Raw genomic sequence first — 72,089 nt, forward strand, 5'->3', positions numbered from 1 at the left:
AATAACTCAACTGACTCCACGTCTCCACAATAGTGTTAGTATACAAGTATGAAATAAGGAGAAGTAGAACTCCTTGTTTTCCTTATTCCCACTGACTTCGACTGTACGCACTTGACAATTTATGAGTTTACTGATTTAGAAATCAAAACACTGTCGATTGCTAAGGATCCGTATAATATCTATAACAACTTTTTCTATCGATATACTACCGCTATAATCACTACTCAAGCACCTATCTATGTACTGTGTGCGGTAGGCCTATATTGTTATTATTACAGTCAGTGGTGTCATTTCAGTTTTTAATAGAGGGGGGCAAAAGTTCTGATTGTTCAACTCCTTTTTGGTGTAATACACTGTGGAAGCAATGTCTTTTTAAGTGTAAATTATATTATACTAGCTGATCCGACAGACGTTGTCCCGTCTTAATTATGAATATTGAATTAGAATTGGTATAAATAATAAAAAAATACCTATTTCAAAAAAAAAGTGTTTATTATTCTAATGCTTTATGATATACAAAATTATTAGTTTTATTTTCTTGCGCGTATATAAAAAGCTTTGTTGGTATTCCGACACGGGAACAGGTGACATATAACTGACCATGTGAAAAACATAGATTTTCAAGATTAATGCCACAAACAATTAGTGTATGCCCCTTGAGATTTATTTATCGACATTGCAAAATAAATGCTATCTGATCCCTTGCGCTTCGTTGCCCGTTAAATTCCCTTAAAAAGTGTTGGAATTTACGCTTTTTAAATTAGCCTATCTTCTTCCCAGAGGTATAATCTATCTCTGTACCAAATTTAATCGCAATCGGTCCTGCAGTTTAGGAATACTTAAAGGACACACACACACACACAAACTCTAATTTTTAATCTATCATCAATCGATGTATTATAATTGAAGGCGGAAATGTTATTAATTTCATCTTCAACTATATTGTTCCTATAGATAAGCGCATCCTCTTGGCAACATTTATGGAGCGGCTGAGGTTTAATTTCCTCTTTCCTCTTTATGGGCATTTTAAACCAATAATACAAAAATTCTTCAAAATTAACAACTAAAACTATAACAATCATAACCAATAACAAACCTTACAATAAACAAAAATATTTTATTATTTAGTTTATTTTCTTCCTGGACAGATGGCGACACTATAGTATTTTTTTACATCCAGATTTCCTACTTTTCTGGTGGATTTTTCCTAAAATTGTATTACATAAGAACCTTCTCCTGACAATTACGAACGCAACAAAAAAAGAATTAGCGAAATTGGTCCAGCCGTTCACGCGTGATGCGATGACCAAGGGAAACAGGGATCCATTTTTATACATAGACATTTTAATGTATAGCTAACTCGACTAGCGTTGTCTGTGAGATTTACATCAGTATATTATCAGGTAGGCAATCACCTGCGATAGATCCCGGACCTCGTGCTGTTTCTACGTAAGCATAGGTATAATTAAACTCTAAAGTATCGGAGTTATACCATAAGTTTGTCGTTTTTACTTAATTCAACCTACGGCGGATTAATATAACTAATTAATATAAAATCCTAACTTAACCTAACCGTACTAAAATCCGATGAATAAAAACAAACCAAACATTCTTATGTATATAATATATATAGATAAAGAAGAAAAATAAAAAAAAGGAAAAATAAGAAAAAACACAATGGAAAAATTTGGTCCACCGAAACCGTGGTTCGAACTTAAGATATTCTGTACTAAAATACATAGAAGTCAGAAGTGCCACTAGGCTTTAATAATAATTATCCTTATTAAAACCAATAGTAATTATTAACAAACAATAATTTCCATAATCCCTGTTTGAGCACCTTCCCGGGTTGGAATTTATTCTTTTTAAATTAGCCTATCTTCTTCCCAGAGGTCTAATTTATCTTTGTAACAAAATATTCCATCGCAATATAGGTCCAGCTGTTTAGGAATACATACTTAAAGAACCACACACAAACATTAATTTGTATAGATTGACAAAAATAATAATTCAAATCAACAAACATGTCCGATTAACCAATAGCAACCAGTACACTATTATTATTTTAATCTGCAATAATAAACTACATTTTTTATTATTTATTTTTTTTTTTTTGGGCAAATGGCGGCACTGGCCACTGTTTTATTTTTGACATCCAGATTTCCTACTTTTCCGGTGGATTTTCTTAAAATGTTCTTTCTTATGAACCTTGTTCTGACAGTGACGAACACAACAAAAAACAAATTAGCGAAATCAGTCCAGCCGTTTGTATTAATAGATAAATAGAATATATTACTATTATAATCTATAACCAAAGGCAACCATATTTATAATACACAACAATATTCGATTTGTTTATCGAATCAAAGTCCTCGTATGAGTACATCTTTGAATAGCGTATTTTTTTAAAATCCTTTCTTATTGCACATTTACAGCATTAGAAGAACCACATCTACAAGTTTGAAGTTTATACGTTTTGTCATTTTGTGAAAATGCTACTGTTAAAACAGAGGAATTTTATTTTATTTTACTGGAAAGACGACGCCACTGGTGTAATTTCGCCATCCAGATTTCTGACTTTTCCAGTAGATTTTCCTAAAATGTTATTTCATACAAATATTTTCCTGACAATTACCAACACATAAGAAAAAAAATCAGCCTATTCGGTTGAGCCGTTCTCGTGTGGTGAGCTGACATATATAGGTACCTATTCTGCTATTTAATTTTTATTTATATATAACTAACGTGATTTCTTAAAGGTTTTCAAATCTATTTTTATTATTTTTATCGTTCATATCATATTTTGGATTAATATTACGTTAAATGTTTTGAGTATTTCAATCACTTTTACTTTATACTATTTCTAGTTTGTACCTAGGTATCTCAATTTTCAATTCACTACTAATACTAATATATTATTTTAATTAAAGCACACTTATTTTGTTATAACTTATAAGTATAGGATATAAGATTTCTGTAACCATTACCACATTATAAGCAACTTACCAAGTCTTTTTCCTATACAATTAGAACAATATTAGTAACGTAATATAGTTAATATGCATAGTTTCAATTAGAGATAATATTGTTTTATATAAAACACACGCCTACACATACACAGGTTTATATATTGGCTTTAAAATTATAACAAAACTATAACGGATATATATATATTTTAGCTCATTTTAAATAAAAACACTTACCAACACTTTGTTCTATAAAATGTCATTAAAATAATAAAATATGTAAATTTTATATAATATATAATATACCATATATAAATTCATCACGCTACCCCTATGCACCTCAGGAATGTCGTTATAGTGGACGGCTTTTCCTCTCGAGACACCAAACAAAACTTATTTAATATAACTTAAACTTATTACATAAAAATTGTATGGATTGTAACCCAAATAACAAACAAATAAAAACATATAGTTAAGTGGTTAAAACGTGTTGGGATTGAGATTTTATGCAAACACAGCAGTAAAACTTTATTACAAAATTATGGTATGTTTAAAATAATTACACATATTATCAAAATGGTAAATTATTATTATATTTGCTTTTGGTAAAGTGAATATATAAATGGTGAATAACGTATATTAAAATACATTCACACATGAAATATTATTTCTTATTCAAAAATAATAGAAATTAATAAAATATAAGTAGGTACATACCAAGTGATTTTCCTGTAAAATATTGAATAATTTAATATTATCATATCGTTCTAATATTAACTGTGCACGTTTTAAGTACCTACATGAACCTATTGACACAATTTTATTTTTCATAACAAACTTATTAATTGTCAAATGAAATAGATTATAACAATTGTGATCCTAAATGAATATCGGATATTAATTTAATATCAAACATTTGTTTCTATTAAGATACTTAAAAACTAATCAAACATATTATATGTTCTACAACCATAATAATTAGCGTTCTAACTTATACCTATGTTGGGCATTAATTGGTAATAAATGAATGTATAGTATATACAAATACAATAAGTACATTGTCGGGCAACAGCGGCAACAGCTTTTACCAGACCGTCGACGTGACAACATTTGAACTATACCTTACCTGTGTATTGTACCAAACAACATTCGTCGTTAGTGAGTGCAATAAGGGAGTTTTGAAAGCCTATAGGCTAACATACGAAGCAGATTAACCTGGGAAATTTGCAAATCGGAGTTTATCCGGAGTGTCCTCAGAAATGCCAGTGGAGCGATTCAGCCGAATAAGGATGACGGAAATTTGACATTGCATATTATGTCCGAGGATGGCAACAAAATAACCCGAACATACATGAGATAGTTTCTAAATTCTCCAGATACGGTGCAATGTTTGATCATCCTCGAAAGTTGTATGTCATCCTGGACAAGGTGTTGAACCGCCATCCGCTATCCATTGTGAATTATTATATCATGATTTGAACTATATACCTATGTATAATTGTACTATACTGAGGCCGCCGGTAGAACGCTAATCCTTTGCGCATCCAAATGATTGAGCTCGCGGTTTTGTACCCAAATTTCTCCCACTCTACCACCTAGTCGCCGCCATACATTCCCCCACTCAGTACGCAGCGATCGGTGGCGGCAGGTGGGTGGCAGCAGCTGCGCGACGGTGGTGGTGACAATGTCGGCGGCACGAATTGACAGCGGTCAGCATTTTGGAGGGTTCAGTGGTGGCAATGCGTAAAAACGGACGAATTTTGGTCGTCGCCCAGTAGCGTTCTACCGGCGGCCTTAGTATAAACTAAATTCGTTATTATATCGTTGTGCAATAAAAGTTTGGTCGTTAATTCAGAAAGTGTTCGTTACTCATTTCAACCATCCCACACCTACAATATTATGTTTTAATTATTCATATTTTACGAAATAGGTTACTGTATGCAGTTAAAACCAATAAAAAAAATATTAATTTCCCTTTATAACTTACTTATTTTCGGCAAAAAGTTGTAACTTTCTTGAAAAGTATCAACTAAAAAAAACGACACATATTCTAATAAATATAGCCTCTACATAGTTTAATTTTTAATTTCTATATTACATATTACATAAATATATTTTAGCAACGAAAATCACTATAAATGTATTGATTTATAATTCAATGATAAATGTTTGCAAACGAAAAACGATTTTCAGCTGAGACCGACAGCCTGACAGCCTATATTTCTAAGAATATTTTATTAAATATCAGTTTTTTAAATTTATTTTATTACTAGCTAGGGTTACCAGTTCTTCACCTGTGTCATCACTCAATTATCTATGGATAATTTCATAGTTTTATTTATTGTCCGGCAGTTGTTAATTATAATAATATATTATTATTTTGTTGACCCAGAAGGACAAGACAGAAAATAAGTCTTGATATTTTATATGCGTTTTAGGGTTGCACTACGACAGATTTTTAACACAAATCAATGTTTAATATAAAAACAATATTGGAAGATTTGTCAAGAAAAAAAAAGACTTAAATTTTTTTTTTTAAATCGGGTAAGTTGGGTTGTTGTTCTTCTGTAAATGTGAATACATTTAAATACGGGTAGATAATACACATATAGTAAATAATAATCGTTTTGAACAACGATCTAAAAAAGCTAAAACAAATTTAATAAATTAAGCATTTCATTATGATCCTACTATTATTTATGATTATGACTATCGGATATCCAGTTATTGAACTAGTACTTGAATTGTCTAGTACTTCATTGGAGATTATACTTTTCTAGAATATATCTTGAATTTAAAGGGACATTTCAAGAGTTTAATCAGAAATAGCAATAAGATTTCCCATGTTTTATTTATGGGATACGTCAAGGATTTTATGGGAAATGTATTCTTTTTCTATGAAATATCAAGCCTATAATAGCATTCATGAGAAATGTAAATTGTGCTATTTGAAATGCCATTGAGTTAATGAAAAATGTTGAGAATTTTATGGTAAAATAACTGTTTTTGAGGAAATATCAATCATCTAATGGAAAATGTAATAGATTTAATAAGAATTGACAAGTATTTTATGGGAAATGAATGTTTCTCTGTGAAATATCAATCTTCTAATGGGAGATATTTTGCTTCTGTTCTCTATTCAGCGAATAAGAGTGGTACCGGGCGGCGACTGGTTTTCGTGCGGTGGCAGTAAGATGCTTCTCCCACCAAGTCAACCACCAGGTTTGGAATTCGGAACGAAGTCACTCCCATGCGTACAAGTCAGCCGCCCGGTACCACTCTTATTCTGAATAGAGTATAATGTCAAATTTCATGAATTTAATGGGAAATGTCACAATTAGAATTGTTTAGTATTATGTTGGATATTATGCTTTTCTAGAATATAACGATCTATCAATGGAATAGTCATGATTTTGAAGATAAATGTCAAGGATCTTATCGATAATGTATATGTCCATCAAGTTAGCACTGGCACATTATGCTATAACTACGAGACTAATATCAAACAATTTATAGGTTTTGCAAAGCCATTTTTGAATTTTGCTAGAACCTCTACTTTTTTGAGGAATATGTCAAACATATAACGATCGCAAAAAAAATAATCATGTCAAATTATTCTGATAACAGATTTTTAGAAATTTTATTATTTAGCCTTTTTTATTCAACTAGGTTTTTTAATAATTTTAGATTTTTTATAAGTTATAGATTTTATATTAAATAAAATTATCCATAATTTGAATTCAATTTGGCAACCATTTAGTCACAATTAAGCGTCCTTTGGCAGCAATTTGGTGACAATTTGGATTTTTCTCCGATAAAAATAGTATTGGTTCAATTAAGATTTTTTTTTAAGTTATCGAATTTAAATTTAATAAAAATATTTTTATTTGATAAAAAAAATCTGTATTGAATAAAAAGAGGTTAAATATGAATTATGGAAAATCCCCAAGGAAATTAGGGGTCCTAGAAAAATTCCTAAATGACAAGTACGTAATAGAAAATGTATGGTATTGAGTTGTAGAGGTGTATATAATTCTATTTTAAAAGTCAGGGATAAATATCAAAAATATCAATGATTTTATAGGAAATTAATGGTTTTTGAAATATCAATCGTCTAATGGAAGATATCTTGCCTCTATACTCTATTCAGAATAAGAGCGGTACTAATTCTCTGTTTTCTAATATTTAATGTTATGGATTCAGCGGGAAATGTCATAGATTTAATAAAAATTATCTAGTATTATAATGGGGATTCTGATATTCTAGGATATATCTTGAATCTAAGGGTAAATATTACGAGTTTAATAAAAGGTATCAATTGTTTTATGAGAATTGTCATGCCTAGGTTAGGTTCAAATCCTCATATTTTTAAATCTATTTTTACTTGTTAAATCTCTTCTAATATTGACTTTCTTTTACCCATTGGTTTATGTTGAAAATTTGTGTCGTAGTTCAACCTTAAAACGCAGATAAAATATCAAGACTTAATTTCTGTCTTGTCTTTCTGGGTCAACAAAATAAGAATATATTATTATAATTAACAAGGTTATTAGTTTTAGTAACAACAATAAAAACAAAATTAATTTTGTTATTTACAAATTTTGAGTAAAATTTCCCTTTTTTCCTTGTTTTATTATGAATAAGATTTTGGGCTGGGTACAACTTTTTGTTTTTTAATCGATTTACGCTAGGTTGATTTTCGTTACTCTTTCTTTATTATCATAGAAACGAAAATCAACAATATAAATAAATAAATTAAATTAAATTAAACGCCTGACAAAATGTAGCGTGCTCCCAGACAATTTTCCACTGCATCATAACAAAAAACATTTCTATAATGGCTCAATCCTCCTTGAAGAGGAAAAATAACTAGTGGCATGTTACTTATAATACTAATGATAATATATAAGAAAATTTTTTTTTCTGTTTTTTTGAAAAGTAGGGTTTTTTAATTTTATCCTCTCAAGGAACTAGATCCAATTTTCTATGAGAAACCGACCTATAAACTGAAAATTGAAGCTTTTTGAGTGCCCCAAATGGTGATAACAGACACCAAAAAAAAACCACAGCACTCTACTCGATATTTTTCCTCTACAAGGAAAATCTATGAATCATAAATATGTTTTTGTTAATAAGTAACCATGACAACGAAAACGTTTATTTTGAAAAATCGGTTAGAAAAATAAAATATCTGTACTTATTTTTGATATTTTATTTTTTCCAAAACATATTGTAATACCAATACATTTAAATTTGTCCACACAGAATATAAAAACTAAAATACTGTAAACAAGTTAAATATTCTCTAACATAAAAATACATTATAATACATAAATACTTACACTCGAAACCTGCACGTTTCAAATCTCCTACAAATGTACAAAAAAAAAAACAATATTACAAACAAAACAAATAAAAAAGTAATCAAACATTTCATCAACATTTAAGGTTAAACGGTAGTGATACAATATATTTTGGTCTACTAAATGTTTTTTTGGTCCAAAACTCCAAAATGCAATGTACAAAATATTATGTAATCTACTCATTTAATATATTTTCACTATTATTTTGGGTATTGGCTTTTGTAATTTTCAGTCACAAATAAAAAAGTCACAGCAAAAAAAAAATATATATCTTATATAAAATATATAAAATATCAAAACTGTCTAATTATAAAAACACAAATCAACCAATTCTTTATTATGTCTGTGTATGTACAAATAAATGATGGTCATTAATTTAATTATTTTTTACTTAATTAGTAGTCTAATAATCAAGCAGCATTATAAAAGTTTAAGAAAAATTTAAAGAAACCATTAAAAGTATAAATCTCACACACTGTAAGATAATTTGACTTTCGTAGATTAAAATATCAAATACATAGAACCACTACCGTAATAATCAATTATGGAACCATTTGAATATAATTAATAAAAAAAATATGTTTTTAATGTGAATGTATATGATCTTACTGTGACACACTATGACAGGAATCATTCATTATATAACAAAATAAAAAACAGTTATACATTTAAATGTATCTAAACCTTACAAACGTACAACATAGCAAATTTTACGTTCACACTAATTCATTTCAATCTGTTTTATTTTTTTTAGATTCTGAGCGAAGCGATGAATGTATTGATTCTACAATGATGTGTGTTTTTTTTTTTATTTTTTTTTTATTTTATTTTTTTTTTTTGTGTCTGTCATCACCTTTTAGGACAGTAAAAGTGCTTGGATTTTCTTCAATAGTAACTTTTCTGATAGGAAAGTGAATCTAGTTGGTACTTTGGGGGGTCAAAAGTAAAAATTTCTCAGTAGTTTTCACAAGCGACGTGAAAAACAAAAGAAAAATTAAGGAAAAACGGGAATTTTTACGCAAAATCTGTTTTCGAGAAAATCGATTTTGGTTTTTGGTGTAACTCTAAAACAAATGACCGTAGGGACATGAAATTTTGACTGAATGTTTATATTAGCATTTTCTATACACCATAAAATTTACAAAATATTTTGACTCTTTTTGAGCTGTTTACGGCCATTGTCAGTTTTCAATTTTTTTAGTTTTTTTTTCTATAAATATCAATAATAAAATTTTATCTGTTGAGTAAAAAAGCTTGAAAATTTAATAGAAGGCTCCTAGGTTATTGTTTCAAAGGCAGATGAAAAAAATTAAAAATCCTTAGTCACAGTTTTTAATTATAAGCATTTAAAGTTCAAATTTTGACAAAATACGGAAAAATCACGAAAAATAGCAAATTATTTTGATGAGAATTCATAAAAATTTTTCTTTTTAAATCTAAGATTTAAAAATGTAATATAAGATTACTCATAAGTTTGTCTACCTTTATCAAAAAAAAAATGTCTAGCAGAAACTTAAATTAAATTTTTATGAGCGTCTGAAATTTATATTTTTACAACATTTGATATTTACTCGATTTCTCATGTAACAATTTTCTTATTTTATTGTAATTAAAAAACGAATGACTGTAGATACTTGAAAATTTCACTGAATGTTTATATTAGCATTTTCTATACACCATAAAATGTTGAAAATATTTTGACTCTTTTTGAGCTGTTTACGGACATTGTCAGTTTTCAATTTTTTAGTTTTTTTTTCTATAAATATCAATAAATTTTTATTTGTTGGGTAAAAAAGCGTGAAAATTTAATATAAGGCTCCTGATATATCGTTCTAATAGCAGTTGAAAAATATTAAAAATACATAAGCACAATTTTTTTTTATAAGCATTTAAAGTTCAAATTTTGACAACATTTATCAAATTTATAATTTATTAATTATTTTGTAGTTAAAAATTTATAAATTTTTAACTTTTATGGCTAAGGATTGAAAATTTAAAACAAGGCTCCACGTAAATAGGTTATATATAAATTACTTTATTCACAATAATATCATCGAATATACTTGGTAAAATCATAGGCTGACTGACCGTTTTCGCTCAGAATCGTTTTTCTTATACAATGATATTATATCATTGAATTCAAATTTAACACCATCCATTACAGTGACCCACTTGTAACCTACCGTACAGCAGAGCGACATCCACTTATCCACCTTTTTTAAATTAGAGTTGATTGACATATTATAAAATCAAAAGGTAAGATTATTATCTAAGGAATCTCGGAAGCTTGTATTGATTTATATCTTAATTACAAAGCAAGTTCGTATTGTGAGCATTTTGAACCTGTACATTTTTTGAAAATTTTAAAATGTTTATAAATTGCTTCAAAATCAAAATATACATCCACATTAGCACATTTCACCGTTAGCAATATGCGGAAAGTGAAAACCAACAGAACTATCAGAGTTATAAATTATCTATTGGGACCATATTTGCTGTGGTTAAGCGTTATCCGGCATCTCCCGGAAGGGTTTGATGAGCTCCCCGGGTTTTCAGTGACAAATCCTCACCTCACATACACGATAGACACTGCACACGTGTTGTTCAAAACCAACAAAGTACGAAATAGAAAAGTACAAACAGGTAACAGCTATAATCAAACACATTAATACTTAATAATAGGGGACACAACACCACTATGTCTAAATTAAATAACAGTTATGATTTTGTGTTTGCTTTGGAAAAGTTATTAAGTCTTAACATAAAAAAAAATATTTATTACCTTCAACCGCACACCAATTTAATGGATATTCATATAACAGATTAACATCAAATGGCGCTGCTGTTGCTGCAAAAAAAATCTACTTAAATAATAAACTCATTTAATTTTTCGAAACTTCTAGCTAAAAGTAAACATTTAGTACACGGAATGTATCTATTAAGAGTTGTGTTGTGATTTCCATATTCCAAACGTACAATTTACATAATTTACGTTCAAAACAGTCTATTTTGTATTGTATCTATTATCAAATTTTAAGTTCAGAATATTTTCCGTGTACTCTTATCGGTTTTTTTAAATTGTTTTATCTTAAACCGAGTTTTACTCGTCACTGGCATTTCAATATTAAAATAACGAATAAAACCAACCAGAGACACAGATAATATTTTTACATGTAAATTTGATAATATATTATGTAAATTTCCTGTAATATTAAAATTATCAACACAAAACAAAGTTTGCTGAATGCAAATTGTCTATTTTGTCAGTTTGTAAGACTGAGACAATTCGTGCATCCATCACGTCTTTAATGATTATTTAATTGTTTTATTAAAATTTAACTATGAATACGGTAATATTTTCAATATGTCTAGCAACATTTTTACTTAGCATCAATTATTACCATCCTTTATAATATCTCAGCTATGTGTTATTATTAAAATTTAAGACATTTGGAAAAATATATGACTATTGACTATGCAGTAGGCACTGACCAACTATCTAAAATTATGTTTAAATAATATATGTTTATACTTATAAAATAATAATATATCAAATATAACAACTACGTTGACTACGTCATTATACTTTGTAACCCTGATTAATTACATTACCTAATTTTAAGTAATACCTACAGTTTAAAATTTAAATGGCATAAATAGGGCAAGCAATTTAATGACAAAATTACTGGGAAATAAACATTCTTCCTGATCTCAATTTATATGTATCAGTAAAAAAGTAAATTTATAAAAAAAACTCACTATTGGAGTCAATGTAAACTGGTTTAGCCTTTTTTTTTAAAATTGCTGAAATTAAAAACAATTTAAAAATTTAACGAACTATTGCATATATTTGGAATTTGCATTCATATAATGGAGTTTTTATAATATGTATACAATCAGTGGTCTATATGTATATATACTTCAAAAAGGCTAAGTGCAATTTTTTTTCAAAAACCATTTATTCTGCATTAATCCTCCCAAAATAATTAACAATAGACAAAAATTAGGTAGTTACATTATTTTATTCCATAAAGATTAAAAATAAACACTACTATTTAAAAATAATTGTATTCAATCATAGACGTACATTTTATGCGTTATACTTACTTATTGATGGATTGATGAATTTAAAGAAGCGATATGCATGTGCTAGTTAATATATAAGTAATTCATAGTTATTATAATATTATATTATATATGTCTTAAATTTTAAATTAAATCTTCTAACTGGGTTATTATTGTTGTACTCAAGTTACCATTATAGCCAGTAGTACCTATCTCATAAAATATAACTTACAATGTTTCTCTGTAACGGCTAAAATAAAACAAAATAATGTTGCTTCATATTTTATTTTAAAAATGTCATCGTTTAAAATCGCCACAAAGCGTCATATAGGTAGTTATTATTCATGAGCGGGTACTAAAACAATATTTTTTGGGTTGCCACTTCCCTCCACATCTTATCAAAACTATAAATACCTATTTATATTTTATAACTAATTAACTACTGATTCAATAAAAACAATTATGTGTGATAATAATAATTTTAATTATTATACAAAAATGTGGTACCTATACCATTTTGACCATCAAAGCTATATATTTTATGTTTATATCTTATAAGTTATACTTACATTTAGCTACTAATTCTCTATTAATTTGAGCTGGTACATCTAAAATATATTATTAATTATTTGATTTAATTATATTATCTTCGTATGCAGTTAACATATACGAACACTAGGTACATCAAATGTATACTAAAATATGCTCTATAATATTATTAAGTTGGTTATACCAAAAAAGATCATTCACGTAAAAAAATAAAAAATAAGGGAAAAATAATATAATATTATGTAAAAATAAAATTACCATCGAAACCCTTTTGTAGTAATGATGCTGTTAGAAATGTAGATAATATAACTCAGGATACAGTATTTTAAATAGATTGATATATGTATATTGTAGAGTAAATTATGTCTAAGTGTGACTACTACGTTATAGGTATATAATAGCAATGCAACTAAATTTTTCACACAGGAATATATTAATAATAGTTATAAATTTACAATACAATTAATATCGAATCCACTAATTTATTTTGTTTAATCTTCGTGTCTTACTGTAACAAGCTAAAACACGAAAAAAATTAAGTTATTAGTTAGTATTAAATAAATAGTTAAAACTTATAAGAGTATTATAGTTTGAAATTTAATTTGGTTAAATTCTAATAATTATTTGGTGGGTAGCTCAAATAAATATCTTAAAAGAAAATTCCAATGTTGACATTTTTTTTTCGAGTAAGATATTTTAAGATACCTAATACTATAATATATATTATATATATTTACAACATTTTTTTTTTCTAATTGATTTTTGGGAGGCCGAATTTTGTAACGCTTTGTTTATTGTCATACAAATAGAAATTATCAATAAAAAAAAAAAATAAATTAAACTAAATTCCTAACAAAATGTAGCGTGTTACTATATTTTTTCACTGCACTATATCCATAAACATATCTATATGACTCCTCAATTTTCCTTGCAGAGGAAAAATATGCTACTTATAGTTTTTTTTATCCCTCCGAGGATAGGTCCGGGCCTATAGCGTCTAAAGAGTACGTTAATCCGTCACTCAGTTTTTGTGTAGAAAGCGCTACATCTCAAAAGCTACAAAACGTACGAACTTAAAATTTGGAATAGTGGTTCCTCTAATTATCTAGATTTGCAATGAGAAAGGATTTCCCGATAATCACATTTTGAAAAGATGGTAAAACAGAGATTTTGAGATTCGAGGTGGAAATTGAAACTTTTTTTTTGTTTATAAATGGTTGCCATTGGTTACTTGCGCGCAGATCAGGTACAAGCATGCATCAAATTGTCATGCTTATGGCTTCGAACAAATAAACTATATCTTAAAACCAAATGTATGTCTGTATAGATTATATACTCAAAAACCACTCAATTGAATTTGACGAAAATCTCAGAGATTGTTTTATAGATGTCAGAAAAGTTTAGAGTGAAAGTAGTTTAAGAGGACGCCACACCCGCATGTGCTGTCTCCGTCTTACAAACGCGTAACATACCAAATTTACGCTCAGAAATTCAAGTTTTATACCGTTAGCTTAAATATTAGAGTGAATCGACTTATTATGAAACTTGATGGTAAAAACATTATCTGTGTTTTGTAGGAAGTTTTTTTACGATAATTCAGTTTTTTAGTGAGTTATAGCGTGTAAAATAAATGTGAATTAAAAATGCTCATAACTCACTTAAAAACTAAATTATCGTAAAAAAACTTCCAAAAAAACACAGATAATGTGTTTAACGGCATAAAACTTGAATTTCTGAACGTAAATTGGTATGTTACGCGTTTGTAGGACGGAGACAACACATGCGGGTGTGGCGTCCTAAGCTACGTTAAAAAATATACCAATCCATGACTTGAGGTGACGCGGTCCAGCGTAATAGCTATTTGAATTCAAATAGCTTTTTACGCGGAAAGCCGCGCAACGCTTCTCAAACAAACCGCCAATCGACGACGGACGACGCCGGCGCGCGACACCCGCGCCGTGAACCGTCGGCCGGCCGTTGGGTGAACCGGATTGTAATGTCATCAGTTTTTATCGACGACCCGCACGAGAGGGATCACCTACAAGCCCGGCGAATCATCTTTTATAATTTTTTTTTATTTTTGTTCATGCTTCTAATAACGGTTACCCACAGGGCTAATAACCTTAACCATAATCGTTTGTTCTTTTTGTTTGTTTGGAGTGAACGAATAAATCCAACCATCTCGCCTTCAAAAGTTGTGTTTGTTATTCACTAAAGAAACCCTTGGTTACCTCGATCCACCTCACCCACGCGGCACCCACTAGGTCCGCATCAACTGGCTCCCCGTACAGGAATCACCGGTAAGTGAAAACTTATTAACTTACCCCTTACTACCACCATCATATACCCTCCCCGTTGCGCGACTTGGAAAAAAGTCCCCGACGCGATCCGACAAAAACGTGGTTAGCTGGCGAAAACGGAAAAACCGGTGTTACGTAATATATTACATAAGGACGTAACGACCAGCTGCGCCGCCCGATTTACGGACGCACCGACTACACCGCGCGCGACGCTCCAAAGTCCACACACACACGACGTAGGTAGGTAGGAACGCAAGAGCGCGAGAGGGCCACACCACCACCGCCCAGCACCACCGCCGATAACGTCAACACGCGATTACCTGGGACAGAAATAACACATAATCGGACTGCCGCCGCCGCCGCTCAAAGCGACAGCCGCCGTTTTCCTTAATCGCAGTAGTGGGCCGGATAACGCACACACGCGCATCCGTGACAACACTCTGCGAAAACCGGTTACTGTGATCGCCCGGCAAGCGCAATAACAAAACAATAACAACCCACTGACCTACATTCCGTACGCAAATAAACACCGATAAACGGTCAACACAGCTGATCGAAGGAACGCGACGACCGTTCCACCGACAACAGCCACATTTTATATTTTCCCGTAAACAACACCGGAAAAACAACCGGACGTCATGCCGGGAAAATATATTAATGAGTTGACCGCCGCGGAGTTGCGCTACGAATGCAGGCAGCGCGAGTTGTCGGATACGGGCGCGAAGGATGATCTCGAAATCCGGTTGATACAACATTTCACGGACCTGAACCTACAGGCCAACGAAGTCCGGTTTCCGTCGATGGAACCCGCCGGACATACCGGGAACAACCTTCCAACAGGTCAGATGCTTGACGCCGGACAAAGGGAAAACCAACCGGTCGAATCATCACCCGCCCAGCCACCGAACATCACCACCAATAAACCACCCACACCCACACCCACACACCAACAGGCTATGGACATGATTCAAGCGAGTCGTTCCATAATTAAGGAGGTACGGCAAGCGGCGGAAAACTCGGCGCATGGGCACAGTCTGGAATCGCGACTGACCATGCTCGAGGACTGCATGGCCCGCTTTGGCGACGACCAACGCCGCATTGCAGAGACGATGCGACGCCTGGAAATGGGTATGGCACGCCAAGCACCGGAACACCAACCGGAAGGGACAGCACTAACCCGCCCCCACCACAATGTGTTATCGAACAACACGGAATACGGTACGAGGTACTCCGCGGCACGCGAACCGCCGTCCGCGGGTAACCAACACGCCGAACGTTCGGTACGTTTCGATGACACGCCAAATTTATACCATGCCCCCTCCTCCACACACACCATGCGTCACAACAATCGACGCTGATACCATACGAAACATTCGGCCTGGACTAATATTGTCACGCAGCAGCTGAAGGGTGCAGCCAGTACATGGTGGAACGCCATCAGACTACTGAACCTCACCTGGGATGAGTTCTGCGCCGAATTTTTAGAAAAATTTGACAACGTGGAAATACAATCACGACTGCGGGCCGAGATAGTATCCGTCCGACAAACACAAACGCAATCGCTTACGGAGTTCGTGACACAAAAAAACCAACTCGCGCGCCGCGTCAATACCGGGCTATCTGAAACACAGCTAGTCGGTACGATAGCCGGTCTAACGCGCAACGAATACCGCACGCATATACGATTGCAGAGACCAGCGACTTTCGGAGACCTCCACCGGGTAACTGGAATTCTGGAATACACACCAGACGAAACGCCCACACAACAACAGCCGAAACCGGCGTACAAAACATATTCCCAAACCCGCCCGCCCCAACCGAAGCCGCAACCGCGTACACGGGACGGTACTGCAGGTAAACCGCAACCGCCCAACCCGTGCAGGTACTGTGGAGGTCCTCACTGGAACAGTGACTGCCCCGGGAACACGCCGCGTTCGGGAAACGGGAAATGAGTCGACGGACAATTGTCCACGCCGCCGCCTCAAACACACACATACATACAACCACGCACCACACACAACGCTCGGCAATACAGACGGGGGTATAACTATCAAACGCGCATCGATAAACTCGGCGTCATCAGATATATCACCCATCAAAAAAATTAAAATTCCGTTAAGTAGCAGGTCATCATCACCACACACAACGACCCCTACTACGGAATTAACACGTACTCATACGGTACACACCCATAGCACAGAGGTAACCGAAACGGATGCTCTGGTAATGGCGGTGCAAACCGCTCCCCATAGTACCGATAACGCGGTTAAGAACCAGTTACCCAGCTATACATCACAACCACCGTCGAATAACGCTAAACGTGTATGCCCCGACAAAATTCCAACCCCCGCGGTCGAACTCGAATTTAGGTCAGGCCCCGTAACAGCTCTACTCGACTCACAAGCACAAAAATCGTATGTAAGCCCGAACATAGCACATAAATATGGCACACCCCCACACGGACAACCAACTCAGGTACGAATGGCGGACGGACATACCACAATGACAAGTGGTACCTCCACATTCGTAGCCAGAATCGGAGACCTCACGGTCACCTTCAACGCAGCCATTCTGGAAAATTTGTACTGCGACATGCTCCTAGGTCACGACTTTCTCGTCCAAAACGAAGTCACCTGGGACTAACACAACAAGCACTATCCATTTAGGTTCGGATAGGAGAACAACAGCGTGCTGGAAAGGGCGGACACCCACCCCAACCCCAGCACTAGATGTCGACAAATTAACAATAAACGGTGACCACCACACAAGCGCGAAACTCGCCGAAGTAGTACGCAACTATCCGGATGTATTCAACGGTAGGGTAAGACGCACCAGGTTAATTGAACACGACATCCTTCTCAAAAACCAAACACCCATATCACTCAAACCATATCCCTACCCACTGGTAAAACAGGCCACAATCGACACCATGATACGGGACATCGAAGAGCAGGCGGACTGGTAGAACAAAGCACATCCCCGTGAGCCGCACCCATCGTCCTAGCAAAAAAGAAAGACGGCTCACCCCGACTATGCATTGATTATAGGCGGCTCAATGATATCACTGAGTCCGACGCTTACCCAATGCCCGACCTCAATACGCTGATACGTCAGATGTGAGGCGCAAAAGTATTCACGTCCTGGACCTTAAGTCGGGTTACTGGCAGGACCCACTTAACCAAAACGCGTGAAAATACACGGCATTCCGGACGCGTCGGGGCCTATACCAATTCCGAGTCCTCCCCTTCGGCCTCAAAAACAGCCCCATGACCTTCGTGCGATTAATGGACGAAGTCCTGAGGGGGTGGTACCTGGACGAGTTCGTCCGCGTATATCTAGACGATATAGTAGTGTTTTCGAACACTGTGGACGAACACCAGTGCCACTTGGACAAAGTTCTAGAACGCCTACAGAGACACGGGCTCACATGCAACCCCGAAAAGTGCAAATTCGGAGCCACCGAAATTTCTTTTCTTGGACACCTAGTCACCTCCGAAGGAATAGACAAACAACCGGAGAAACTAGAGAGCATCATAAACTACCCCCCACCAACCAAACTGAGGGACCTACGGAAATTCCTGGGCGTTTGCAACTGGTACAGCCAGTTTGTCGACAACTACGCGGACACCATAGCACCCCTAACGAATAGACTTAAACAGGGGACCAAATGGTCGTGGACCGAAACCGAACCGGCCGCATTTACCAAAATAAAACGCGCCCTGTACGATTCGCCAAAACTGTCGACGCCGGATTACGGAAAACCGTTTTGCCTACAAACCGATGCTAGCGAAATAGGAGCAGGTGCCGTCCTTTTCCAACGGGGTGACAACCCGGACGAAAGGCGGATAATCGCCTACGCAAGCAAAAAGTTTAGTGATACGCAAACAAGGTACGCCGCGGTAGAACGCGAGTGCCTCGCGATAATCTGGGCAACCGACAAGTTTAGACCATACCTAGAGGCCCGCCGCTTTGACCTATTCACCGACAACTCGGCACTCACATGGCTCCACCGAGCCAAAAACACAAATTCCAAGTTAACCAAACACAAAGTACAAAACAGGTGACACGGTGTACTACAAGGCACACCACCTGTCAAACGCGCACAAAAAATTTCACGCCGGCTTCGCACCGAAATGGTGGGGACCGGTAAAGCTACACAAACGCGTAGGCAAAGGTGTGTTCACCACAGACCAACAGCCAGCACGCAAAATTCACGTGTCCTGCCTAAAACGTGCGAACACCGCAGCGCCCAAAACACCCCCCACCCAACCCCCATCCCAACCTTAAATCCACAATAGCATTTGGTGTACATAATTTCAGTCGGAATAGCACCACACCACCAATGGAGCGTCAACCACCGACGACACCCAGCAACCTCCAACAAGCGGCGAAACTGCTGGAACGCAGCCAGCAGCTGCTGAGGTCGGCCAGCTTGGAGGAGGGCACCAACACCACCACGGCGGCACGGGTACAAAAGATGTCCACGGCGCAGCTGCAGCGGGACCCGGTACTGTAGGCAGCCTACACGCGGGGGTGGGTCGACCGCACAGCCGTATTTCGGAAAGCGACAAGCGGGGAACCCACAACCATGGTGAGGCACAACAGGTCGCGCAGCCCCAGACGGGTGACACGACCGACGGCCACGGCACGACCGGTAGCCACGGCACGACCGGCGGCCACAACTCGACAGCGCCACCAAAGTCGGGCACCCGTAAGACTGCCACCCCGACCACTAATGGAGAGACCGACACCAGCGCCGAGGACGTCGACCATCCCGCCTCCAGGAACGCCCGTTAACCCCGCTGCCAATACGGGACACCACCACCGACACAACACCACCGGCCTCACTTAACACCCGCCAGCGCCGGAACAAGCAGCGGCTGCGGGACTACAAGGCGAAGCAGACGTCCCAGCAACACAGCCTGGAAAAACCGGCGTCAACACCAGCCCCCGTCCCGTCACAGCCAGAGCCTGCGACACCAGACCTCACCGTGGTCACGGTACCGGAAGTGACAAACACTTCCGGAGCAACCGGAACCTCGGAAAAACTAACATAAGTGACCCCTCAAACCGCGGATATGGAAATATCCCCGGAAGAGGAGGCGGACCTGTTAGGTGAGACGGACGCAGGCATGGCTGGCACTGAAGACATGGAGGTCAGCCTCATGTACTTCAGTCCCCCAAACGCAAACGGCCTATATAAAGATTTTTTGTAACAATAGCAATTGGAAAACACCCTATGCCTTTTTTAACAATAGTGATGCGCAAACGGCCTACAAAAAAGGTCATTCATAACAATAGCGATGCGCAAACGTCCTACGCCCCCCCCCCCACGTCCCCCCAACATGACTAGACACCACCAGGGCCACGTCCGCTGAACACAGCTGGAAAAGCGTACCCACGGGCAGGTGTCTACCACAACCACCCTCCACACACACCCTTTGACAACACCGGCAACGGCCGGAACACCACCGCCGTTGGCAGTTTGGGGGGGGGAGTATGACGCGATCCCGCGTAATAGCTGTTTGAATTCAAATAGCCTTTTACGCGGAAAGCCGCGCAACGCTTCTCAAACAAACCGCCAATCGACGACGGACGACGCCGGCGCGCGACACCCGCGCCGTGAACCGTCGGCCGGCCGTTGGGTGAACCGGATTGTAATGTCATCAGTTTTTATCGACGACCCGCACGAGAGGGATCACCTACAAGCCCGGCGAATCATCTTTTATAATTTTTTTTTATTTTTGTTCATGCTTCTAATAACGGTTACCCACAGGGCTAATAACCTTAACCATAATCGTTTGTTCTTTTTGTTTGTTTGGAGTGAACGAATAAATCCAACCATCTCGCCTTCAAAAGTTGTGTTTGTTATTCACTAAAGAAACCCTTGGTTACCTCGATCCACCTCACCCACGCGGCACCCACTAGGTCCGCATCAGAGGTTACCCATCTAAGTCAAAGTATTTTACAAAGCTACACTGACGCTGATTTGTCCGTGAACTGAGTTACATTAAATCTGGGATATACCTATGTAACGTATATCCTATATAGAACTTTCTACAATAAATGACAGCACACGGGCGAATCCGGGATCTTCAGCTAGTAAACTAATATTTATTAAAATATCATTGTTACAAGTATAAAAATGTTAACTCCAGGATAACTATTATTTACCTTGAATCACGCACCACGTTAATGGTTCCCGTCTAAAAACTACGAATAAATATTATGTATAAGTCGTACACACATACATATAATACTTAAATATACTAACACAATTAAGTATGTAAAATATTTACCCATTAATAAATAATACCATTAAGGGATTAAAATTTAAAATATTTTTTATATTTTGAATATTTTATGTGGGTACCTAAATTTTGAAATTTCTCCAATTCTACATTTTTCACCTATTTACCATAATTTAAGTATACTTGTTTAGTGACGAGTTAAATATTTGTCACTCACTTGTCTATAAATACATATTATGATATTGTAAATTAATCAACATATCAATCCGAAAAATTGTAATTTATAGTGCTATTTCAAATTATTTTAAATTATAAATCTTTTATTTGCATTTTAAAGGTACTCGTGCTCCACATAAATATGTCATTATTGATAATATTTGTTCAATTCCTTATTTTAAAATTACCTTAAATATATCATAGCTTATAACCATTCTTAATTTATTTAAAAAAATATTTTTTATTGTTTCTTTACAATCTCTTTCATGTATTTTTTAATATCCGAAAATCTGGAGATAAAATATGACTGGAGTCCAGGTCTCTCCGAATTGTAATCACATGAATATAATGTGGTCTCCATTAACTTAAATTATATCATATGAATAAATTATGGAAATAATCAACCAAACTAAAAAAATAAACAACTTTTTTTTACAAGCTTCACCCTATCTATCCATCGAAAAAATATTAATGATTTTTAATTCCTTATCGCAAATAATATTAGCTCGTTAATTTTTGTTTTATCCAATCCTGATTTTAAAATTCAAACTGCATACTTCAAATTGTATGCGGATAATAATTTCAGGTTATTAATATATTTATCACTAGGGCCCGGATTTCAATGCAAAGTGCATATTTTTTTGGTTGATCTTAGACAATGCTTTCCAAGTACATAATTCGTTTCATGTAATGAGTGCTTCAAAGCTAAACATTTTATTTTGCGTTTTTAGCATTACTGGGTGATTTTTGTTGGTTTTAATGCATATTTGATCAATTACTATAAAAATGTAGCCAATTCAAAATATTATCTAAAAATAAATTTCTTTCTTGATATATAAGGTTGTTTTCGTTTAATAGGTTTATCGGGTATTCCATACACATTGTCAATCATTTGATTCATTTCGATTCAATTTGTATCTTATTTTAATTATATTGACTGTGGAGCGTCACCCGTAATCGGATAAATAACAAATAATTAGTGAGTTCATGTTACATCACGGTCGTATCTCGTATGTTTTTATTTCATGTTCGTAATTTTAATAGGGTTAAATATTGTGTTAAATAATGCCCCAAAAATATATTATAAAAAAATTAATATGGCATTTTTAAGACAATTTTCTAAGGTCATTTTTGCGGTAAAATGAATTTTTTAAGGGCATTTATGGCTATTTAGTAGAGCATATTTTTATGGTTTGTAGGGCATTTAAATCCGGGTCCTATTTATCACTAACTAATAAATTTTGATATTAATTTACAAGATTAATATATTTTTAAAAATAATTTTCAACAACAAATATTACTCTTGTACTCTTGTTATTTTATAGTTTAATAGCAATTAATAATTAAGTGCTTCATATAGGCACTATATTATATTTTTTCCCGTTTCTAACTTTTTGTGTTTAATAATTTATTGAAGTATTACTTATTATATTATTATGTTTTTTTTTTTTTTTTAAGCATTATTGGTAAGTACTTACACTTATTTTTACGAGACATATTACTATCGTTGTACAGCCTTAGAAATCCTAAAATATATTAAATATTATGAACCATTATGTTAGCCTAATGTATAAAACATAAGTATAAATACTTTAAATTAATATGTTAAAAGTATAAATAATGTTAAAATATGAGATCAAATGTAAGGCAATCTGCAGTTGTGTATTAGAAGTTTCATTATATTACGGATCATATTATGTGTGAAAAGTACTGGAAACTCCCTAACATATTATTTTATTCCATTTGATATAGCATTCCAAACGTTGTTAACGAGGTAACTTGTATTTCATAGAAATAAAATAAAGTACCCACCTGCCTTAAATATCTATATATAGATATATATTATATAATTATATATATTTTTTTTTAATTCGTGTTAGGCGCATAGTATAACAGTAATAATAATAAGAAGAAGTATAACATAAATAAAACAAAATAAAATTAGCATCAAATAAACATTACATAATAATAATAAATAAGGTAAAACAGTATTACACTAAGTAAAATAAAATATGAATGTTTAATATAATACGGTAATATTGTTAAGTGGTTCAGGGCGTTATTGGTGGATTTATATTGTTTCGACCCAGATGTGCGGGCCACATTAATTCCTTGGCTTGTGCCTTTTTGAATGTCTTCTGGGGTGCAGGTTTGGGAGCAGGATGTGCATGTGATGATGTGTTGCATTATCTGTTCTTTTCCACATATGCACAATGTATCTGCGCAACCTATCTCTCAGTAAAATATAATTCTATGAAATTATTAGAATAACAATATATTCTTAGCGTGAAAAAAAATTGTTTAAATGTATAAGCACATACATTAATTTACCAATATACACCACCAAATGCAACATAATATTACAAATATTTATTGAATATATATATGAAGTTAAATAGCACAATAAATTCAATAATCCGTGGTACGAAAATATCGACTCTATGCAATAGGAGATTATAGGTACTGGTCTGCAGAGCCAAAAAAACCCTGTGATAAAAATAACTAACCATTGGGATACTCAAAAGCTGTGAAACACCTAGAATAAGGAATTATTCTAATAATGTATAATTTAAATCAATTTTTTACAATTATTTGAACAATTTTCAATCATAACCATTCAAAAAATGTCTAATAATTTCAATAGATACGAAATGTTATTAATAATTATTTTAAAAATTTTTGAAAAAGTTATTTTAATTATTTTTTTTTTGAATAAAATGTTATTTATATTACTATTTAGATGGTATTATGTTATTAGAATAATACCCTACTTTGGGTGTCACAATTCACAAACCCTTTTGATAAGTATAGGTAGGTACCGATAGTTTGAAATTCAAATATATATGTATTCGAATAACAGTCTAGATAAAAATGGTCCAAACTCTACCTTCTATCTACGTAATATTAGTTATTAATAGTTATTAATAGTTATTAAAATAGAATAAACTTTTCACGCCTAGTAATATTATAAATATTATTAATGTTATTTATTGAAAATCAAAATAAGACGTGGTCGAAGAAATTCGAATATCTACTAAAAATTACTTACCTGTAATGTCTATGAAATCAAATATGAAGATGAAATTATTTTTATTGTTTAAACAATTTTGTAGGTATTTTAACCATTTAACCTAAGGAAATCTACAACCCTTCATTCAATTGTAAATTATTATAGAAATAAGCACAATGATCAATTTTTACTAGAATTTTCATATTGGGTAATTTTTTTTTAACTTTAAATACTCATTATTTTAAAAAGAGAAAAGTTAAAGTAAAAATTTTTGAAAATATTTTCTTTGCATAATTCAATATAATTACAAAATGGCATTTTTTACATTTTTACATTTTTTTTACATTATTATAATTTAAAAATCGTATGACGTTCTCTGTTTATAATAATTTACAATACTTTTTTATTTTTAGTAATTATCACGTCTTATCCAGATATTCGCGTATTTTTGTAATTTAATTGTAAGTGTATCTCATACCGAATTTAAGACTTATTAAATTGTCTTCTTTTATTTTCTTGTCATTTTCGTAGTTTTCTATAATCACAATAAATATTATTTATTAGATATACCTTCATAGAGTTATCTATTTTCTGTATTTTTATTTTTAGCTTCCAGAGCATACACCATGAAGTACGTTTAAAAAAATTCTATCAAGGATGAAAAGACTAAAAGAGTCATACCATAAGATTCAAATAGGTAAGTACTCATTAAACATAAGTATAATATAATAATAATTAATAAGTACCAAGTAACAATAATTTAATAATGACCAACGACAATTATTACTGATATAATAATTATTACATAACAATCACCGGGTCAGATCAGTTATTGTTTGATATGCAGGATGTCCCGTGAGGATTTACCCATCGCGATATCTCCTGAGATGATAAATATATCATAAATCTTTTTTTTTTTATTAGAGTCACGGAGACAAGGACTGCAGATATTTTATTTTTGATTTAATTAAATTTTTTGGTAAAAAACTAAAAAAAAATTTTTGAAACAATTGAAGATAGTCATTTTATAGGGTTAATTTTTGTAAAAATATTGACTTTTCGACATTTTATATTCATTAATCTCATGATCTTTCATATTTTTTTTAGTTTATAAGTAAAACAGAAAATACGCGGTTTTTGTCCGAGCTCCAGTCTCCCTTTACGGCTAATGGGTATATCCTCACGGGACACACTATATAGTTTATCAATAGTTGTTAGTTGTTACTGTTAGACGTTATAGTTATTGCAATTCGTTATATTTGTGTATTAAAATATTATACGCACAACTATCGAACATAAGTATAAAAAGTATCCAAGTAGGAGTGTCAATAAAACTAAAAACAACTTACTCGAAGCAATAGCTAAAAATTAAAAAAATTATATATTAAGTAGGTATCTACATAATTATTAATTTATCTATTGCCCACGATATAATACAAAATTAATCATTAAATTACAAATAATATTTCTATACAATAATTGTAATATATTTGCTTATATTATAGGTTTATAACCGTGGTATAAATGCTATATTATAAAGAAGAAAAAATAAAATATGAACAACATCAAGACAACTCATTATATATTTCGAAAATAATTATTTTCTATTGCGTTATATTTAAAACATTAAAAGGCAATAATTGTTAATTAATATTATATTTATTGTTTTTATGGTGTCATCAATAGTGACATTTCACCTTATAATAATAAATACTTTTTTTTCTAATTATGGTTAACTCAATAATTATTAGTACAATTATTACTTATTTATATAAATGTATTCAAATATAGGTACCAACTCTAAATTAAATGTAATTATAGTTTGACAACTTACGTACTTCAACCGGTGTTACTAACTTCTCTACAATAATTTTATTTGAAATACATACTAATAATAATAATAATTACAATTTACATATTAAGTAGATGGCTAATATTTACACAATTTTCAAAAGCAATAAGATCATATTGATTATCGTTACTCAAACATATTGTATATTATACATAAATATTTCTTTTAATGTTCAGCTAACTAATGATAACATACAATAAGAATGTCGAATGAATGTAAAAATGAAAACAAATTTAGTGCAAATAATATCTTCTGAAAAATGTACAATTTTTAATTAAAAGGACGCCACACGGGCATTTGTTGTCTCCGTCTAATAAACATAGAGCATGGAAAATTTTAAGTCCACAATTACATATTTTACTTTGTAATTTCTAAAATTAGAGTGAATTTATTTCTTAAAAATCGAAAGGTGAAAATATTATCCAAAGCATTTTGGTGGATTTTATTTGCATTTTTACTAAGGAAGTTATGATAGTTATTATACGATTTAAAAATATGCATAACTTGTTTCTTAATAAAAATATCAATAAAAGCCTCCGAGATGCTCTAGATAATAATCTTACCTTTAAATAAATTTTATAAGAGATAAATTCACCCTAATTTTAGAAATTACAGAGTATAATGTGTTATTGTGAACGTTAGATTTGCCATGATGTACGTTTGTAAGACGAAGACAACAAATGCCCGTGTGGCCTCAATAACTACTACTATATTTTAAAATACGTAGTACATGAAATAATGAAATAATCAGTAGGGACTCTTACCGTGACAGGCTAGAATTACAATGAAACAAAAACAAAAATCAGCTTGTAAATATCAGACTTACCTAATAATTTTAAAACAAATTTAAAGGTACATTTATTTTATTTATTTTAACGAGTAGTTAGAGTATTTTTTATTTACCATTAATAGTACAACCGTACTTATGCTTGTCATATTTGCCTACAAAAATAAAAATTAAACAAATGATTTCATAATATTTTAGATTCTGAGCGAAGCGATGGATGTATTGACTTTACAATGATGTGTGTGTTTTTTTATTTTATTTTTTTTTGTGTCTGTCATCACCTTTTAGGACAGTAAAAGTGCTTGGATTTTCTTCAACAGTACCTTTTCTGATAGGAGAGTGAATCTAATTGGTACTTTGAAGGGGGGGGGGGGGTCAAAAGTAAAAATTTCCCAGTAGTATTCAAAAGCGACGTGAAAAACAAAAGAAAAATTAAGGAAAAACGGAAATTTTTACGCAAAATTTATTTTCGAGAAAACAAATAACTGTAGGTACATGAAATTTTTACAGATTGTTTATATTAGCATTTTCTATACACTTTGACATTTTCCAAATATTTTGACTTATTTTGAGCTGTTTACGGACATTTTCAGTTTTCATTTTTTTAGTTTTTTTTTCTATAAATATCAATAAAATTTTATTTGTTGGTTAAAAAAGCTTGAAAATTTAATAGAAGGCTCCTAGGTTATTGTTTCAAAGGTAGATGAAAAAAATTAAAAATCCTTAGTCACAGTTTTTATTTATAAGCATTTAAAGTTCAAATCTTGACAAAATACGGAAAAATCATGAAAATTAGCAAATTATTATGAGTTGAGAATTCATAAAAATTGTTCTTTTTAAATTTAAGATTTGAAAATGTAATACAAGATTATCCATAAGTTTGTCTACCTTTATCAAAAAAAAAAAATGTCTACAAGAAAGTCAAATTAAAATTTTTATGAGCGTTTGAAATTCATATTTTTACAACATTTGATATTCACTCGATTTCTTATGTAACGATTTTCTTATTTTGTTGTAATTAAAAAACGTATGACTGTAAATACTTGAAAATTTCACTGAATGTTCATATTAGCATTTTCTATACACGATACAATTTGGAAAATAATTTGACTCTTTTTGAGCTATTTACGAACATTTTCAATTAGATAATAAATAATAATCAATAATATTACTTAAGATCCCAGGAATTAATACTTATACCTTTTGTCCATGTATAACATTAAGGCATTAACATTTAACATTACACCTATTGTACATTTGTACCTACTACTTATTAGTAATTATGGACTAATTTTGTAATTATTTTTTAAAAAAAAGTAACGTTATTTGTAACTTTTAACTTTTTTTTTAACAGGGTGTTACCACTGGGTATCTTCCCTAATCTAACTACTCATACCATATTTTACCTTTCATATATCAAACCTACTTATTATACAAAAAGCATGTATAGATTGTAGATTTCTTCAAATAAATAAAAAAAAAAAAAAAAAAACTTTTTGAATAAAAAAGTAAAGTGATAAAAATAATGTCGGGTAACGTGAATGTAATTTAAATAAAAATATTTATCGACTCAATTGTTCAGCTGTATAGTGTATACGGTTTTTTTCCAGGCTTATCTAAATAATATTTATCCATTTTTTGGTAAAACTCAGTTTTTTAATTAAACTCATCCATTACGTAGAGGTATATAGAATGAAAACCTTTAGAATAAAATGTGACAGACAGCAACTATATACACTGTTTTAACATCAAGGTATTACCAAAATGCTGATATGACATTATGATTATGACTTTTATCAAAACCAATAAATATCATCTACACGTCATAATAGGTATAATAGTCATAATATATAGAATACAGATTATATTTATTGTATTTGACATCGGTACGTGGTTAATGGATTCAATCAAACTATAGACGTATGCGATAAATGTTGTATTCCAGCACACAAAGTGAACGACCAGATTGTGAAATAAATTACACAATGTTAAATTAGAGTGACCACTTTTGTGAAATATTTTCGAATTTCACGAAGAGTAAAATATCCGTTTCCATTTCAAGAAATGGTCATATTTTCATGAAAAGTTCGATTTCACGAAGTGGTTACGACATATATACTATAGGTATTCAATGAGTCAGATAAAATAGCAGATTATAACGAAGACACAGGAAACTAAGACAACTACCTAGAAATCGATGTCTTACTAACAGTATTCTAACTCCTAAGAGCAGGACTGGCTCAAGGGAAAATATAGTGAACTAGGCAAAATTAAATTTTGCCGCCCTCAACAATAGAATATTATCAGTATTTTCAAAATGCCGCCCTCTTACTAATGTGCAGCTTAAGTGCCGCCCTAGGCATGGGCCTATGTCGCCTACCCCTTGAGCCGGGCCTGCCTAAGAGGATATAGTGTGACTGAGGCAATGAGAAGCGTGGTCACCGTGAAGTGGCATAGTGGAAGTATAAATGAAAGGTAAAGCCAAATGCCCAAGTATGAGGTATCTTATACATGCAGTTAGATACATGTCTATATAAAAAAATGTTTACAAGTATCGCATTAACAAAGTGCGTGGGTACATTTCATAATTCAATACGTACTAATATCATTGATTATGAATAGTATTCATAATCAATGGTAACATTTTAAAATATAATTTTTTTTTTATTATCATTATTAAAAAGCACATCCACGACAGCAACGGCCATTGGAGATATCGGAAAAAGGTGTACAGTGATAGTTAGTGTTATATCTATTGTTATCTTTAGAAATCATTGCATTCGGTTACTTACAAACCGTTAGTACCTATATTTTGTTATGCCACGGGTGATGTCAGATGTGGGTGGTGGGATCCTGTATTAACCCTTGATACAAGGTATAAGTAATGGTATACAAGGTGTTGCATATTCAGCATTTATAATTTATATTGTATACAAAACGTTTATAGTAATAATAATAATCATAAGTATCATATTACGATCGGTGGGGATTGTCCATCGGTCATTAGCAAGTAGACAATTTGAATGTACGTCATTACGATTTATATGTTTGACAATAAAAGACTATAATTTACGTTTGTGTTATTATTCTTATTAATGATACACAACAAATTGGCGACGAAGATAACAATAGTTTAATCGTAATCATTATTGCTTTAGAAGTTTCAAGTGTTAAGTGTATTCATACTAATACAAAATGACATCTACAAAGACTGAGCCTATAATGAACTTAAACCAAGTTATTGGGTCACCAGGAACATTTAAAACAGGTATGGATATTACAATTTTCGAGTCAAAATTAACAAATTTTTTTTTGGCCAATTCAATCGAAAACAACATTAAAAAAAGAGCAATATTACTGTCATCGGTCAGTGAGGAAATTCATAAAGTGCTTTTTAGTTTATGTGTTCCTAACACGCCTAACGATGTTGAGTATGATACTCTTATGAAAAGTTTAAAAAAGTATTTCAAACCAATTAAGTCCTACTTTGCGGCAAGGTATAACTTTTATCAGGCTAAACAAAGACAGGACGAATCGGTGTGCCAATGGGGTGCACGTGTTAAGAACCTTGCTTCAAAATGTGGTTTTTCGTCGGAACTAATAACGGTCATCCGAGACATATTCGTTGTCGGTATGAGTTCAGGACCAATCCTGATCCAATGCTTCAAAAGTTGGAGTAACGTATTCAATTCTAATGGAAATTGCAACAGCCAAAAAAGCAGCAATGAATGACAAAAGTGGTTGGAAAAAAGAAGAATGCGCAGATTTGAAGTACCAGAAGAAAAATAATGGACACTTTCAAGCCAAGCAGGGTCTTAACGCATCCAAGGAACAGAAAACCAAATGCGGGATTTGTGGCCGTTCCAACCATCTTCAAAAAGTTTGTAGATACAAGGACTACCAATGCAACAATTGCGGTGAAAAGGGTCATTTGTCTACCGTATGTAAAAAGGGTAAGAAAGAAACGAAATATAATAAAACACAAAATAAATTTTTATCTAATAACGACGATGATGACGAAACAGTTAATCATGATCTTTCTAATACTTTTTTTTCTATAATCGATCAACATTTTCAAAATACCGCGGTGAAACCGTTTATGGTAAATTTAATCGTAGAAAATAACAATGTTAACTTCGAAATTGACACCGATTCACAACACAGCGTAATTTCAAAAAGATTATATCGTCAACTGTTTAGTCACATCGAATTTAAAAAAAACGACATTTCACTATCTGATTACGTCGGCAATGACATTAAACCGATGGGAAAAATATTTGTCGATTCGGAGTACCAAAACAAAAAATGTACTGTGTCTTGAAGGAGCCGCCCTCGCGATATATGGCTAAAGGTGTAAAAACCCCCGAGGGACTGGTCTTATAACTCCCCGTCACACAGTGGTTAGTAATGTGTCTTTATGTATTATCGACAATGGTGGTCCACCACTAATAGGTCGAAATAATATAAAAAATATAAAATGTTCTACGTTATTTAATATTGATAATGACGTAACTGTCGATAGTATTATAAGTAATTATAACAATGTTTTTAAAGATGAAGTAGGTATTTTTAACAAATACGAAATTTCATTAAATATCAAAGCAGGGGCGGTACCAAAATTTTACAAACCGAGGTCTATTCCTTTAGCATTAAAAGGCAAAGTTGAAACCGAAATAGAGCGTTTAGTTAAAAGTAACATTTTATTTCCCGTTGACCATAGTGAATGGGCAACTCCAATAGTACCAATATTAAAACCGGACGGCACAGTTAGAATTTGTGGTGATTTTAAAATAACAATAAATCTGGTATTAGAAGGGACCGAATATCCCCTTCCAAAAATTGAACATTTGTATGCAAATATTAGTGGTTCAAAATATTTTTCAAAAATAGATTTAAAAGACGCATACCAACAAATGGTTATTAAAGAATCTGATCGCAAATATACCACTATTAATACACACAAAGGTTTATTTAGCTACACCCGTAACCCTTTCGGTATAAAATCATCGGCAGGGGAGTTCCAAAAAGCTATGGAAACTTGCGCAGCAGGTCTTGAGGGCATAGGTATATTCCAAGATGATATAATTGTTGCAGGATCTACTATCACAGAGCACAATGCCTGTCTAGAAAAATTACTAAATGTATTGTCAAATACAGGTTTAAGAGTAAAGTTGAATAAGTGCAAATTTATGCAAAAATCCATTGAATATTTGGGTCACAGGTTAGATGAAAATGGTTTACACACACTAACAAAACACACAGATGTTATAAGCAATGCAACTGTTCCAGAAAATAAAACATTGCTAAAATCATTTTTAGGTTTAGTTACGTATTATATAAAATTTATACCAAACGCTGCAAATATTTTAAAACCATTGTACATGCTTTTACGCAACGGAAGTGAATGGAATTGGACACCAGAATGTGACAAAGCATTTAATAGAGTTAAACAAATTTTAATTTCGAAACCCGTATTAGCACATTATGATCATAATTTTCCGATAAAACTCGTAGTAGACGCGTCATCTTATGCTTTAGGTGCAGTAATTTCGCATGTATATCCAGAAAAACCTATAGCCTATGCATCAAGAGTTCTGTCTGAGTCAGAGTGTAAATTTCCACAAATTGAAAAAGAAGCTTTGGCAATTATTTACGGCGTTACAAAATTTTACGACTATTTATACGGTAGGCATTTCCTATTAGAAACTGACCACAAACCGTTAATATACATTTTTGGCGATAAAAAAGGTATCCCAATCTACGCTGCTAATCGTTTACAACGATGGGCTTATGTCCTATCATCGTTTGATTTCGAAATAAAATATGTAAAATCTGAAAATAATACTGCCGATTTTTTATCACGAATTAAAATTTCAAAATCGAAAATCGATAATCAAAACGAAGAATGTATTAGTCTTAATTTTATCCACGAACAATCACCTTTCACTCTATACTGGTCTAAAATAAAAATTGAAACATGCAGAGACAGAATTCTCGCCAAGGTATTAAACGCAGTCAAAACAGGAGAATGGAACAGTGATTTTTCCAACAAATTGGAACTTAAATCTTATAATTCACGAAAAACTCAAATCTCAACGGAACAAGGATGCCTATTATGGGGTTACCGTGTTATTATACCAGCTAAATTTCGAAATAATATACTAAGCGAACTTCATTCATGCCACATGGGTTCTTCTAGTATGAAAAGTTTAGCGAGATCATATTTTTGGTGGCCAGGAATGGATAAGGAAATCGAAAATATTACGCAAAATTGCGACAATTGTCTTAACGTTAGGCAAAATCCACCAAAATCTATTATATCTCCTTGGAAGTGGCCAGAAAAAACCGTGGACTAGAGTGCATTGCGATTTTTTCGGACCATTTCAAAATAAATATTTTTTTGTCATAGTTGACGCAACCACAAAATGGTTAGAAGTATTTCAAGTAAATTCCATGACAGCAGAAATTGTCATTAAAAAATTTTCAGAAACTATAGCACGATTTGGCATTCCAAAAACAATTACATCAGACGGCGCAAAATGTTTCACAGGTTTTGAATTTCAAGCATATTGCAAAAATCTAGGTATTAGGCATATGACAGGTGCACCATTTCACCCAGAATCGAACGGCTGTGCTGAATCGGCAGTCAAAACAGTAAAAAATTTCTTTAAAAAATGCTCGACTGCACAATCCCAATTAAATAAATTTCTCTTGATGTATCGTAATACACCTCATTCAACAACATGAGAAACGCCAGCTCAGCTAATGTTAGGTCGATCAACACGCTTACAATTTGACGCGTTAATGCCGAATACAAGCGAAGTAGTTATTGAGCAACAAATATCACAAATAAACAATGGCGGTAATAGGGCAGTATCTTTTAATATAGGCGACAATGTATTAGCTAGAGATTATAGGAATATTAACAATAAATGGCAAAAGGGTTAAATTATCAAATCCATTAGTTACAACACGCATGAAGTAGAACTTGATGACGGGACTATATGGAAAAGACATAATGATCAACTACTCATTGATAAATCGTCAACAAATTCAAATAATTCTATTTCACTTACACCGGCTAGACAAACAAATGAAAATTCTAAAAATACTGAAACAGTAGGTGAAAATCAAAATCCCGATCCGGCCGATCCCGTAACAGTAAATAAAACACCCAGACCAATCAGATCTAAAAAACCGCCTCAGCGATACTCTCCAAGTGATTATGCATAGTGCAATAATTGCAATAATTAATTATTAATTATATCAATTATCATAAATAATAAATACTCGTGTATAAAAAAAAAAAAAAACTACTAACATAGTAATTAAGCACTATACAAAATACATTATATTTTTTTTTAAATTTTTTTTAAAGGAAAGAGATGTTGCATATTCAGCATTTATAATTTATATTGTATACTAAACGTTTATAGTAATAATAATAATCATAAGTATCATATTACGATCGGTGGGGATTGTCCATCAGGCATTAGCAAGTAGACAATTTGAATGTACGTCATTACGATTTATATGTTTGACAATAAAAGACTATAATTTACGTTTGTGTTATTATTCTTATTAATGATACACAACACAAGGTATTGCGTGTCAAAAAAAAAAAAACAAATAATAAGTTCAAAAAAATTCCCAACATTAATAATTATAGGAATAACATAATACATAAAGTCAAAAATATGCAATCGTGTTATGTTTTCTCAAATATAAAAAGGTAAAAGTGTGCAATTGTGTTGCGCCGGGGCCCGGGTATAAGTGGGTCAGTGATAAGTATTTATGATTAGTTAAAATGACCTCTAAATAGCACTAAATTTCACTAAATGGAAAAGGTTGGTACCTATGTAAAAATAAGAACTAGAATATTTGATTGAAGTGTCTGTTAGCTTGATTCAAATTCAAATTAGATTTTAGGGATTTGAGAAGTAGAAGAAATGGTAGTATGGTAGTATATCACAGGGTGATTTTTTTTATCGTGAACCAGTTATAGGAAGTATTAGGAATTTTAAAATAATTTTTTTTTTTAACTTTCTAGGTTTTACTTATACTTTGTGTTACAATTTTGATAATTTTAACTTCCTCCCTTATTTGATAAAACACTATCAACATTCGATTTTAAAATGGCAATACCTATTTTCGATAACGAAAATCTATAAACATACTGAAAAAAATAATTTTAACATTTTTACAGAATTTAATTTGAATAATCCGTTAGCGACTTATTAATGCCTAAATATTCGTTAAATTTACTGCTACTGGGCAATTTAACAAACCCAACAGTAAAAAGCAGAAGTCAAAGCGAAATTTTATCTCAATTTAATCGGTCATAATCGATAATAACAAGATATATCATAGATAAACAATACCTTAGATCATATACAATGGATGGAGCTACTTTAATCATTTGCTGTGTCCAACATAACCCCCCACTTATTAGTTATTTTATAGTGATAGTTGGCGAAACGCATGAGCAATAACTCGTTGTACCTTTAAATTAAATGGGTAGTGGGGGGTTATGCTGGGCACATCTCGGTATACGAGAAATAAACACAAAGCTCCATCCATTGTATAGTATCTAAGAACAATACTATAAGAAAAAAAAATGTCCTATCATCATTCCCACCAGAACACCGGGTGTCAGTGAACAACTAGCCAGCTACAGCAGCTATAAAAATAATTTTACAATTTACTATCATGGTTACATAATATAGCACTGGTTACATAATATAGCACTGGTTACATATTCCTGGTATATAGTCTTATCGCCATCACGTACCTTAAGTAGATAAACGATAATAAATGCCGGTAAACTGTTTCTGATAACATGTGGTTATTGGTTAATCGTTAATGTTACTCGTAGTTTTCCATTATCAAATATCGAATATTAATTATTAATTGAATTTAATTAAAAATATACTTCTATCAAATCAGCAATATATTTAAATATAATAATATAGGAATTAGATTTCATACTTTGCCGAAAACTTTATTAACTTAATATACAGATACTAAATATGTATATGACATAGTGTGTACTTGGATAATGGATTCTGGATTTAGAGCTAAGACTAAAGTAGTTAAATATCTATTCACACATTTCGTTTTTTTTTTTGTTATACTGTGACAACTCGAGTCATATTACTCATGACCCGAGAGTCATGTGGTCGAGTCAGGTCGCCAACCACGAGGTGAGACCACAAAAGGTCGGAGCGCCGTGGATTTTATATATTTTGTAGAACCAGAAATGAGGAAATCCTAACAATAATAATGACGTGTGTCATGTTTTCTTTGCGTATTATTATTGTTAGGATTTCCTCATTTCTGGTACTACAAAATATATAAAATCCACGGCGCTCTGACCTTTTGGGGTCTCGCCTCGTGGTTGGCGACCTGACTCGACCACATGACCTCTCGGGTCATGAGCAATATGACTCGAGTTGTCACAATACATTTTTCAATGTCAAAAATTTAAAAATTTAAGGCTTTTCATTAAAAATAAATAATAACAAATCAATCTGTGTATACTAAAAAAAAAATAGAATAGGTAAGTTATTTTGATTACACAAATAAAGTGACACGACAAATAACCTACATTAGACTGATATTACAATGCTTTGTGCATCGAAGAAGTGAGTCCTGTATTGCTAATATGTTTGCGGGGCTATAGGCCCAGATCCCGTGGTTTATAATGCCTATCCGCCTTTCCATTTATAATTATTAGGTGTCCTGGGATATATTTTTTGTATAATATGTATAATTTGCATTTTATATCAAAACTATCTTGTGTGTGATAGACCAAATAATGGACATTAATTCAATACTAAATTTTCAAAGGCAATAAACACATTAGTTATCAATAATTTTACTAGAGTATGAACAAATTTCCAAAGTGCAAATTTTTGCAGGATTTGGGTAAGATCATAACTAATAAAAAAAATTAACACTTAACATGTCTACTACCATAGATAAATTAATAAAAATTAAATGAACATTGAACATACTTTACATTATCTACTCCTAACCTAATTAGGGCTTGGATGCTGTTACATTAATTAAAAATTAAAAGTTATTAAATACTAAAGGTTATGGATAGACTTAGAGACTTAAAAGCTTTAAACACAAACATATACACATACAAATATGAGCAAATATGTATACACTAGAACAGTTCAACAAGACAATTTTGACAGAATTTATTGAAAAATGTATTTAATAATTATTAATGTATTATCAATTTTTCCTTTTTTAAATAACTGTACCAATTGCTCCAATGCTTTCGAACAAAAAAAAAAACGATAGACCGATAGGAGAGATTAACATCTGTGGCATGGAGCGCATGCCATCACATGGAAGTCGCACGATATTTACACAACATTGGTAAAATAAATCACATTTGTGTAAGCAATTTAAACTAATTTTTTATGAAATTTTTTTGCGCTAATAAGTAGAAACCTTATAATATGCAAAATAAAGTTTAATATTATTATACATTTTATAATATGAGTTTTTAAATTAATTATAACAACATCAAAGTCCCAATCATGACATCAAACATAATTATCAAGTATTTGAAATATGTCAATATGTATATTTACTATTTCGCTATATTTATTACATTATTAAATGAGACTAATGTTTAAACAAATTACTAAAAAAAATAGGTATTTTAATGTATTTATATGCTCAAATTGGTTAAAAATAGTTGGTTTTGTGAAAATATCCTTGTAAAATAAACTATAGTCTACAAGTCTTTAAAAACTTATATCAATATAGATACCAACTAATTGTTTAAAACACTCGCAATTCTTTTATTTGCAACAAGTTATATACCACGTGAATTCGGTCATCGTTCCAACGCACAAGTACACAATTTTGTTGTTTTGTTTTTGATTCAATTAATATTGCATTATATTATTGTAGACATATTGTTTGGTCCTTAATTTCATAGGTATATTGCTTGTAGATACATCGAATTATATACGATTACATCGATGTATATCGAATATATCGGTTTACGTCGCTCCGTAGACACATATCTTAATTGTTGATGTTTTGACCATTCGTAGCAACATTAAAGGTTTAACTATATTTTCCATTCTTCAGTTACCTACGCTACCAACGTGGTCGGCAATCCACCTGCGGCTTCTCATTATGTCCGCGATTTGACGCAGTCGGATTGCCTACCTATGTGATTTGATGATCGAATACACCTATCGACTCTACACTTTTTAACAACAGGAGATCGTATCCAGCCTATCCATTTACAACGTTTGTGACGGTTTGTTAGACACTCTAACTTTTAAACATTCCCGCCAAAACGTCAAGCTTTATCTCCAATCCATATCACTAATTCTTCTCACAAATCCTAAATTTTCGTTTTACAACTGTCGCGACTTTTACTCCAAAATCTGTACCCACTCTCGGCGAGTCCAACGTCCCCCGAGTTTCACTTAGACCTAGTAATATAATAATATAGTCCATAAAAATAACCCCGAATGCCATATAAATATTGTTCTTAGCCTCAAAATAAGTGGCAGCGCTTTTGCGGCAACTTGGGAAATGTTTTTGCCTCATTAAGCGGTAATATTGTAATAGGTGGGAGGGTGGGAAGTTCTCCGACCTTATCTTCTGAGACCATGGTTTTAACTGTCATATAAAAATTATGAAGTATGAAGTGACAAGCGTTATCAATTATCAGGTTATCAACAAATAACCAATGTTATGAAACTTTTCGGTAAACATCACGGATGTGTTCGGCTGGGAGTAGTAATAAGATATTAAAGTCCAATTCGCGTGACCTTTGTACTTATTAGTTAGTATCGAATATGATCATTACGACTTATGGGTATTGTTAAATTGAGATATAATTTCGTTTTGACTTCTGGTTTTTACTATTAGGTTTATTAAATTGCCCAGTAGCAATAAATTTAATGAATATTTAGGAATTAATAAGTCACAAACGGATTACTCAAATTAAATTTTGTAAACGTTAAAAATATTTTTTTCAGTATGTTTATAGATTTTCGTTATCGAAAATAAGTATTGCCATTTGAAAATCGAAAGTTGATAGTGTTTAATCAAATAAGGGAAGAAGTTATAATTATCAAAATTGTAACATAATGTAAAATAGTAAAACCTAGAAAGTTTAAAAAAAAAATTATTTTAAAATTCCTAATACTTCCCGAGATATTAACTGGTTCACGATAAAAAAATCACCCTGTATTATCTAGGAGAAAAATTAATTTTGATAAGCCAAACAGTGTGTATTTGGAGGCATTTGACGTATCAAAGTCGGGAAACCACTGAATGTCCCATAATAGAAAAATACATAAAACCTGACACAACAGTTATGTATAATAAACGGCTAAATAGCGTACTTATAGCTCATAAAGTGAAAAAAAATATAAGTAGTATAAGTACTTGCGCAGGCATATCGCATTAATAATAATTATTATTAATATTTAAACCAATAGCAATAATTTATAAACAAAAATTCCTATCGTAAATCTCAAAATCCCTGTTTGAGAACCTCTCCCAGGTTGTACCTATCATTTACCTTTTTTTGCGATAAAATGTAGCTCATCTTCTTTCCCGAGTTCTATTCTATACCTGTACCAAATGTCATCACTATCGGATTAACGGTAATTTACGGTAATGTACGATAATGCATAAAGGACATAGGTAAAAACTATTTTTGTTTTTTTGATATAGAACATAGATATTATACCTATACATAATTACATATAATATTATAATTTATATTATATTTCATGGACCATTGTATATTTGTGAAATTAATAATAAAATAATTATAATAATTTCAATACTCGTCGACCGCTGTTATCGTTAATGCTGTAGAAATGTATACTATAGTAATAATTTTAAAATTAATTAATTGAGGTTCCTACTACCGTATTATGATATAATATAAGATATGTCAAATTCTGAGAAAAGAATTTGTTGTAAATATAAAAACACGAATCGCTATCTAATTGGTTCTTGAAAATATTAGACGAAAAAAATTAAATAAGTTCCTGTCAGGTTAATATAAGCACCATTGAGTTTATATATAGATTATGCCTTATTTTATATACATTTTTACATATTAGGTATACACGGCAACACCTGATAAAATACTTGATTTATAAACATAAACATTAGAATTTATTAGATAAATTCCATATAGGCATCACAGCATCACATCCACACCCCCAAAGAATTGGCAAATAATCGTAAGTAATACGGGCTAAACTGAGGAGTTTTAATGAATTACATTTTTTTTCGCGATTGTTCTTATCGGATCAGTGGTGATCAGTCCGAACCTATGGATGCAGTCAGCTATAGTCCTGATTGATACAGAGTACAGACTAATTAGTCTGCTTAAGCCATACAGTCCGGTCCAGTCTAATACAAAATAAATCTGGATTGGACATTACTGACTGAACCTTATACGGTCCGATCTATAGACCTTTACGGTCCGGTCCATACACTATTACGGTATAGAATATTTTAAGATCAAATCGGCAGTCCGGTTCCAGTCTTCTCTAGTCAATTTAATTTAATTAATTTTAATCTGTCTAAGAATCATCAAATTATCAATGGGTTCGGCTGACTTTAGTCGTCTGGTTACTTTTAGGTATGATATGGTACGACTCCGGTCTGCTGTTAAAATTTGAAGTTTGGTCCCTGAAATGACGGACCATGCAAATCCCTAAACTCTACATATATTCCAACAATGGGTCAATCCATTGAAAGAATAATAAAAGCTCCTTCCGCCCTGGTCGTCCTTTTATCCGGAATTGAAATAAACACCTATATAGTCACCACATTTAACAAATTATACTTAGTTCTTACTTATTGCACGTGATGCATCCCTGATATAGGTGTTAAATTCAGTACCTAAAAAATTAATAATTACAGTAATATTTTATTAATGTTTAGGTTATCAAACAAATAAAAATTGGATTAAGTTTTGGGAACTAATTATAACTAATTTTAATTGAAAACCAAAGAAACTTTAAAAGAATACATTACAGATTCTCAGCTTTTAACATGTTTTAAAATTATCATTATACATATTGTACTTGTATATATTATAATATATATGACTACCTATTATAGTCTTAAGACTTATGTACCTACTACCTAATAAACTATTAAAATTTAACGTGCATCCTATTCATACCTCATTTCTTAAAATAAAATTTTAAGTTATAAATAAATAATATTTATCTATGAAATTACTTACCTGATAATGGAAACAAAAACAAAATAGAACAATCTAGAACGTAAATAAAATACTAAAAACCAAATTAAACTTCTTTCAAGTCGTAAAGTTACATATTTCTTGATACAAATATGCTGAGTGCTTCCGGGTTTTAAATTTAACGTAACTCCTAAGTATTAGAGTGTTTTATTTAAGTTACGGAAATTATAATTAGTTTCAATACCACAAAGTAGCTATTAGGTTTTTAAGCAGTTTATCGATATTAAAGATAATAAATTGAAAAAAAGTGTTTATTGATTTTAAAACAGGTATTTTTAGTAGATTTTAGTATATTTACTTGTTTTGAAACCTATACGAAACTTTATTAAATATCTTTATAATTTATTTATAATTTAAATGCCAATATACCATATCTACATTTAAAATAGTCATTATACAATTTAAATTTAATTAATTAATAAATACTGAAAACTAAAAATGATTGTTTTCCTATTTGTTGTAAAAAAATAACCAACCCTATTTATGATTTGTTGAAAACTATTCATTCAATTTCTGTGAAACACAATAAATACTATTATTACTGTTATAATGATTTACCCTCAATCTCACACCAAGTTTCAGGTGGTAGCATACGTTCTAAAAACAATACATTTTTTCCATTATTATAAATATTTAATTATATAATATATTTTTGTACTAAGTTGTATAAATATATAATACGAGTAAAAATATTTAAATTAAGTATTTACAAGTTAGCTTGGCCAAACATACTGAGCCTACTTGTCTTATGAAAAATCCCGATATTCTGGATATTTTTGTCAGAACAATTTCTAGTGACTTATATTGCTCAATAAACAATATCCTGGACCTAAACTAGGACCATTTGTCTATACTCAATATTGATTCTACACTTCAAACACATCTGATAGACCCTTACTTTTTTGTCATCGACTGGTCGTTATAAATTTCATAATATAATAGCTTAAAATTAAACCAAAATATAAGTTTTAAATCTGATCATGCCATTGATGAAGTATTCAGTTGCTAGATAATACTCATACAATGACTTCTTTGTCAAGCATTTAAACACCACCAAAAACTCAGTTCATGAGCAACCTTTTCTCACTGTGCATTCACTAATAGTTTTAAAAAAACGAAAAGCAAGAACACGTTAACAACTCACATGACTACCTACTCTTAAAATCACATAATATAATAAACTAGAAAATTAATTATTCTAGCAAAGAATAAATCAGACATACCTATTTGATCACAAACTGACTAAACATTTCTCTTTAGACGGAAGCTTATGTGGGAACGTAAAAAATTTCCTCAGTTCAAATTTCTCTTAACTCCTATAAAGAAACTTGAATTGAGGCTCATTTGCATTTTCTAGTAATTATAAAGCTGAAGGTTTCTAAATTCAACCACCTTCATGAAACGTTTCAACCTTGCCGTGATATACTCATAGTCATACCTCAACATGTAGATGAGATAAATAGCTTTTTATGCCATCTATAATCTACCTCACTTATCAGCAATCCGAAAAATTTTAAGAAAACTTCACTCTACATGAAGTCAAACAGATTATCCAAAATTCACCTTAGAAAGAGTCCATTGGTTTTTCCTTCAGTTGTTAGATGTCTCCCTAAAAATCACTCGTTTTTGTAACTTATACATTTAGTGCAATACTAAGACTGTTATATTTTCCAAATCTTTGGAAATTTTTAAAAATAATTTAAACTCCAACCTCTTACAGGCTTGCCTTTTCTATCCAAATTCCAAAGTACTAGAAAGTCTTTTTCTTAAACGAATGATACCATATACTATCACTAAGAAGTAATAACATTCTCCTAAATACCCAGTTTGAGTTCCAGGCCTCTCATAGTACTATTCATCAAGCACATAAAATAGTCGACGTTATTTCTATGTCGTTTGAAAAAACTTTACTTCCCTTGTGTTTTTTTATATGTTTCTCAAGCCTTTGGCTGAGTCTGGGATGAAGGATTACTTTTTATACTGAACAAAATTTCTTCTTCTCTCTATTTCTCTTAACCAAATCTTACCTAACTGACTAACACTTCTAAGTTCAGTATAGCTCTTCAACTTCGAGAATTTCTAAAATTAATGCTGGTGTCGAATAAGTATCTTATCTCCCTTACTTTTCAATATCTTTTCTGCCAACCAGCCCACAATGCAGCAAACTATTGTGACAGATTATGCTGAAGGAAAAGTCAACGTTTCTATTAGTCTCAATCATTTAACTACTTCAGCCAACCTGAAAATTCATTGTAAACTCACGTTTAAGTAAAAACCAAATAACTAATTTAAAAAAATCAAAGCAAATCAATCCACATATACGTTCACACTCAAAAAGGATGTGACACGGATCCAGGCAAATAAGTTTGAATTAATATGCTGTCTCTCTACCGCTTCTCTTGTCAGCCACCAACTCATGACACGCGACACTTACGCAACAGGCGGGGATGCACTAGAACGCCACAACGTTCAACCAGTATGAAACGGGCATCTGAATGTTCTTAACGTCTATATGCACATTGCACACGTAAAACTCTTTCGTCCGTACGTCGTGACAACTTTTTTTCTTATGATATTCTGCTTCACCCATTGCTTGACTGGTTCTGTCGTATCTTTTAACAACGCAATTTTCTTAGTATTATATTGTTTTTTACAAATACGAAAAGCTTCGTATGTGCCTCTTTACTTGTATATCACCCAATTGCTATAATCAACAAGTGTGACTAACCAATAGTGAATTGTCATTATATTTACTATTTGTTATTTTTTTGAGTAGATAATATCTGCTGGTTGATGGATACACTACTTGACCATTACAAGTGTATGTCCAACTTTTACATTAAATAACATCCCGATTGCTACGACCAACACAGTCATGTACTTTCAAAAATCAAGACAAAAAATGACATGGAATAACCATATTTGAATGAAAATATTAACTCTTTATGTTTTTATGTGTATGCTTAATCCTCTTGTATCTAAAATGTATAGTACCAGTCTAAAATTCAAATTGATAATTTTAAAACTCTCCTTAAGTCTATTTAGAGACTTGTGGATTACGGCTTTGGGGCATGGTGAAAAAATAAAATACAAATAAAACCCAAGTCTTTTAAAGCACTTCACTGACTATCCAATGCTCCACCATAGGTATATTTCCAATCTAATTCTGTATAATGATTTCAATATGAAAATTATTGATGAAGAAACACGCTCCTTTCATACACGCTTTTATTCGTAGCTTAAAAATCATCTCAATCCCCTTATAAAGGATCGTTGTATCCTTAATCTCTAGATAATAAGTGTTTACCGTCTAAAAATCCACCTTATTTAGACTTTCAACATTTTTATTTTCTTAAAACCAAACACACATTGGAAATAATATCATGTTATACATACCGGGTCTTTTAACAAGGGATATAAGATATATCACATAGCTCGTTCCATAATCTAAAAAGTATGTATAAATAATATAATATATTACTAACTGATCCCGCGCACTTCGTTGCCCGTAAAAAATAACTTTAAAAAAATTGTGATTGTTCAACTCCCTTTGGGTGCAACTCAGCCTTCCTAGTAGGCAATCCGACTACGTTGAATTGCAGACAATGTGTGACAGCATATCAAGTAGACAATATGCGAAAATTTGATTTGATGCATGCTTGCACCTGTCTGCCCGATTAACCAATGGTAACCAAATAATAAATTCTAATTTCTATTAATTATTTCTCCTATACAGTGGCGTATTTACGGGGTGGATATCGGGGATAAATCTCACCCCTGACCTTTTTTTTGTAAAGTTAATTTTCCTTATTTTCTGTATTTCTCAATATGATATTACTTTTAAGTATTTCTGTTTTCTAAATGTTCTAGCCGTGGTATTTTACCGCTCTGATATACTACACGCCACTAGTCGTTCACGGCATATATGTGACTATTGGACAACAAAAACATATTATACCTCTATGGTAGTATAGTGTATTGAATTTTTTTTTTCTGCGAATTATTTGTCATGCATGAGTGTTTATAACAAACCCAATAAATAGTCGGTAAATAAAACAAAATTACCATGAAGATTGTAGATTTACCATAGGGTGTGGGTTTATTTTTAGTGACTAAAGTGTACTTTGTGACTGAAAAAATGTATTCACCTCTGGGTTACATGCTTTAGATGTTTGTGATAAAGAGTTGTATCCAAATATTCATGAACTCTTGAAAATATTTTGTACTTTGCGTCTTTGCCTGTATCAACTGCTACACTTGAACGATGTTTTTCAAGTTTTAATTAAGTATTAAGTCTTACCTAATAAATAGTATGACAGAAGTAAATATTTTATCAAATTTCCTATCTAATATTAAATAATAACTATAAATTAAGTAGTTATTATTATCAATACAATAATCATGCCAGATGAGGTTTTCGATGAACTGAGCTTCCAAAAAAAATAGAAAACGGGATTTTGTATTATAACTATTTTTTTAGTTTATGGTATTAAACACTGGATTGCCGTTAGTATGAATTTATAATAAATGCTATTAGGTACTATACAATTTGTGTTAATTCTTATTTCGCCTTGATCTACTCTAACTTCAACAAGTTAGGTGATTTAAAAAATGTTTATTATTTACTATTGGCTATTATTATATATTTCATCCCCCCCCCCCCCCCCCATGCAAAATTCTTAAATACGCCACTGCTCCTATAACCAATAGCAACCATTTATAAACAAAAATATCCACCGTAAATCTCAAAATCGCCGTTTGAGCCCCTCCACGGGTTGAACCTAGGTGGGTAAAAATTACTGATGTACCTATACTCATACCTACCAAATGTACAAAAAAAATTTCATTAAAATCGGTTGAGCCGTTACGGAGGAGTGCGACCACTAACGTCGTGATACGCGATTTTTATATATTAGATATTATTAGGTAGATAGGTATGTTTTAACATAATTTCATCACGACAGAGTACAAAACATTTAAACTGTGAATAATTTAATTTTTAATAATTTAATTTAATTTGTTTGGCTAAAATATTATTTTTCAAATTGCTCTGCTTTTGAGTTTTGATCATGGTTAAAATCTCCTACCGCTTCTATATAATATGCATACAGTCAGGATTGGACAAGATGAAAAAATATTGATACAAGATACATTAATTGTTGGTATATAGACTTAGATATCACATATTCACAGAATGTTAAAAGTTGAACATTTACCGAAATCAAGGTCTTATGACGTGGTATACCTAACATTGACTGCACAGCCCAATATAATATAGTATAATATTATGCATAGTAATATAATAGCAGGAGCACTTCTACACATTTAGAGTATTTCCCGACCATCATTAAACCATTTAAGTACAAATTATTAAAAATGTGTAGCTTGGCGTAGCGCGTTGGCTGCTACCAGTCGCGGAATGCGACTGGGAGTAAGTAACGGCCACAGCTACTAGCTCCCGGATGGGTGACCACCCGGGTTCATAGTAGTTAAAAACCTTCCCACACATACACGTGTTTGCTACCTACCGTAACAACCGTTAAAAAACAATCGTAAAAAAACCAACATACCGTACCAACCTTACCCCTGCCACAGTTCATAACCCCTACAACAGTTAATGGCCATAGTCGCTGGGCTCAAGTTCAATAAAAAAAAAAAAAAAAAAAATTAAAAATGTAATACCACCTAAAATATTTAGAAAAAGCCATCACATTTATTATATTATAAGCCAAAGAAGCAAAGGTAAAATATATAGGGGTACCTATACTAAAATGACAATCATGAAAAATTATTAATTGAACCATATAAAATATAAGAAGCATCAAAAACATTTGTTGAAATAATAACTTACGATTCAATTTTTGGTCTGACTTATAAAATTCATCTAAAATTATCAATATTTTATAATTATTCAAAATACAATTAGGTAAGAACTTCATTATTCACAATATTATCATAATAAGTGATTACTGCATTCATGATTTAACTTAAACTAGACTATATTCATATGCATACTTATATTATTATTAGAAGCTTCGTAATTTTAAATAATACCACTGGTTAAAAGGCAATATTTTTTTTAAGGGAACCTGAAGACAGTGCATTAAATAAATTTTTATACTTCATCATCCTTTTAGACACCCCTTATCTCTATTCCTAGTATGATCTCCGAATGTAAAACTTTTTGGTATTACAAATATTAAAATATATTATTTCTATCTTTTAGTACATAATTCATAAATAATTTCAAAAAATTCATCCCGTGGCAGTTGATAATAATGTGTTTCCATTTGTTGTCTGTATTTATTAGTTATTAATATGAGTTATGACATCCATATTATGAATTTAAAATGTTACATTTTTCATTTTATTTTACTGTTTTGTTCTTTTTTATATTATGTGTCGATTAAGTTTGCATTTTTAGTCTAAAATGTCTTGCTAATCGTTTTAAATTTGTACCACTGTAAGCTGTATATCTTATCTAATAAAATAAAAACGAGTCTTAACTCAATCTACAAAGATAGTTTTTATTTGCTTGTAATCTGGCTTGGCATTTCGTGTCTCACAGAAACTCAGTACATGACTTAGTTAAGCTGTAAATTACTTTTACGATTGAAGACAGGTTCATAAAAAACATATACAATTCAACCATACTTAAGAATTATTTTACTTCCTTCACTGTAGATGGAGGCGAAATTGCTATTATTACTGAAATCGTCATTAGTGTTACTATGGCAATTATATTTACGAGATCCTATATTCCAAAAAAAATTCCTATGATTTAAAATACTTACACTTTATCTTGTTAAAATATAATCTTTTTTTATGTACTACACAATATATTCCTGATAATATATCACTTTGCAGGTAAAATTTATTTTTCTATGTAAAACGTGCAGCATTATTGCTCTAGTAAGTCGTAATTTACTGTATACAATCATTTATCATTGTTAAAATGTAAGCAGTTTCTTTATTAACTGGATTATGGAAAAAAGTGATAGATAACCAATACACTAAATGTTTTGCAAAAATGTCATAACATCTAGGCAAATGATGTGGTAGAAATTGCTAGTTGGTCGTCTACAATTGCCAATCTTACAAATAATACAAGCTCCTTCTGAACTTACTATTCATCGTTTAAACGACCCTATAAAACAACGTTTCTCAACCTTTTTTCATTTACGTATCCCTAGAACTCTCACCACTGCTTTACATACCCCCAAATGTCAATTTATCGTATATGCACACACAACATAAGTTCGATGATGGAAAATTTGGAAATAATATTTATTAATTAATTTAATTAGCATGCACCATGCAATTTATGTATATACATTATATATATATATATATAAGTAATTTACAATTTAATTTTAATGATACTCTTGGGCTTGTTTGCACATGATTATTTGAAATCTGGCTCCTCGGATGATAAGTAACACTGTAAATCTGAACTCACAGAGAGTCATCTACGATACTTATTTTTAATGTATGTGTACGACGAAAGGCTCTCTTCGCAAATACAGTAGGTACTCGTGAACGGCAGCAGAACATTAAATGCTTTGTATGAAAGCTCAGGATACTTTTCTTCTACATCAGCCCAATAAGCGATGAGAGAATTTTTCCGCCATTACCCTTTTTTGTCCACGTACCTCATACCTCATACCTTCATACGTACCCCCGGGAGTACGCGTACCACAAGTTGAGAAACGCTGCTCTAAAATAAATGATACCGGTGTTGTCTGGTCCAGGAATCGAAATGACGGAAAATTTCCGGAAAAATTCAGGAAAATTTCTGAAAAACCCCTTTTTTCCCCAGAGCCTCGGAAAACGTGGAAGAATTGGAGAATATTAAAATAAAACAATTCCGAATTTTTTTTTGGAATATTTGATAATAAAAATAACTTAAAATTATTAATTTGATGAACTTTAAAAAGATTTGAATATATTGAATTCTACAAACTGGCCTGATAGTATTAATATTGAGTATGGACAATTTCAATATTTAATTTGGATGAAAAAACTACGTTTCAAAGGATTCCGTAAATTTAAGATTCCTCAAAAATAAACCATCTACTAAACTTTTAACTACAATACGAACAATTTCAATTTCCTACTCTGAATTTGAGAGATCATTCAATACAATGAACATTTCATCAATTCGATGCATATTATATCATCAATGGTTCTTAATCTAGTGCCGTTGCATAATTTCGGTGCATTTAGATTTCTCAAAAGGACTATAGGAGCGCCAAATTTTAAATCAAGTTTATATGGAGGAAGCCCTGATGGATTGAAAGAATTTAAGAACTCAATTGTAATATCAACTGCGTTATTTTGATCACTGAGCCTTATCAAAAGACAGTTAAGTTTGCTGATGCGCTTGAAATATTGAAATAATTTTTATATTAATATTTGTTACAGAGTCGTTTTTAGAGGCTAAAATTGCTCGTTCACGTAACCAATCGTCTGTTTTTCGGAAATTTAAACTACTTGAGGATAAACATTATCAATCAATTTGTCTTGTTCAGAAACGGTAGTTGAAAACGATGATTCTATTTGTATTTCACCATCATCATTTGAAATATGCCCATTCCCTATATTTAATAAGGCTCTTGAAAGTCACGCGGAGTTAGTATCACCATCCAAATGTACCCGCATATTTGTCGTGAGTCCTAAAATCCTAACACAAAAACGATGATTTGAGGCAAGCATGTATTCCATCACTTTTGGTGCCTCTTGGCATAATTGGCAATATTTTCCGAAAATCGCAAGCGAACGATATAACAACTCCTCCCATCGGGCGTTCATCAGCTCTAAAATGTCTAAAGTGTGCAATCAAGAGCTCCAGCCTCTCCTTTATTTGCCATAGTCGATTCATTCCACACAATAAAAGATGTTTGTCAAGCACTTTAGCTAATGAACTTTGTTTAGACATTTTACGATATTTTACAAATTTTACAACATTTTCTTCACTATCAGCATCTAGATCTTCATTTCCAAAAATATCATCAAAATTAAAATTATCATCATTAATATTATTAGCAGAATACCACTATCTTCATAAGTTAAAATTTAATTAACAATTATACCACCACCGTCGTGATGAAATATATCATTACTACTAATATTGCGATCATCGTTTTGCGAAAATTGTTCGCCATCGTCGTAAGGGCTTAACAATCTAGAAAGATGCAGAACCTTAAATGTTGAACGAACTATATTACATTTTCTTTTCAAAATAAAAAAAACAAAAACTCAAAATCATTAACGGAAAGAAAAAACTGTGATTATAGTTATTATTTTATTATTACGGTTTATATATTAAGATACATAATATTGTTGTAACCCTGGAAACCCGCGGGCTGCACAGTTATAAATAAATCCAGTTTACACGTTTATTTTATTAATTAATAGATAACTCAAATGATAATTAACTTAGACAAATACTAACACGATAAGGACCTTTTCCATGATATTATAATCTTCCATTAAAAAAAAAAAAAATAAAACAGTCGGTCGAGTAGTTTCCGAGAATATTAGCATCAAAAGTTTCAATTTTCGGTTTTATATATTAAGATTAAAGATTAATAATTGACCAATTTAATGTTTACACTCTATCATATCATAATAATAGGTACTACTAGATATACTACTAAATATAGTAATATACTTACTAATTTTTTCTTCAACCATTAGTATGTCTAGAACAAATTAAATTTAGTTATTTTTCATAACTTTTTATACCTCTTAAAACAATTAATATAGTAGTTACTATATCACAAAGAAAAATTCCTTAAGTTATGCGTTTGTAGGTAGGTACACTATAACGTAATACATAATTTTGGTTTTAATATCATTAAATTTTATAAAATGTTCTTTATTGAAAATAAATATAAAATAAAAATGTAATTTAAAAAATATTGAAATGATATTATTCCAACCAAAAAAAAAAATACATCATAGTTTCCCAATTTCACCAATCCCATATGAATATAATAATTATGTTACTTTATTTTTTTATAGGTATGGTACACACCATCTGATTACATTTATAGTTTGTAAATAAGCTAGCTATTTTACAAACTGTTTTTTGAGTTATACCTAATAATGACCTCAAAATATAGTTTCTACCAAAATTTCAGTGTCTTTATATATTGGAAATTGAACAAAGCTTAGCATTTTTTGATTATGTTCGTTAGTTTATGAAACTTAATAGTTAGTACATTTTAAAAAAATCAAGAAAACTTCAAATAACAGTAAGTCAATGGTTTATAATTTATGGTTTATATAAAAACAGAAGTTTATCAGCACATTTCATCAGACTATTCAATATTCTTCTAATGGCCGACACTACTAGGCAGTCGATAAATATTTTTTTTACTTCTTAAATTATTGTACCATAACACACATTTTAAGAAATTAGCAAATTATCATCCTATCAACATAATATAGTCTTAAGACTATTTGAATAAATTATAACTTACATTTTAAAGGTACTTTAAAATCAAAATGTTCGTCTTTTAAGTCTATAAAATTGAAACTACATATTAATGATAGGTATACCTAATAATAGTAATTATCATAATAGTTAAGTGTTTTTAATTTTAATTAAAAATAAAAATATATTTATTTGTTATGAAAAATCACAATCTAATTTTAAAAAGGTGTGGCAGTGAGTGTCGCTCTGTTGTACAGTAGGTTACAAATGGGTCACTGTTATGGATTGTATTAAATTTTAATTCAATGATAAAATATCATTGTATAAAAAAAACGATTCTGAGTGAAGACGATCAGTCAGTCTATGATATTATATATGATGATATTATTGTTAATTAAGTAATTTATATAATATTATAACCTATTTACGCGGAACCTTGTTTTAAACTTTCAATCCTTAGCTATAAAAGTTGAACATTTTATACATTTTTAACTACAAGATCATTTTTTTTTTTTTGATAAAGATAGACAAACTTATGAGGAATTTCGTATTACATTTTAAAATCTTAGATTTAAAAAAAAAAATTATATGAATTTCTAAATCTAAATAATTTGCAAATTTTCGTGATTTATGGGTATTTTGTCAAGATGAATTGAACTTTAAAAGAGTATGAAAAAAAAATTGTGACTGGATTTTTAATATTTTTCAAATGTCCTTGTAACAATATATTAGGAGCCTTGTATTACATTTTTAAGCTTATTTACCCAACAAATAAAATTGTATTGACATTCATAGAATAAAAAACTAAAATAATTGGAAACTGAAAATGTCCTTATTGTGTGGTATTATGGTGTATGGAAAATGAGAATATAAACATTCGATGACAACTCTCTCCAACTCTGGGCTTCATTTCAAAACTAATTATTAAAATCCTATAAAAATATTTTTGGGTAACTTGAACAAAAGACGCTACATGCAGTTTGTTGAATGGTGTCAATCATACCAAATTAACAAAAAAATACTGAGAAGCCAGCAGGATTATTATATCCAATAAAAAAAAATACAGGACAACCTTTACAAAGAATAAAATAGATTTTTAACAGGATAAAAATGCATATCAACCTATAAAACGACCAAATATATTATAGCAAAAAGCGTAAAATATGCAAATATTAACTATGTTGTAAAATTCTTATTTAATTTCGTAACGATCTAAAGCATGCCTAAAAAATTGTGCTTAGACAGAGGTGTACATTTTAGAAATAAAATAGTAATTGTTAATTATATACATAAACGATATACTTAATTTAGCAACTTTTGATGCAAGATTTTGGAATCCAGTCGGTTCTAAAAAAATATAAAATATTTTAATACTTTTAACTATCCAAAAAGTTACAAACAGTAAATTATAATATACTTCATATGGGTAGGATATTAATAAATTCAACATAATAATATAATAAGGCACAGAAATGATCAATTTTTTTCTTATTTTTACTTATTTATATTTCATCTTTATCTATATATACCTACGTGAATATTTGGTTTTTTTTTTATTCATCGGTTTCTAATACGGTTAGGTCAAGATTTTATGTTACTTGATTTTATTAATCTGCTGTAGGTTGAATTAAGTAAAAATGACAAACTTGGTATAACTTTGATACTTTAGAGTTAGATTATACACTTACGTGCAAACTACATGCGGTCTGCGATCTACCGCAGGTAGATTGCCCACCTGATAACATACTAATCTCACGGACGATGCCAGTCTGGATGGCTATAGGTACATTAAAATATAATGACATTTACACTTAAAAAGACATTGCTTTCACAGAGTGTTACACCCAAAAGGAGTTGAACAATCACAATTTTTTTCCTGGTAATTCAGCTAGTTTAAAATAATATTAGATACGAAACATGCTTGTCTAGAAATTAGCGTATTTATATTTCGATACTCTACACGTTGACCGCCAAGGGGTTTTTTACTGTGTGACTTAAGTTTGCTGCGAGATCGAATTCTAAATCTCAAAAAAATTACTAAACTTGGATTATGAGATCTCATCTGAAATCTCACTGAAAACGATTCCAGCGAGATCTCACTCTAGGTCTCAACAATCAGCATTTTCTCGTTGGTTTTAAAATGTACAGTGTTGTCACTTTCAGTAAGTGTTTCAAGCTTGTAAATATCTTTATTAATTGACAAAACTGTGTTTATGTAAACGTATGAAGAAACCTCGTGGCTGTCAGGACAAAGTTTGATGAGATCTCATGTAAGAACTCAAGGCGGTCAACGTGTTCAGTTAAACAGTTAAGGATTATTTACAATAATAAAATAAACTTACTATCTAATCCATCCTGTTTCAATGCATCTAATAATATTTTTGACAGTAACAATTTTAATTATTTAGTATAAAGTATAGTTATATTTAGGTATAAATTAAAAAAATCATTTCATGAATAATTATTAATTAAACATGCAGAGTTCACAAAGTTGGAATCTGCAATCTTACCCAAACAACTTAGTTCTTTATCTGAAGCTAAAATAAGACATTCTATTAAAAATAATGTCTTCATTATTTGTTTATCGTTCGGTAAGAAAAGTGTGGATCAATATAAATAATTGTCTTTGATTGAATATCCACCATAATACGTTTACAGAGCATGGTAATATCGTTTCACGGGAGTTTCAATACTATATAATTGTGACTATAGTTCAATTGACAGTCAATATATAACAATATGATAATCAATTAATAGGGGAGGACATGGTGGGAATTAATGAAGACATTTCTCGGACTTCGACAAAGTAACCAAAACAATTTTTTTGGAGCATTTTTTCGCATACATGCATTTGTAGTTCAGGGTGTTAAGTGAATTTTGTTTTTCACTGTTTTTTATCTACCATCACTAATTTCATCATTTTTACCAAGATCTACGAACCAAACACGTTTTATAGAGTTACTTATAACCTCGCGTATCACTTATCAGTTATGTTGTAAAATACCAATTAAATATATATATATATATAAATAGATAATAAATGAGAGTATTTAAAAATACAAAACATTTTACATTTTTTAAACTATATATTTTAATAAATACTAACCTATATTGTAAATCGAAAACACACACAACACTTCGATATATTTTATGTACTTAAAAATACAATTATAAAATTCAAATTTCAAATTTTAATGTTGCGATTTGGTCTGTGAATCAGGATAATATACGTATGTATAATAATATTGAATTAGGATTACCAAACGTCATCCTACAATACGAAGCCCAGACTCATATTATGCTCAGGAAGTTCTAAATATTGGTTGGAAAATCATTACTCTGAAAAATATTATGACTGAGGAGTATCAATAAATTGGAAATGTTGGCGCTTTTGTACAATACAATATTATTTGCTTATTTTGTTTTGACGCTTATTATAGGTATGTTGTCCACAGATCCATCCTGTACTAGGATTATTGATTTGCTATATGTGTGTGTTATGCCAACATAAACCAGCCCTTTAGATTATTTGTATTTCAAATCTGGTATTTTTTAATATTTTAACATTATATGTAAAAAAATCTAAATCTAACTTGTACTGTTAAATATTATTGTTATTTTGTATTTCTTATTTAAATAAAATAATTTAATTTTTCTTTGATATAATATGTTATTATAAACTATATAGGTACTCTGGTCTTAATTTTAACACAAATTTAAACAGTAGCTATAGCTTAGTTAATGGCTGTTCTTAGTTATTACTTATTGTTATTATTCTTATAGAAATTATGTAAATTAATTGCATAGGAATATAGGATATTATCTTACATTTATTACTTGGAACTTATTTAATGTAACTTTATTGTATAATGAATAATTACCTACCTACAATGCCATTGAAGTAGAAAATAACATAAACTACCACAACACCGATCATAAAATTATGTTTTGAAAAAATCATTTTTAAATTTTTAAATCAAGTATTAAAAATTATGAGTAACTATTATTTCTGGCGAACGAGTGAACGACTAACATAGAATTGTATGATTCTTCAGTATAATCGTTCTTTTTCACACATTTTCTACCTATTCAACTGTGTACACAAATAATAAGACATGCGCACATATACATTTAAAGCTTTGTAGGTATTATACCATTATACTATAATAGTGGTATAATAATATACCAAACATTATAATATTTTTATACAAACATTATAATATTTTACAACCTGAAAGTCTGCTAAGCGCTAGCTGTATTCTTACAACCATTGCGCTTCAGTGCTTGCAAACGTTGTATAATAACGTCATACGTGACAAAAAAAAACAAAAAAATACTGGTACGAGTGGTACCTAGTGCGTATCACTCTGCTGTAAAGTAAGTTATAACAAGTGGGTCGCTATATTGGATGGTGTTAAATTTGAATTCAATGATATAATATCATTGTACACGAAAAATGATTCTGAGCGAAAACGGTCAGTCAGCCTAGTATGATTACAGAGTATATCTTATGATATTATTGTGAATAAAGTTATTTATTTACGTATTTACGTGGAAACTTGTTTTACATTTTCAATCCTTGGCTACAAAAGTTGAACATTTTATAAATTTTAAACTACAAAATTATTTTTAAATTTCATAAATGTTGTCAAAATTCAAACTTTAAATGCTTATAAAATAAATGTGTCCCTATGTAATTTTAATATTTTTCAACTGCTATTGTAACAATATATCAGGAGCCTTGGATTGTCACCGACGACTCATCGCACGCATATTAATTTCCGCACACACAGGCTCATGTCAATGATACAGATTTCATCAAATATACGCCATGCCAAGGAGATAGACAAAATTGAGGGACTTGGATTCGATGGATTAACTTTTGAAAATGGATATTAATTAGTCATTGTGTTAGTTAGGGAATGGCCGAGGGTATTTTCTTTATTCAAAATGTTCGATAAAATATCAACAATTTTAAAAAAGTGAATGACGCTCTGATGTACAGTAGGGTACAAGTGGGTCACTGTATAATAGATGGCATTTAATTTGAATTCAATAATACAATATCATTGTATATGAAAAAAGATTTTGAGCGGAGACGGTTTGTCAGTGTGGATATTTTAAATTATACTACTTGTTAATACGGTAGACGGTAAGTTGAATTAATATTATAAAATTACAACAAAGACTAAACAGGCAACAGCTCAAAATGACTCAAAATATTTCAAAATGTTATCAAGTATAAGAATTGATAAAATAAACATATGGTGTAAATTTCAATCGTGATCGTTGTAGTACTCGTGATGTTATTACAAGAGGCGGTGGAGTACTGATTGCAGTTAATAACAGGTTTTCCTGCCATCGTCCCTCTATCTGCGATAACTCAGTTGAGCAATTATTTATACGCATAAATAATAAATGTTCCTCTTTAATTATTGGTGCTGTTTATATTCCGCCTGCTTCTGATATTAATGTCTATGATATACATTTTAATACTATTGATGTTTTTTTAAATGAAAATTGTAATTCTAAATTGTTAATTTGTGGTGATTATAATCTTCCGAATATTAAATGGCAATCTGTTAATGGTTCAGTTGTCCCTATGGGTGCTAGTGTTGGTTCACTTGAATCTAATGTATCTAATGTAATTAGCTCGTTTGTCTTTTCAAAATTTAATTTAATTTAATTTAATATATAATCGCTCTGGATCGTTGCTTGATCTTGTTTTGTCCAACACGTATAATATCAATGTAGCTAATGAAAATAGCACGTTATTACCTTTAGATTCGATGTACCACCCAGCCCTGACAATTGAATTGCCTATTTTATCATTTAAGTATTTAAACTATAATGAGCAAATGTATGATTTTATCAACTGTGATTAGAACTGTATTAGATCTAATCTTGCTTTGTTAGACTGTAATGGCATATTTAATGGTCTAGATATCAATGATGCAGTAAATACGTTCTATGAAAACGTTTATAAAATAATTAATACCTATTGCCAAATTAAAACTTTATACTTACCAAAACACCCTCATTGGTTCAGCCATTCATTAGAGAAGTTAATTGTTGATAAAAAAATTGCTCATAAAATATATAAACAATCACCTACTTCACATAATTATAACAATTTTTCTAATCTACGTGCGCGCTGTAAAGATAAAAATAAAATAGATTACAATATGTATATCCGGAAAACACAAAACTCCATTACTAGTAATCCTAAATTTTTTTGACAATATGTAAAAAGCAAACGATCTACTCAATCTCTTCCGAATTCTATGGATTACAATAGTAACACTATTTCCGGTGGTGATGATATTACAAACAGTTTCGCACATTATTTTTCCCATGTTTTGAATATACCATCTCACTCGCAACCTATTTCGGATTCTTACAATAATAGTTTTCAATCTGTTGATTTTAATTCATGTACGCTGCTCTCAGCGATGTCTACAATGCACTCAATGAAATAACTTATAAAACTTGTCCTGGTCCTGACAACATTTCCAATATATTTTTTATGCAATGTAAATTTGTTTTGTCAACTCCCTTACTATTCAATCATTCTCTTTCCATTGGAGTTTTTCCAGATAAATGGAAAATATCGTACGTCACTCCTGTTTTTAAAAGCGGTGATATAAACCACATGATTAATTATCAACTTGTCTCTATAATATCTATAATTCCAAAAATATTCGAGAGTATTGTTTATAGGAAAATTAGTCCCCTCTTTAAAAATTTTATAACTGACGAGCAGCATGGCTTTATGTCTAGTACATCTACTACATCTAATCTTTTGGTTTTACAACAATTTATTTTAAATGCATTTAAATTAAACTGTCAGGTGGACGTAATATTCACTGATTTCGCTAAAGCCTTTGACAAAGTTGATCATAGTATACACGCCAATAAATTGTTCTAATCAGGTCTCCGTGATCCTTTCTTTTCTTGGCTAGTATCCTTTCTATCAGGTCGGAAGCAGTACGTGAAATTTAAAAATTATAACTCATATATGTATAATATTACCCCTGGGGTTTCTCAAGGTTCTAATTTAGCACCTCTTCTTTTCAATATTTATATTAATGATATCAAGAACAACAATTCAAATATATTACTCTTTGCTGATGATGTTAAGCTATTCCGTATTATTAAGACTGGTCTTGATACTAAATTGCTTCAGAATGATCTTGATTACGTAAGTGATTGGTGTGATAAAAATAAATTGCACATGAATGTCTCTAAATGTAAAGTTATTACTTTCACTAGAAAGCGTAGGTCTTTAGTATACAAGTATTTTTTAAAGGGCATTGAATAAGATCGAGCAAACCTCGTGAAAGATTTGGGTGTATATCTAAACTCTTCTCTTTCATTCAATGACCATTATATCCATATTCAAAATAGAGCGTCCTCGATGCTAGGGTTTATAATGCGGAGCTGTAATAATTTTGATAATCCTAAAGCTCTTAAATCACTATATTGCGCCTTTGTTAGATCAATTTTGGACTATAATTCAACAATTTGGTCTCCTTACTCATCTGGTCCAATTCATTCGCTAGAGGCCATTCAAAATCGCTTTTTGCGAATTATAAGTAATAAATGTAATATTCGACGTTTGCCTCACACTTCGTATGAACCATTATAATCATATTTAAACATGAATACTCTTCAGGTTAGAAGGGTAAAACATGACATTTGTTTCATATACAAACTTTTAAATGGTTATGTTAACTGTCCAGATCTGCTGTCAAATGTTTCTTTTTGGGTTCCGGGTCATACGACTAGACAAACCTGTACCTTTTATGTGCCATTCCAGCGTACTTCTTATGGTAAAAACGCTCTTTTAATTAGATGTATGCAGTATGTGAATAATTTCAACATTGATATGTTTTTTTGTAATTCTATTGTTCTATTTAATTTATATCGTAGTAATTTAATTAATTAACTTATTGTATACAACAACCCTCATCTAGTTTATATATGTAAAATTTTTTTCATTTTTGTTCACAAGTATATTGTAACTGGGCTCGCCCGTTTAATTCTAATAAATAAATAAATATTTTAAAATTATTTATCACCCTTCAGAATTCCGGATAAAAAGTATGTTTGGGGGCCGGATGAGGTCCGTGGACGTTAGTTTGGAGATTCCTGGAATCAGGAACCGAAACCGGTTCAACCCGGGTTTTTTCATAATTTAACACCGTAACCGGAACCGAAACCAAAAGCTTTAAAACCCGTTCTTGAAACCGATATTGAATCTTATTAAGATAAGATATTAAATATATTATCTTAATAAGACGTATAATACAACGTAACCGGACAGTTATCATCGGATTACATATTGTAACTTGCCAGTATACCGGCACGTGTCAACGCTAGAAGTGTTCATCTAATAAAATATAAAATAAAATAAGTATAGTATTTTGTAGTGTTAAATTAACTATGGATTTCATGACGAGCGAAAAAGGTAAACAAATTATCATTGAAGGCGGATTTAAATTTCGCTTCCACAAAATGTTGCAGAATGATGTACAACGTTGGAAGTGTTGTTTTAATAGTGTAAGTGTTTTGTTGAAAAACAGCGATATACCTTCGATAAACACTAATGATTTGAAATTAATAAGAAATAACATCCATCATGCTCGTAAAGTACTAAATCCAAAATTACCTAAAAGCATGCAAGAAACACATAATTGTTTAAACACAATGAACATAACTACCAACAAAGACGAACAATTTTTATTCTGTAATAATTTTGTAGATAATATCATAGGTTTTTCAACTGAGACGAATTTGAAAGCTTCGTGTGATGGTACTAAAGTATACATGGACGGGACGTTTAAAAGCTGTGCGAAATATTTCTTACAGCTTTCTACTATTCACGGATTTCGAAATGGATTGTATGTACCATTGGTTTTCTTTGTATTACCTAACAAAACATTAGAAACGTACATTAAAGCTTTCCAGTAATATCGTGAATTATTGCACGTCTCTTCAATTGAAATTTCAACTTACCGAAATTTTTGTTGATTTTAAGGTTGCAAATCATACGTCTGTAAAGTGCGTTTGGCCAAATGCTATTAATAGGGGTTGTAGATTTCACTTAGCGCAAAGTTGGTGGCGAAAAATACAACAGCTTGGGCTATCAAAGGCGTATAAAAGTTCCAATAATGATATAAGTGACTATCTTAAGTGCGTTTTTGGTTTACCATTTTTAAAACCAGAGGAGGTGTTTGATTGTTTTATTGATGACTTAATGACTATCAAACCAGTAAATACAACTGCCAATATATTTTGTGATTATCTTCTAAAAACATACATAGAGCAAGATGCATTATTTCCACCTAATATTTGGGCCGAGTTTGTAGCAACCACAAATCGCACCACAAATAGTTGTGAAAGTTATCATACAAAATTAAATGCTAGTATCAGTTTAGCTCACCCTAACATTTTTGTTTTAATAGAAATATTACTTGGTATCCAGAGTGAAATTTACGTATCACTTCGGAGCTCAGCCACACAGCCAATCAAAAAAACTGCAGAAAAAGAAAAAATTTTAAGAGAAAAGATGCTGTCTTTTACTATTGGAGAATTGACTCGGTTAAATTTTGTAAAAGAAGTGTCATTTAAATTTATTCCCTAGCTTATGATTATTATAATATATATAATATTTTTATTTTTTTAAATTAATCTAATTAATAATAATTTTTACATCAGACTGTTACCTTAACGTAACGAAAAACAAACTTTTTGGGAGACATTCTAGCCAACCTCCACGTGGTGTTTCCTGGGTAACGCAAATACTCCATACAGATACTCCATAAAATATCCCGGGACCCAACTCATGTACTCCATAAAATATACCGGGACCCAACTCGTGCTGTTTTTGAAATCCCGGACCCAACTCGAGTTTGTCCTTTAGTTTGGTTCCATACGATAATCTATTTACCAAATAAATCCCTTTATGTGTGCTCCAAGCTAGAAGTTTTCTTGTCTCTTCATCCAACACTAATTTATGATATGCATTACGGAAATCAATTTTTGAGAAGGTTTTTCCCCCATGTAGTGCTACATACAATTCTTCCACTCTAGGCAAAGGGTGTTTAACATCCGCTAAAAACTTATTCACTGTAGTTTTATAATCATCACAAATTCTTATCTCTCCATTATTATCCACTTAGGTAATAACACCTTCTTTCTCTAATCTACTTAACTCATTTTCTACCTTAACTTTAAACGCAAAAGAAATCTTCTAGGTTTGATAAATACTGGACTTGAATCTGGTTTAACCTTTAAATTAATTTTTTCAAAACTGTAAGTACCAATTTCTTTACTAAAAATATCCTTAAATTCATGTAATATCGTGTCCAATTCTAAATTCCTACTGTTAACATTAGTTAGATAGTTAATACAAATTCCAAACTCTGCCATCACATCCCTACCAACCAATGGTTTATTATAACTTGAAACTATCAAAAAATTACATTTTTTTTTATTGACTTATAATCAACAAACATCTCCACTTCACCAACTGGTTCATTTATTGCTCCATCATCTTTAAGTTTCACACAAGTAGGTTTCCTTGCCCGTATTCTTATAGTACTTAGGTGCCCGCCTGTCCTCAGCTTTTTTAATTCTTGCCCTTGTAAGTATTTAATACATTTACATCACTGATTGAACTTTTAATTGTTGATTCATACTTCAGCGCTAGCTCTACTATAGTTTTCAATGTTTTAGTTTCAGGATCCTTTTCACAGGGCCGGTCCAACACTTAAACCTGCTCTTAGTCTGGCCACAAACTTATCCTTCAGTACACCATTTAATTTTGAAATAAATTTGCACTCGATGGCTACATTTTTGAATTTAGCATACCTACTTCCACAAGTTTCACTTTCATTTTGTCGAAGATCATAAAATTCAATGTTGAATTTATGTCATTTTATGTCCCAAAATACCGGAACTGCTGGAGAAAAATGACCATTTAATAATTCACAAATTTCTGTGTACGGGCTTTCTTTAGGAAAAATCGGATCACTCAAATCCTTCACTATCTTGTAAGTATTTAAGCCAACCACTGACAGCAACATCGGAACCTTCATTCCTTTTTCGATGCCATTGACTAGGAAATATTGTTCCAGCCTTTCCTGGTACAATTTCCGGTCGTCCGTCACCTCAAATTCTGAAACCGTACCAATACTACCAAACACGTGGAATTTGTCTGGAGCTATTACTTTGATGTCCAATATTATCGTACTTAACCTTACACAAGAAAATAAAAGTACACCATTTTGTCTTCGTCGGTGTAACGAATAAATAAATTAATTAATTAATAAATTAATACACGCATGGAAATCTTTGGAAAATAGTGCTTTAATAACTTTTTACAAAAGACGATATAATATAAAATAACGCGTACCTATTATCAATATACTGACATAACCTATGAACAAATCAGTCGGACAGTGTAGCCAAGCTGTTACATAAATCTTATCAGGACAAGCTACGGTAGAAATGAACATTATCTAATGTTCAAATGGAAGTTACGTGAATCTGAAACATGTGACTTTAGGTCACGAACTTTGGGACTTCCGATTCACAGACAAGTAGACACACCACTATTAAGTTTCCGATTCGTGTATTTAAAGTACCATGAAAGATATTCACTGCCCATAAAAGAAGTGGTGAAGTGGATGGGGATCCTGGCTCTTGTATTGTAACACAACCTATATATAATGATTAATGACTATATCTACCAAATTGTTATTAAAATATTAATAAATTATTGTTATTAGTGAGTTGATTTCACATTTATATTCATTTATTATTCATTTTTATCTTTGTCGAAACGTTGTATTTTATATAAAATGTTATTTTAAATAGAGAAATTATGCGTTTTATTCATAGTTTTTATAAATGTATAATCAGGGGTCTGAGACTATTAAATATGACTTGCATCTTAAATATTGTTACATAATATTTTGGCCACACGGTTTAAACTTACGAAGTTATAATTACCATTAATTATAATCTTTTATGTTTCAGATACATTTAGTCACGCTGAAAATAATGATTACAATATTCCTGCAAGTTAGTTATTGTTATACTTTTTTATTTAATTCATTATAATATATGTTAAGGGAAAAGTAGGAAATCGGGAATTGCGTACAATGCTCAATTTCAGTGGTCATTGTAGAAAAAGTCTTCATTGCCTATATTCTCCAGAAATTATGTACAATGACCAAATAAAAGTGGACAAAGTAGATCAAATGTTAAAATTAGTAAACCTACATTTTATGATTTTATTATACAAAGTATAGTATAAGATTTAGATTAAAAATATGATTATAATCTGTATAGAACTTACCATTATTTTTTTAAGGAGGACGCCCTCCAGTTCCCTTCTTTCAATCATGCCTTCTATAATATTATATTATGCAGCTAATCTGAGTGTCTTAACACGCATGTATACCAATTTCCTAACTTTATGCTTTAATCACATCCACGTGTATTCGATTTTCTTTAAAAATGTCAAGTTACTATTCGTTAGTTGTTTTCCTCTCGATCTAGCTTGCCCTGTCGTCCATCCACCTCGAACACCACATTTCAATGACATCTAGTTTTTCTTATATATATGTAATATTATATCAGTGTACATACCTAGTATACCTCTTAACATTTTTTTATGAATCTAATTAGTAAATCAAATTAGATAATTGAAGAAAATAACGCAAATTTACTAATATTTAAGTTTTTTTTTTTTGTTATAGACTGATTGCCAAAAAGCCCACTTGATTGGTGGAAATTTACTGTTGTGTTTAAAAAAAAAAAAATAACGTTTCCAGTGAAACGTAGAAAAAGATTAAATTTACTCATATAAAATTTAAAAAAAAAACCAAATAATTATGTTTAGAAATAAGAATAACATGTATTTAATAAAATTAAGTCCTTATCAGTTAGTATATTTACTGCGTAATATTAAATCAAGATTTATTTTTCAATTCCCAATTTTTTTCATGTCAACCTATTACAACACCTATTTTATGCCCCTTGTACCTGCAGAACTTACACACATAACAGTATATTAATAACATAATATTATTAATTCTAACTATATAAATGTAAAATGAAAATCTTTGTACAGGGTAAACTTTGCACTTATCAGATCTTCTTGGTTTTTTTTTAAACGAAAGAGTTAACATAGAGAAGGTTTCTATCGTAATAGCATTTGTCTAAATCCACCAGAAAAGTAGGAAATACAGAAATCAAAAATACAACAGTGGCGCCATCTGTCAAAGAAAAAATAAACTAAATAGTAAAAAATTTAGTTTATTGTTGCAGAATAAAATAAGAATAGTGTATTATAATAATCAAGGTGGATATATATATATATATATATATATATCCACCTTGATAATAATATATTGGTTGCTATTGGTTAATTGGGCATGTTTGTTGATTTGTATTATTATTTTTTGTCAATATATTTATATTAATAGGCTAATTTAAAAAGGGTTAAATTTGTTTTTTTTATTCATCGGATTTTAGTACGGTTGGGTTAGGATTTTGTATTAATTGATTATATTAATCCGCTGTAGGTGGAATTAAGTAAAAACGACAAACTTGGTAGAACTTTGATACTCTATAGTTAAATCACACTTTTACGTTCAAACAGCACGGGGTCCGCGATCTATCGCAGGTAGATTGCCTACCTAATAATATACTGCTGCGAATCAGAATTTTTATTCCGGGTAACGTAAGTTTTTATAAGTTTTGAACACCATACACCGAATATTAATTCGAATTGAACAAAGTGTGAGTCATATAGTATAGTTGGTACATTTAACAAGCAACGAGGTGCACGGGATCAGCTAGTACAATTATAAAATGCAAAAATATTATATGAACCAAAAAATATTGGTACTTATAGCAGTTGATTTTATTAGAATTGCAAAACATCTCAATGATTTAACTCACCAGTCACACTCTCTTAAAACCATTTAATTTTTTTTCCTGCAATAACAGCACCATAATATATACAATGCCTATATTATTATCAAACAAAAATAAAATGGCAGCGTAAGTGTACAGTCCATATCTTAGTATATAATATCATATTATAGCCAGTATAGGCCGTCCCTTACGTTGCCATTTTAAAATTATATTGTTTTTTTTTTTCGTGTCATACAACCACAATTAGATGAATACGAACAAATGGTTATAAATCATTAGTAGTTATATGAAATAAAATAGATATTTAGAGAGTCAGAGTCAGAGTCTATATGGATATAAATAAATAAACAAGCGATCACCGCACCACTGCGTAACTTACTCACATATACATCAAAGGTACATTCTATCTTATTTAACTGGTGTTTACGACAATCGCTCACATACGTACGAGACGTATAATTTCCCCCCATCGCCACTATACCTTACCAAGGGCCACCGCGAACGCGCGTGAGCCAGCCATCACGCTATCAGTTATCACAGTGACTTGAACATATAATATTCTACCGGTATTTCTAACAATAAACATTCAACACACTGATATCAATATTTTGAAATATGACTCACCCAACCAAATTTTACCGGTGAGTACCACTAGTTTTTTATTTATTTATAAATTATTCTTATACCTATTTTTATAGGACTATGATATCAAATTAAATCGTATATCCATCCTCCCTGAAGATGAAGAAGAAGAAGAATATATATCATCCATTAGTATCATTAACATTGACAATGGATGCGTATCAATTGCAGAATATTATGTGTTTTTATCTTAAAATAACGAAATCTTACATTTATTATTTTAACCTTAATAATAAAATTATGAAAACCCATTTATTTTTGACACTAAATTGATGGAGCAGGTTAATAATTTTATTTCAACTAACTATGTACATGAAAATTTATTATGGGTTGAGAGAACTGATTGTCATAATAATTTCATTGTTACGGGTCTAAAATTATTAGAAAGTTAAGATTCAGCCCCCATTCAATAGCTTTAGAAATAGCCCGCACAACAAGCGTATTACCGATAATTAGAGCTAATTATTGTTGTTATACATTTAAAGAGTTGACTTATTTATTATATGTCGCAAATCTATATAAAAAGGACAGGGAATTGATTTTAACATTATATTTAGAAACAAAATATGTCACAGAGACTGCGACTGGGCGGAACATACCACGAAACATTTCTGTAATAGGATTAATAACCGTTGCCAAACAATTTACAATTTTATGAATCCAAATAATGGACATAATGGACAGTTCATTTACTGAAAACGGTGCTTTACATCATTCGATAAACAACAATACAAATATAAACTAAACGGAGTTGCAGGACTTGAGTAACATAAATTAATATGTGGGGAACACAAACCCATACTATCTCAGATGGCCGAACCCGGATCAATACTCGAGTTTACTGCATGGGATAAAACGCAACGTCACCCTATAGTAATTTATGCGGATTTCGAAGCAATTCTCAAGAAAAGTGATGAGAAAATTAGAGAAAAAACAACAGCTTTTCAAGAACACGAAGCCATGAGCTATGGGTTTATGATTAAAGCAAATGAAGAAATACCAGTGGAACTGCTTGAAAAATTCGGAATTCCAACATCACCTGTAATTTACAGTGGAAATTAAAATAATAATTTAAACATTGTGTAGATAGTACTGTGGAAATAGATCAAAAAATTGAAAAACTGCTCAAAACAAACACCCCTATAATTTCCACTGTTGAACAGCGGAGAACACATGAAACATGTAATACTTGTAATTTATGCAAGACCAAATTTTCTCGTGGAAATCATCAAGTGGCTGATCATTGTCATTTATCAGAGAAATTTAGACAATCATTATGCAATACGTGTAATCTTAAACTTCAAACACCTAACTTCGTACCGGTATTTTTCCATAATTTATCAAATTATTATGCACATTTGGGCATGATACAAACTCTATCTCGGTAATACCAAACAGCGAAGAAAAGTTTATTATGCTAATGTATTTCAAAATACATTAGCAACTTTTTCACATTAAGATTTATCGATACACTAAGTTTTATGGCCTTCAGTTTATCAACATTTTCAAAAAATTTAATTACACCAGGATTTGAAAAGTTTAGAGACAGTGCAAAACATTTTTCTACACAGGATTTACCACTAGTTACCCGTAAGGGGGTATACCCGTACGACTATACAGATGATTGGGATAAGCTTGAAGAAACCAGTTTACTGACAAAAAATATTTTCACAGAAGAATCACATATAAAACATGGGGATTTTGAGCATGCGAATACAGTTTGGAATCATTTCAGCTGTCAAACACTCGGGGAATATTCTGATCTTTATTTAAAAATCGATATTCTGCTGCTGACTGATGTGTTTGAAAATTTCCGAGACCTCTGCATAGCCACTTACCATCTGGACCCATCATTTTACTACACGGCACCGGGATTTAGTTTTGACTGTATGCTGAAATACACGGGTCAACAACTTGAATTGATTTCAGATTATGATATTTTGTTAATGTTCGAGAAAGATGAGGTTAGGTTATTTATTAAAAAAAAATAATGTGATAAAATATCTGTTTTTATTATAGGAATTCGTGGCGGCTTGACTCAGGCGAGCATGAGATATGCAAAGGCGAATAATGAAAATACACCAAATTATGACCCGACACAACTAAAATCATGGCTTGTTTATCAAGATTGAGAGTATAATTTTATATTTAATTTATTATATTACTTAAATTACAGGCAACAACTTGTACGGTTACGCAATGTCACAGTTCATGCCATACGGAAGATTTAAGTGGGTTGAGCCGAAACTAGAGGGATTAAATGATTTAGACGATAAATCACCAAGGTCGATAAATCATATCCAAAAAAACTTCATGACAAGCATAATGATTTGCCATTCCTACCGAAAAATAGTATTCCACCAGGTTCAAAAGTTAAAAAACTTATGGCGACTTTAGAATCAAAGAAAAACTATGTGATTCATTATCAACGGACACTCGTTGTGGAAAAAGTAGCATATTTATTTTATTTATTTTATTTTTACATATTTTGTTTTATTGTAGGTCCACAGAGTTGTACAGTTTAATCAGTCAGACTAGCTTAAAAAATACATAGAATTAAACACTGAGATGCGGAAAAAAGCGAGGAACTACTTTGAAAATGACTTTTTTAAACTTTTAAACAACGCTGTTTTCGGTATATTTATATTTATTATATTTTTTAATTCTTTTACTGGCATTTTTTTACAACGTTAAAGGCAAGACTATGGAGTGATTAAGACGTAGAATTAAAATGGAGCTTGTTTGTAGTGAAAAACGTTTGCAAAAACTTATAAATCTTACAACATTCAAACACTGTACTACGTATGACAAAACTCTCAACGCCATATCATTAGAAAATAAAATTATAAAGTTTTGCAAGCCAATATATATAGGTAAATATATAACTGTATATAATTTACTATTATCAACCATATTTTAATATTTTTTAATTTTCATCAGGTTTTGCAGTGTTGGAAATTTCTAAGACCGTCATGTATGATTATCATTATAACGTTATGCAAGCTCATTATAGGGATACAATTGAGTTTATGTATACTGATACAGGTAAATGTTTTCAAACTAAACTAATTTTCATATATTATTTTCATTAATTTATATTGCAATTTTAGATTCACTGGTATACTATATCCAAACCGATGATTTTTACTAAGACCTGGAGAATAATTTCAATTTACTCGATCGAATGGATACATCAGACTTGCCACAAGATCATCCATGTTACATTGCTGAACGAAAGAAAATCCCAGGTTTATTTTCCGATGAGAAAAATTTGGAGGTTATGACACATTTTTGTGGACTCAGAGCAAATTCTTATGCATATAAGATAAATGGCAAGGAGAAGATCAAGGCGAAAGGAATCCGCGGGCATGTAGTCAAAAACCACATGAACTTCAACGATCATTATTATGTAGGTATCCATCAATAAAATGAATTGGACGTTGCTTTAATTTCACTGAAGAAGGATTGTTATCAGCCTGTCTGAGTGTCATAGATATTGTTCTGTATTTTGAATTATTATATTCGTTAATCAGAGATTGTAAAATAGAAACCCATTCATGTGTTCCTCGTGCAGTGAACCCCTATACATTTTTTCTTTAATTGATCTGTTCATGCGTTCAACGATACAGGCCTTCGTTGTACTATACGTAGAATATTTATGTATATTGTGTTTCTTCATCAATGCATCGAATGTTGCATTGTAAAATTTTTTACCGTTATCGACCTGTAATAGTTTTGGCATGCGCTTGAGTAGTATTTTTGACATTGCATTTGAAACTTCTTTAGACGTTTTCGACTTTAAAGGTATAGCGAAAGAGTATTTCGTGTAGCAATCTATGATAGTTAGAAAATATTTATAACCTTTATTTTTTTTAGAATAAGGTACCATTTCCACCAAGTCTGCCTGCCATAGATCGTTTTTACCTTACACATTAACTCTTCGCCTTGTATAATTTTTTTTGGTTGGTTTGTGTAGTTCGTTCGCTATAACGCGTTTAGACATTTGGAATTCGTTTTATTAAACCCGTTTCATACAATTCTTCGTAAATTGAAAGTATTTCGTTGCAAAGCTCTGTACTACTAGCAGCTTGTGAGGCTAAAAGAAGTCGTAGCCTATCAACCAACTCGTTTGGATCATTCCAATATACTAAATTATGCGTTTGTAATTTCACACCCGAACCCGAGGTGAATAGCTTGCTAATAATTTGCTCATACTTTGTACCACCCTTCCTAATTTTTAATCCGTCCTGTGTTAAATGTGCTGAAGTATGAATTAGTATTTCTTTATACGTATTTAAATCATTAGCGGTGTATTGCATTGGATATCTGGAACACAATAACTCACCAAGCACCTGTGTCAGCGGATAAGAGTTTTCTTTCACAATTATTGCGCCGTTTTCAAATTGTATTATACTTCTGTACCTAATCTGATAATGCCTTGAGAATTTTTTTTTGGACCATATACTTTATCTTTTTTCTGGTCTTCTAATTTACGAAAATTTGTAAACCGGCTGTCGGACGCGTTGGAAACCATATCATCATCGACTTTGGAAACCTCTAATTTGTTCAGAGGTTCAATTATTGGTTGAAGTGTTTGTGATAAAAAAGATTGAATATCAGCTTTTCCATGTTTTAATGCAGTATACTAGCGTTTAATATTTTCTTTAGCTTTAATCAATTCTCCGAGTACCTCGCCTTTAGACGACATATTTGCGAATGAAGTGTTTTATAAAAAAACAATAGTTTATATAACGACAAACGTATCGAATTCGTGACGATAGCGACCATTGTCACGTTCACTGTCTTTGTTTATGACGATAAATTCAAATCCTCCTTTACACCAACATGAAGTACAAAAGTTTTTAAACACGGGATATGACATATCACCACAGCAATTTTCGTTGTAAACATGCTTTAGGTTTGTCTCGTCTTCTAAAACTATAAAGCAGAGACCCGTGTGGCGCTCCTTTGGCGATTTTTCGTACTAGCGTAAGAGACGGCCAATGAAAGAATTCGATGGGGTTGTCCCCAGGTCTCTGCTTTGTAATGTTATATATATCAGAAAACAAAGGTATTTTTACGAAGAACTTAGAGATAATAAGTTTGAAGATGTATAGAAAATATTATCAAAAAAATCAGAAAAAAAAGGTATATTTACGAAGAACTTTGTATTTATATTTAAAGATAAAACTAATATATTTTATTGATTAGTTTATTTATTAATCTATTAATATAAATAATTTCATTTATGTATGAAGATATCAATTTCTTCAGATTTTTCATCTTTACCCACTTTGAGGACTTCCTGCGTCCTCGCTCGGACTTTATTCGCGTTCCCCGCTAAATTTACGGTCGTCCTTCGTTCCCGGCGGGCCCGCCGCGGCGGAGATAACGTGCAAACCGAGTGCCGCCG

General features: G+C 31.5%; 1 protein-coding gene across 1 annotated transcript; it reads right to left on the reverse strand.

Annotated features, from left to right (window-relative positions):
• Nucleotides 1-4,942: 4,942 nt before the first annotated feature.
• LOC132943622 (uncharacterized) lies at nt 4,943-56,107 on the reverse strand. The gene is made up of 21 exons (XM_061012651.1): nt 55,967-56,107; nt 54,592-54,618; nt 54,424-54,450; nt 51,285-51,344; nt 45,037-45,087; nt 42,199-42,237; nt 41,623-41,655; nt 41,229-41,273; nt 27,476-27,514; nt 25,199-25,255; nt 21,418-21,456; nt 13,453-13,461; nt 13,202-13,228; nt 12,964-13,002; nt 12,627-12,644; nt 12,437-12,478; nt 12,089-12,133; nt 11,112-11,177; nt 8,939-8,947; nt 8,309-8,335; nt 4,943-4,995 (listed from the first exon to the last, which is right to left on the reverse strand). Exons 1-21 carry the CDS (start codon nt 56,040-56,042, stop codon nt 4,943-4,945), a joined length of 828 nt encoding a protein of 275 aa, XP_060868634.1. The 5' UTR covers nt 56,043-56,107.
• Nucleotides 56,108-72,089: the final 15,982 nt, after the last annotated feature.

The sequence above is a fragment of the Metopolophium dirhodum genome, chromosome 4 (genome assembly GCF_019925205.1).
Source record: "Metopolophium dirhodum isolate CAU chromosome 4, ASM1992520v1, whole genome shotgun sequence".
Classification (NCBI taxonomy): Eukaryota; Metazoa; Arthropoda; class Insecta; order Hemiptera; family Aphididae; genus Metopolophium; species Metopolophium dirhodum.

Bases quoted from the DNA above. Each gene is read 5' to 3' on its own strand.
- LOC132943622 (XM_061012651.1), bottom strand. From the start codon at position 56,042: ATGATTTTTTCAAAACATAATTTTATGATCGGTGTTGTGGTAGTTTAT. The intron at 54,619-55,966 runs GTAGGTAATTAT...GTCTTATTTTAG, and splicing joins CTACTTCAATGGCATTGTAG to CTTCAGATAAAGAACTAAGT. The intron at 25,256-27,475 runs GTAAATAAAAAA...TTGTGATTATAG, and splicing joins GTACGGTTGTACTATTAATG to AAAACTACGAAAATGACAAG.